The sequence below is a fragment of the Nuphar pumila genome, chromosome 3 (genome assembly GCF_984573655.1).
Source record: "Nuphar pumila chromosome 3, dmNupPumi1.hap1.1, whole genome shotgun sequence".
Classification (NCBI taxonomy): Eukaryota; Viridiplantae; Streptophyta; class Magnoliopsida; order Nymphaeales; family Nymphaeaceae; genus Nuphar; species Nuphar pumila.
Genome location: NC_143251.1, coordinates 6,649,100 through 6,721,188, shown reverse-complemented (window position 1 = coordinate 6,721,188; position 72,089 = coordinate 6,649,100). Strand labels below are relative to the sequence as shown.

Sequence of the window (72,089 nt, the reverse complement as noted above, 5' to 3'; positions counted from 1 at the left end):
TATAACTGCCAAAAAAATAAATGGACTCTAAATGAGCTCATTTTTCATTGTATGCAAGAAGAGAAAATGTTGAAGCAAGAAAAGACTGAAAGTGTTCACTTGAAAACTACCTCTAAAGACAAGTATAATAAAAGAAAGAAGGGTAAAGAAGCTGCAGTAAACCCTCCATTATAGAAGAAACAAAAGAAACATCAGGATGAAAAGCTCAGTTGTTGCTTTTGCAAGAGCGAGTGTCACATGAAGAGAGATTATACCAAATATCATGCTTAGCGTGAAAAGAAAAATATTCTCCTCACTTTGGTTTGTTCTGAGGTTAATTTAAATTCTGAACCCAAGTACACTTGATGGATGGATTCTGGTGCTGCCACTCATGTAAGTGTGTCTATGCAGGGTTGCTTAAGTTGCCAAACATCAATTGATGATGAAAGATTCATCTATATGTGCGATGACAAATCTGTTCAAGTTGAGGCAATAGAGACTTTTAGGTTATTGCTAAAGACTGATTGTTATTTAGATTTGAAAGAAATATACGTTGTACCATCATTTAGATGGAATTTAGTTTCTATTTTCGTGTTGGAAAAAATCGATTATTCTTGTTTATTTAAAAATAGTCACTTTAAATTGTTTCTTGATTCAAATCTTATTGAAACTGGTTCCTTATCAGTGGTTGATAATCTATATTTGCTTGATGTTGTTGCCTCATATACTGAAACCTTGCATGCAAGTTCACGTAGTATAAAATGTAAATTAGCTAATGAGAATTCTGCTACATTGTGGCTGAAACGCTTGGGTCACATTTCTATACAAAGAATAAAATAACTTGTGGTAAGTGGAATTCTCACTACAAGAAAAATGCGTATTAGCGAAAGACACTATCAATCGCTAAACATGTTAGTGACGGATTTGGCGACAAATTTGTGACCAATAGCGTCCGTCACCCAACCCTAGTCGCTAAACTGCAGCAAAATTTATCTGTCGCCAATCCGTCATTAAGTAGCGACAGATTGACGATGAATCATGTCTGTCGTTAGTCCGTCGTTAAATAGAGACTGATTTGGTTATGCGACAAAATTTAATTCGTCGCTACTATTTAGCGAGGGATACATATCCGTCGCAAACTGACAACTGCTTCAAATTGGCGACGGATATTATCTGTCGCTAATCCGTCACTAAGTTTTTTAAAAAAATTATTTTTTTTTTAAATTTTTTGAAACTCAAGAAAAAATTCTCGTTATATAAATCATATAACTTGCTTATAAAAAACAAAATACACATAAAAATACATATGCAGGTGGAACAAATATAACACAAGTTCTAAGTTAGGCAAACTTTAACAACCAAATACAGTCCTTGCCAAGTTATAATTAGTTACAAGTATGTCAAAGAAATTAAACAAACGAATCTAATCCTCGTCACGATTCTGGGCATCATCCTCTTCATTTTGTCGATCTGCGCCTCCCTCCATGGCTACATAAGCTCCTCTACGCTGATCATCTCGAGCATCCTACAAGAGAAAAAAATATTAGTATTTATAAACAAAATATAATAAAATAAATTATATGCAATGCACTTAATTTAATGCAACAAAGTAAATAACTGAATGACACAAAGAATAACAATAAACTGAAGGACATTAATAGAATTCAAATATGTGTTCTAAGATTGAAAAAAAATATACAGTGACTCAGTCATGCAGATATGTGTTTTAAGTTTGTCAAAGAATTTCACAGTGATTCACGCATGCATATATAGTTTATAAGGATGTCAAATAAATGTGTTATGTATCACAATCATGCATATATGTGTTGCAAGACAGTAAAAAAAATTCCATAGTGATGAAATCATGCTTATATGTGTTCTAAGGCAGTCAAAAAACTTTATATGTGATTCAATCATGCCTATCATGTTCTAAAGCAGTCAAAATTTTTTATAGTTAAGTAATAAATTGCTAGATAGTTTGTGTGGGCCTAGATATGTAATTAATCACTTATTATAAACTATCTAAGGTATGAATCCATTTAAAGTGATCTTATGCGGTTGGGCCATATGACATCTCATAGAGTGGTTATAATAATGTGTAGATACCTAATGTGTGTTCATATGTCAATTTTTGATTTTATGATGGGTTGAATTGGAAAGAAGACTGTGGCTATTACAAATGAGTTATGATCCTCAAAATCATATATAGTGACAATTTTTTTCTTCATGAACAAAGAGACCGTTCCTCTCTCATTTGAATTAGAGAAGAAGAAAAAGCCACTAATAGAGGTTTTGGAAGATCAAAACCTCATCAAGATCTACCGACGCAATGATGGATTCGGGTACACTTTTGCACTATGCTTTATTTTGTTTTTGTTTTTTTTTTTCAATAATTCAGCATGAATAAATTAGGGATAAATAAAGATTATTTTTCTAAGTTTTTGGATATAATAGCCTTAACATGGGTAGTTGCTCCAACCTACCCCCATCCTGGGTTGGGGTATGAGAAAAGCTTCTTAAAATAGTCGGAGGCAGCCTGGATAATATCCGTACCAGTAAAAATATTATTACCTAGAGGATGGGGATGGAGTTCAATCTCCTTCTCTATGTGATGATTTTAAGTGAAAAAACATGGAGTTTTGATCTCCTCAACTAAGCCAATGCACCCTCAATCGCTGCTTTCATGTAATCTCTTCCTGTATCCGCCACTCTTTGATGAATTCCATCAGAGCATTGTTTCTGGTTGGGTTGGATTATGATGATTGGAGGTTCTTGAGTTGATCTTTTCATTACTGGACTCGGTGGAACTTGCTGCCACTATACAATTTTAACCACTCCTGAATATGGGAGTGAATTAGACAGAGTTTCATCCAAAGCCTATACACCCATTGTCCCCGCGTGAGAGCCGCCCACTTGTCTTCAACCTGCATGAAACGTCTTTTATTTTTCAGTCAGTTTCTAAATTCAAGCGTGATCGGACCATGGTATGTTAATGGTCATGCGAGGTAAGTCATGAAAAGCATATATATATATATATATATATATATATATATATATATATATATATATATATATATAGAGAGAGAGAGAGAGAGAGAGAGAGAGAGAGAGAGAGAGAGAGAGGGCCCGATCAAATTTTCTGAGGCAAGGTGATTGTTTTTTGTTGGACCAGGAGAACGGGACACCACGAAGGAGAACATCATATAGGTCCCATTTTGAGAGTCTCTCTCAAAAACGTCACATTGAATGGGAAGCTTCAAACGACTGAATGCAGTCTTGCGGGTGCATGATGGCCAACTGTAGATGTTTCCTCCCATTGGACAGGTAGAGCTGCCAGTCCCTTGAGTTGAGGTCTCTAACGTTTCATGAGTAGAACTTCATTTGGTGAAAATGGTTGTAAGGTCATAGATGATTGACAATAGTTTTAGGGTTTTTTCTCTAATAATATAGAGAAACCACGTACCGTTAGGGGGACTCCATTTTTTTATTAAGAAAAAGAGTCTCTAAGATAAAACTTTAAAAGTTGTAATGATTTTAAGGATACCAAAACTAAATTTAACAAAGATAATAGTTATAACAAAATAAGATTTACAAAAAAAATTGTCTGACAAATCACAATTTTGACTCATTATAAGCATATTTACTAGTATATTAAAAGACATACTATAAGTCTGGTCTTAATGTAATGCCCTCATACTAGTTATCATTAAGAGCATTAAAAAAGCTTTGCTGACACAGTAGATAGACACATGAGATCAATATAAGAAACAATGATTGTTTAATATCAAAGTTCACATAGCCAATCCTATTTCAAAAGCTACTAATGAATGTAGTTATTAACCATTACTTCTCAATAGGGTAAATTGCCTAACTAATAGAGAGATAATGCAAGTCTAATGTAAGCATATGTACCACATATTCCACTGCATATGTACCACGTATTCTAACTTCTTTACTTTGTTCTCAAGTGATTTTCTCGTGACGTTGTGAGTAGCTTTATTTCTTAAAAAAAAAAGATATATTACATCACCCCCAACTCACTTAGGCCATAACCTGATTTGTGAGACATGAAAAGTAATGTATCTAAAGTTATGAAGCTGAGGCATTTTTTATCTCCAATTTGATATGACTTGCAACAAAAAATAATAAAACTATGATAAGATCTTGCATGATGAATGAGCCCCAACCTTTTTTTTTTTTTTTATACTGTTGATGCCGTTCATATTAGGATGAATGGCATTGGAGAGGTTCAAAATGGATGGCTCACAAGGAACCCGTCTGTACCCTTTTGATGCATGATTTAAGGCACCCTGATAGTGTTACCGTGGAGGCACATGAGGTTATCTCTCAACTTCATCAACGTGATGCTTCTACCCATTAATGTTGTCACAATGGTAACGGACCTTAATCGATTTTCAAACTGATTTAGGAAATCGGTTGATTTTGATTTTGAACAGAATCGAGCTGGATGGGCCCAATTTTTTAACCAGCAGATGACGTGTCAAACAAAATATTTGAATCCTTTTTTAAAAAATTACTTAAAAAAAAGTCAATTCAGCTCCTTTCCTACCCAATTTTGGCTGATAGGACATGAATAGGCAAGGAGACCGAGTCTACCATCACAAAATGATGTTTCTGTTGGTTGCTGAAGTGTTGGGGTTACACTCACACACCTTAAGGGCCCGTTTGCATGTCACGGAAAGAGAAGGGGAGGGGGGGTTCAGCAAAAATGCATAGGCGACAAGCAAACATGCCCTAAAGGCTAGTTGCCAAGTCATAGAAGAGGAAGCTGCAGCACCTCTTCCACGGTTTCCTCTTGTGCATAAACAAAATCGGACCTCCCACGGGAACACTTTCTATGGAAAAGAGGGGTCCTGCATGTATTTCGACATGTCCGTGGAGGCAGATCAGCGCTCCCATGTTTGTTTTGTCATTTTGAGTCCGTGAAAATGCACGCCTATCGATGTGTTTCCGTGAAAAGCGCCCACTTTCCAAACGGCCACTAAAAGTGACATGATTTGCAAAAAAGAAAAAAGAAAAATGGCCTTTGTGGTGCATTGGCATTGCGACACAAATGTTTTGTGGACGGACCCGTGATGTTTTTCCCAGACTCGTCAGTCGGGTGCATCCCACCAAATAACACTGCAGTGCGGCACATGTTCAGTGTTATCAAACATAGTACACAATGTGTACAGGACCACTTTGTCCCCCACTGGTTTGAACAACTACTCAAACATGCTCTTAGTAACAGTTTAACTCCTGCATGTGCTTTCACACTAGTCCGATTTGTTCCATTACATGGCATATGTGGGCCTATGTGTGCCCTAATTCAATTCTCTCTCTATATATATATGTATATACATTTAAGGTGGTAAGTCAGATCCGAGTGGATGCACGGGCGCGCAATGTGCGTCCTTCACATCAAAAAGGTTTTTTTGCCCAAAGGGTTTTAGCAGCGGTCGTGACCACTGCTGAAGCCCTTTGGATCTTGAGTGGCGGTTACCAATAAAGGCTCTTGTCTATAGATGTTTAGCCAAAAACGTAGTAGTTATCTCTCTCTCTCTATATCTATCTATCTATATATATATATATAATCCTTTTCACTTTTAGCATTTAAAACTAAGGGAAAAGTAATAACAACCACAAATTTGATTTAGGTAATCTGTCGTTTCCAAACATTCTAAAAAGGATTGCTTACACCGAAACTGAAAACAAATAAAAATTGTGAAAAAGTATGAAAGTACAAACCAGAAGAGGCTATAAAAGTTGGTGATATTTCAAAAGAGAGTTAATGGCAGAAAGGCCCGAGGTGGCGTGTCGGCTCAGAAAAGTATATATATATATATATAGATAGAGAGAGAGAGAGAGAGAGAGAGAGAGAAAAAGTTAGTGGATGCTTCGATAGGAATGCCTTTGGGCAAGTGAATAATGGCAACGCCAAAAGCTGAAGGAAAAAAAAGGTGAAAGTGCACCATCATGTCCCTCTTTTACGCATCACACATGCCTCCTGCCTTTTCTTATGATAAGATGCCACATTTATAGGGTAGCGCATTCTAAACTACCAAGATATCCCTCTACTTTTTCCCCTTCAAATGACCCTACAAATGGAACATACCCCAAGTTTGAAAATTCAAGATGTCCCTTCATCTCAAAACACAGGCGGGTATGCAAAAGGTTCGGATCCGAAACAGTTAAATACATGAAAAATTAGGATTGAAATCTGACTAGAAACAGCCAAGAATTGCAAAACCTTCATCATGGATCCAACCCATTTGTACCCTTAGCAGATAGAATTAAGCTCAATTAACTTAATAGTAGTTAATTGAGCTTCAATAATATTTGTCAATCTCAAATAAAAACCAAACAGAACTTTTCCACCTTTTTAGCTATCTCATAATTCATATCTGCCTTTAGACAAAAGCCGAAATCCCCAACAATCATATCAAAGTTTCTCATCAGGGTATCCTGATCACTAGGAATGATATAAGGTAAGGTAACCCTGAACACCTTCCCATGAGGGATGTGGCGTGTGAAAGCTTTATTTATTTTTTCTAGGTAAGTTTCACTCCTGCCCCCACACACACACTACCCTCATGGGAATTTGGGGGATGTGAAAGTTGGTGGGGTTTGGTTTCAATCTTGAAAAGATGGATTTCATAGGGAAAGTTAATGGAGCAAAAGTGGTTTGAAAGGATGTGACACCAAAGCCTCACCTTTCTCACATTCTTTTTTAGTTTTCATACAAAGGGACAAACAAATCACCATCATTCCCTACATTTCCAAAATCAACAAAGTTGCTTTTATGATGGCTTCCATTTCAAAGTACATAATTTACCCACAAAACATCTTTTGGTACCAAGCACAAGCTTGCTAAAAGGTTAAGAAAAGGTGGAGTGGGAGAAAAGGCAATGAATGATGGCACATGCAAGGTTGGTGTTGATGGGTCCCACTTGAACTCCTTGCATAAACACTTTGATGTGTTGGTTGGTTCTGTTTGTTGGTTTGCATTGGACCATTTTGTGTGATGTGATGCTCAGTGAACGCTACTGCATTTATGGGGCAGGAAAGGGCCAAGGGTTTGTCCTAAAGGCATTCAAAGGTAGGCGGTGGTGATGACCTCAACCCCTGTGCTTTCTTTCTACTTCATTTGAATGAGTGGGCCCCATGGGGGGACACTTGTAAGAGTTTGAGTGGTTGGTTGCACCCAAATTTTGATACATTATGACTTGGTTCCTCATTTTTCATCCACTTCTTAAATTATAACAACTATAATGTGAGTACCATCTACATGAAGAAGGCCTTTTTCACACCCATATTAATTTTTTTCCAGTGTGATTGTGACACAAGGTAATGGCCAAAAGCACCTTGTGGGACCCTTTACCTCTTATTAAGCATATTCTCTTCATATTGGTCCAAGAAAATTGAAGCCCGAAATTACCATGGTACGTTGAATCATATGATCGCATTAATAAATAACCATATTTGATTCTTATTTACCAGGTAAGCTACTTTGATATGAAAAGTAAAAAGGAAGACTTTTTTAGGCCCTCTTTTTTCGTTGGTCTCCATAGTTTGAAGTGTTTTATGATAGATCTGAACCGTTGGATGTGTTTAACATGATCGATTTAGTGAGAATCGACTCTTAAATCATGCTTTTTAGACAAAAAAAGTATTATTATGAGAAAAAACAAATTTGATGCCTTCATAGCCATTGATTTTGGGTCACTGGAAAAACCTGTATGCAGATCAGATTCCCATGATTCAAAAGCTGGTTTCCGCTAAACAAAATCTATACCTCACATCTATGGTGTTAGAAAACGTTTTCTTTCAATTTTTTTTTCGTTTGGAATGCTTAGAAAAGTTATCCTTTTTTCTTTTTTTACTTTCACTTTTCTTGCCATTTTCTTGCTTCCACAAATATGCCCTAAGAAAAGTTGGACTTGAAAATATTTACTCAGCAAACTTGGTTGAATTTTTGCAAAACCACCAAAGCTCAAAAGTTTTAATATATTACAATTTCTTACCAAACTAGTTGCATCTTGAGAGCTTAGTTGCGAAAAATGTTCAAATTTTGGAAAATCCATAGTTGCGTGATTAAAGTCATAACTCATAAGCAAAGGATTTACAGAATGCTTTTCAAATACAATATCTGATCCAAATGGATCTATAATTGAGTTTTTTATAAAAGTATTTTACTTAAATATAAGTTTTCATGTTCTAAGAGCTTCTATCAAAAGAACATGCTTTTTGCTGATTTTTTTTTTAAAGATGGAGTTTCATTTTTTTTTTTCATTTTCAGACTTTAATGGAAAGGAAAACACGAAATTTTGCTAACTAGCTCTCTCTCTCAATTCAATTTTCATACATCACACAAAACAAATCATACATAAAATTTTCATATGAGAACCCATATATACATTTTTCTTTTCATGAGTTTTTTTCACTTTCAAACGTGGCATAAGAGTAGAAGGGTTGGAGTTCATGAACATCTACGTCCCTTAAGGGCTTGTGTGATGGCACGTCCAAGATTGGACATAATGAAACATAACAGACAAAACACATGTGTTGTCTCTTATATAACAATTGTATTAGGACCAACGTTTGTTTTGATGTTACAAGAAGTTGTGCTTGTTGTGTCTGATGTTTGTTTACATTGTGTGTGCACAACATGAACACACACGGATAATGGGTCAGGTAACTTCGTTTTAGATTGTATGAATCGATTCACTCAAGCATATAAGTGTTTTAACAAACATATTATAAATTTTAGCCCCGGATATGGATATGAGATTAGATCTAAAAACTAAAAAACATTTAAAATTTTAGTAATTTAAGAAAAAATAAGAATTGATAATTATATATATATATATAATTTAATCAATGTCGTATTATATCTAATTATGAAAGTTTATCATAAAATATCAAAACCCTAAAATCAAATTAACTATAAAAATCAAATTATCAAACCATATTAAATCATAAAATCTTAAAATGCAAGAAAGTAAATCATAAATAAACCAAGAAACCCTAAACTATAAGAAAATAAGTCATTAAATTAAATAAAAAAAGCCTTAATTCAAACCTTAATCAAAGAAAATTTTAAAAACTCAACCCTAATCAAATACAAGAAAAATCCTAATCAAATTAACTATAAAAAGTCTAAATTAAAAAAAATCGATTCAAAGCCCTATTGATAGAAAAAAAAACTCTAATCAAATCAAAGAAAACCCTAATCAAATTAACTACAAAAGGCCCTAATTAAAAATTTTTAATAAAAAAAATCAAATAAAAACCTAATCAAATTAACTACAAAAGCTCTGAATTTAAGAAATTTGATTCAAATCTCTAATCAAAATAAAAAATCCTAATCAATGAAGATTAAAGAAAAAACATTTAATCAATAAAAAAATAAAAATAAAACCTTAATTAATGAAAAATACCAAAATGTCATAAGAAGAAGAACAAATAGCGAAGAAGGAGAGAGACATAGAGAGAAGAACAAAGAAGAATGGGGAGAGACAAATAGACAGGGGAACGAAGTACAAAGAAGAAGAGGCCCTCACTGCCGGCCTCAGCACCGGCTCCGCCTCACGGCCATGCCTTCTAGCTGCCAAAGGGAGAGAGAGCTTGGGGGACCCTCTCCCTCTGGTTTTTTTTAGAAAAAAGGGCCCCACGTCCCTGTTCTCACTGTAATATTTGTGGTCAAACAAAAATTACACTGAAAATGGGTATGGGGACACGCATCTTTTGTTTGAGGACAGCGACGCGTGACACACCATCGAAGAAGCCGTAACTTTACATTCAGTGTTTGCCCTTTATATAGACTGAGCCATGAAATCCCGAGTTAACTCTTTATTACATGGGCTCCATTAATTAAAAGCAGTGGATGGTCTATCAACTTAGTTGTGTGCTATTACACCCGCCCGGGTTGCCCGAGTGGCAGCAGGGGGCCTTGGGAGAAGATGCTGACCCTAGGGATGGCAATGGGCCGGGGCCGGGGCCGGGGCCGGGGCCGGGGCCGGGGTCTCCACCCCGCCCCATCTCAAAATCCGAACTTCATCCCCGCTTCCATCCCCGCACGGGGATGGATTTTAACCTCCACCCCCGCCTCTATCCCTCTTTCATGTCCTCCATCCCCGGTTCAAGAGGGGGTGGGGCGGGACCCCATTTCCCCTCGGTTTAGTATCATCCCTTAAAAGGATTGTGGATAGGACAGGGTGGGGCAAGGCAGGGATGGGGACGAGGCGGGGGAAAGCATAGTCCATCCCTGCATGGGGATGAATTTTAACCTTCATCCCTGCCTCCATCCCCATTTCATGCCCTTCATCGCCGGTCCAAACGGGGCGAGGCAGGGCTAGGCTTTCCCCGGTCCACTGCCATCCCTAGCTGACCCCTTTGTCACATGGTCGACTCGACTCTCACTGTGTGCGCGAGTGCCTTTAACTGGTGGGCGCGGTGAGGGCTTAGGCTAACCCCTTGGGAGTAACGGGCGCTTAGTAGTATGCTAAATCTTTGCAAACCGTGTAAAATCTTCTTTTCGATTAATGAAGGAAAAAGAATGCTAGCATTAATCAACTTCCGTAACTACTAAAGCTTGAGGTATAACTTGTAATCTAAGTTTAAAATTTTCATTAATGGTGCACAATTCAGATAATTTATAATCTAAATTCGATTTTTCATTGATGGGTGCGCAGGTCTCAGAGAGTTAGATAGGTGACAATGTTTTAATAAAAAAAAGTAACTACCAGTGCCAGTAGTATATGTTTAATCTAAATTTCATTGCCTTAAAAAATTATTTAATATGGAAGGTGTCTCAATATATACCAATAGTATATATTTTCAAGAAATATTTACAATTGTTCTGCATATTACACGTGGCGAAGTGGGGGATGTGGGGGGGCGCAAATAAAGGACTTGACCAAGAACAATCAATTGCAAGATTCACCATAATAAATAATACTCTAGGTACTATCTCCGGGTGGCAAAATCTGACACGATCCCCCAACCGGCTTCTTAGCCGGGTTCGGGTTTGGCTTAAATGGGTTCGTGTAGTAAACGGGTCAACCTGCCTAACCCATTTATTAAACGGGTCAGGTTCATATTAGGGGTATGCCAACCCGACTCACCTGTTTAATAAACGGGTTAGGCAGGTGGGTCAACCCATTTAATCAAACCCGACCCACCAACCTATTTACCCGACCCCGACCTGCCTGTCAACCCGTTTACTCATACCCGACCCACCCGCCAACCCGTTTACTCATTTACTCGAACCCCACCAGCTAACCCATCAACCTGACCCGACCCGTTTATTAAATGGGTTACCCGTATTGTATCGGGTTACCCGTTTAATAAATGGGTCGGGTTCGTGTTTGCCACAGCCGACCCGTTTAATAAAGGGGTTGGGTTCATGTTGAGGTATGCTGACCAGCTGACACGACCCACCAACCCGACCCCATTGACACCCCTAATTTCCTCCCACCCACAGTATAGATGACTTGGTCCAACCCACTTCGATGTTACGGCCCTGTAGTTAATAAAGGCTAAAATGAAAAATGAGGAAAGTACTGTGCCCCCACAGTGCAATGCTAGGTCTCCATTTATGGCAGTGTTCTTATTTTGGAGGCAAGTTCCTTCACGACTTTATTCAAAAATTTGGGATAAGCTGCATAAATGTTAGGTTTCACTGAATCAAGGGGTTAAAAAAAAAAAAAAGCTCCAAAGGGTTTGGCGCAGTTGGATGGGGGCCTAAGCCACTGTCTAGGTTCAAATCTCATGGGCGTCACTCCCTGCGTAAGCTGATGTTTCGAGTTCATGTGGGCATGGGGTAAGCTCATGGAGTTTTATGCTGACAGAACAGACCGTAAGTACGGTAGGCATAGCCAGCACAGTTAGGTCTCTGATCCTGAGGGCGGGTTCTCTGTGTAGATATCAAAAAAGTAGGTAAAACTTGGGTATTTCCATTGGCATTACCCCTTGTGCAAGCCCAAGCGTGGGTGACTCTATTGGGACAAGGGTAAGCTCAAGGAGTTTTATGCTGCCAGGATGACACTAAGTATGGCAGGCAAAGCCAACAACCCAATGCTGTTAGGTCTTTGTTCATGTGGGGTGGTTTCTCCATGTAAATGTATATAAAAAAAAGTAAATATATTTTAGCCCCGAGGAGGGTCGCGTAGTAGGGTAGGGCCTTGGCTGTTAGACGTCAGCCAAGGTTCAATTCTCATGGGTGTCAATAGGGGTGATCGGTTTCAGGATGGATGGTTTCTATCCTAGAACCAAAAATCATCCGCTAGGCGCCGGTTTCGCAAATTGCGAACAGTGAACCACCCGCTCGTTTCATGGATCTAGGCAAGAATCGAATCATTGGTTCAGTTTGGTTTCGGTTGGATCCCGGTTATGATCTTAATGCTTACCCAACTTTCTGCAAAGAAGTTATGTTTTACTTTTTTTTGTAAATGGGACTATAACCATGACATTCCGAAACATCTTGAAATAGAACAATTTTTTGTAAAATGAAACCATCCTAAAATCATAACATATAAACCATGATATCTTGAAACTTCACAAAGATCAGGCCAGAGGCCACAGGTACACAAAGGCCATGAACCTGTTTGACATATAAACGAAATTCGAGGAGAATTAGCTAAGACTCAAGACTAGAGGAGGATTGAGAGAAGAAGGCTGCAGCCAAGGTTGAGGAGTTTATGGTAGGATTTTTTCATTTTGCTTTCAGCTGCTTTTTTTTTTTTGGATTGAAGAGATGGGCCTTCGGGCAAATGATTTCATTTTCAAAAATATAAGTGCATATTATATATAAGATGGGTTCGGTTGAGCCCGTTGGGTGGTTCTCACCCGAAACCAAAAATAGAACCGGTACCCGTTGGTTTTGAAAAATTAGAACCAAGAATTAGCGGGTTGGGTACTGTCCAATCCGGGTTGGTTGGATCGTGGTTTTTTTTTGCTCACCCCTAGGTGTCACCCCTCTCTGCAAGCCAACACTTAACATAGGCCTCAAGGGCAATGATTCTAGCCTCAGAGTTTTACGCTGTCCGCATGATGACCATAAGTATGGCAGACTGAGCCAGTGCAACCAAGTCTTTGTGCCAGGTGCGATTTCTTCAGGTTATAAATTAAAAAAAAGGGATAAAAAGTTAAATGAAAAAAGATGAAAAATCTCCTTGCCCTCCAAATGGCAATCACATTCGGCCCTCTATAAGCTATAATTTTATATCAAGATCTTGCCATAATTATCATGATTTTTTATTTAGTTGTACTTTTTATGCTTTTATTTTTGGCAACTTTATTTTGTATGAATATTGTCATTGAGGTTATTAACAATTTTTTTTAATTATCGTGAGATTCTCCTTGCTGGAAAAACTGTGAAGGCGTGACTTTTGATGAAAACTTACGGTCCTTGGTCAATCTCATAAACTTGAGGGGCGGTCTACCACATCAACAATGCACATACTGTGCATTCTTGTTGTTACTCGCCGAATTATCATGTCAAGCGTATTATATATTATTCTATTAAAAAAAGCGTATTCACATATTTGAGGCAGATCAGATCAGAGGTGCCTTGGATACCGTTCATCCATGCGATGAAGGGCAACCCAGAGACCATGGTTGGATAGTTTACCTATCAGATAAATGGGTCTCACAAAAATGTTCAGAGTGACATCTAAAGCACGGAAAATAAATGACTGAAAAATAAGAAAAAATGGTGGTGTTTGGGTTGCCTTTCATCTCATGGATGAATGGAAAGGCACCTCTGAACTAATATGGTCTCTAAGTATTCCATCGCACTGGGATACATTGATGAGAAGGTGACATTCTCTTGATTATGACACATGGCATCCCTACTCTCTCTCTCTCTCTCTCTCTCTCTCTATATATATATATATATATATATATAGAGAGAGAGAGAGAGAGAGAGAGAGAGAGAGTGTGGTAGCTGCTAAGTCCCGAAGTTTTTTTTTTGTTTTTCTTAAATTTAACCATAAATATGGGTTCCACATAATCAATTTACTTGGTAATGACACTTGAATCATTTTTTAAGTTAAAAATGTGATTTTTATTCTAATATATTTATAAAAATCTTAGACCGATAAAACCTACCTGCATATGGAATCATTTATGCAAGACTAAACTATAAAATCTTAGACCGAATTTTTTTTTTGAGATAAAATAAAAAATGGCTACAATTATTAATAAAAATCTATTTCATATGGACAAATCAAACTATTCGCTGCAGTCAGGGCTGGGCTAGGACTGGGCTACAAAAATGGATAAAAATCTATTTCATATGGAATCAGGGCTGGGCTAGGACTGGGCTTTAAAATATATATATATATACAAATATCACCTCCCGTTTCTGTCATCATGCAATTTTGTCACAAAATTGGTTAGCGATATTCTTTTTTCTTTTTTTCCATCATGAGTGAAACAAATATCAAATCAAATCAAACGGTGTACCGTGCTGACACAAGTAGACCTTGTATTTCCACACCGACTACTACTTTTCACGTGTGAATCCTTTTATACCTCCACCATTATGAAAGCATTCTGGTGGTAGGGTTGAGCTGAGAAGATTTTTTAAATCCTTTCCCATGAAAAGCCCTTCTCTTTCGTAGGAATGAAGCAAATGGGCTAAAGTTTAAGCAACATAATAAACTTTGTTGTATTCCATAGCACTTTCACCCCTTTTGGGTGGGCAATACCGACTCCACATCTCCCTTGGCCTTGTTGTTGAGTAAGACCCTTAAAAGTATTGTGCCCTAATGAAGAGCAAAGGCACCCACCCTATATATATATATATATATATATATATATATATATATATTCCTTTTTTGAGATTTACTCAAACTGCCTCAGGGGAAGAGGCCTGGCCGTGCTGGGTCAGCCTGCTACCCCTGGACTCCTAAGAATATAAAGGCACCCCTTTATATCCTCAACTACTCTCCTGACCACGTTTACCTGCAAACATTGACGCTGAACCTTCTTCATTTAACCACTTGCTTTGGTCCCCAAAGTATGGGAGAAACAGATCGTATATAGTTTGTATTATATATGCTCTAGAATGAATTCTAATGTGAATTTTTTCCTCGATCTAAGTTCGGGTCAGAATGAGATCCAATAAAAAAGTAGGATAGACTTCTGATTAAATGTGTATGGCAAACCTATGTACATTAAAAGAAGACATGAAAACGTTGCAGTTGATTCAAATCCAAGCACAGCATAAAGTATTGTTTTAACCCTGATTCAAATTAAGAAATAATTAAATGGGTCTAAACTTGATACTCAAGCTTAACGACCTGCACCCAAATGCCAAATTCGGGTTGGAAGTCTGACTAAACCTAGTCCATATAAACCTAGGGATGGCAGTGGACCGGGGCCGGGGACAAGGTCTCCATCCCCACCCCGTCTCAAAATCCGGACATCCATCCTCGCACGGGTTTTGATTTTAACCTCCATCCCCGTTTCATGTCTTTCATCCCTGGTCCAAACGGAGTGAGGCGGGGCGGGCCCCCATTTTTTCTCGGTTCATTGCCATTTCTAAAGAAGGATTGGGGACGAGGTAGGGCAAGTCAGGGATGGGGACAGGGGTAGCTAGGGTGGGGTGGGGGAAAGCGTAAGTCCATTCCCACCTCCATCCAAACACGGGTTTTGATTTTAACCTGCACCCCCGCCTTCATCGGCATTTCATGTCCTCCATCCCCCGTTCAAATGATCCACTGTCATCCCTATAGAAACCCCTTATGTAAACCCATACCCAAAGCCGGACAACAGTGGATTTTGATAAAGTATAATGGCTCGCTTTCTATTTGGAAGATTTCCTGTTTGAATCCACCTGTTATTTGAAATTCCATGTTAGATACCAAAGTTTCAACAATCCTAAATCAAGACCTAACGTTCACAAAAAGTGTCAGGTAAGGAGTAAGGACCTTGGATTAACTTATCTCAGATAAAACAATAAAAAACGTTTAATTTTTTTTTTGTAAAGTTCTTATTTTACCTCTACTCACTAAAAAAAAATGAATGCAGCTTTTTTACTCTAAAAAAAAAACAGTGATAGCAACGGGGGGCTCAGCTTGTCTGGTAGGAGAAGCTAGTGCACGTCACTTTGTGTTGGGACGTTGCAAGTTCAAATCGCAATGGTATCGATATGTAACTGGTAGGGGTTTGCCTAACCCCATCTTGCCTTTCAAAAAAAAAGAACAGTGAAGAGTTATTTATTTAAAATTATTTAACTGTGCTTTTGTGACGGAGAGAAACGGCAGGTCATCCTTGGTTCTTATTTGACAATTGTCAGTGAAACTCAGATCGGCACCAAGAATTTGAAAGAGGTTAATTTTGAAATTATGGATAAAAGATTGGTCTCTAATTGAAAATTTTGCTATTTTCCTTTTCACCAAAAAAAATAAATTCAAAGGCCTTTGGCTTCCATTGTGCTAGAACACGAGATCAATTGTGAAAAATTGATCTTGATAACTGATGTGGGGAGCATTCTCCAAGGGGTTATCATATCGTTCATTGTTACGATTGGCTCAAAAAATGAGGATGAAAGTTCTGGTGGTATGGGGTTTGGGTTTTCTTCTTGACCAAATAGCTCATTATGATACCTAATCAACCAATGGGCAAAGCCTTCTAGAACAACCAAAATGTCAAAAGCCCTTGTTTGGCTTAAAGGGCCTTGGATATTCCCAGGGAATCCGGTTAGGGATGGAAATGGGTTGGATCCAGGATTGAGGTTTTGCAATTTTTGGCTGTTCTGAATCCAATTCTGATCCAAATCCCAATGTATTTAGCCAACCTTTTGCATCCTTAATTCGGGTAAGTGTTTGGTAATTTGGGCATGATAGATGATTGATGAGGAACATTCATATCACATGCTTGGTCAAAAAGGGAGTGACATTTTGGGACTGTTGCCCTAAAAATGAGAGGAAAGGACAACCAGCACTTCATCATCTGAAATTTAATATAAAAATGAATGCTTGGTTAAATGCCTATTCCATCTCATTCATTCATTTAGGGGGCGTTTGAATTGGGGAGGCTTGTAGACAGGGATACGCTCCTCTTTTTGACCTGCCAAAACACATTATGAGAACCCATGAATAGAGTCAGTCCATCAAAATGGAAATCGAAAAAGCAGGGCGTTATTGAAATTGGTTGAAGATCGCTAGAACAAAGTTTCCCTTTTTTCCGTTTGCATTAAAAAATGAGAGTTTGGTTAAGAAAGATGCAAATTGAGAACCCTTTTCTTAAAGGGGTTTCACAAATCAGGCCCATGCAAAGTGGGTTCCGCGTATCAAACGCCTTAGATGAATACAAGCCATAAGCTAAAAGTGTCCTTGTCCAACTGTTCCCACTGCTGGAAATTTTATTTTTGTTCCCCCTTAATTATGGCCAGTCCTTAGCTGGGGTTGGGCCATACTCTATTTATAAGTCGGATGTTAACTAATTATGTATTCATTTATTTCTTTTATTTTCACTAGCTGCATGTGGTATTGTGGATAAGATAGAAGCATAGTCATTAATATCGGCTGCTTTTTGAAGTTCTAAAGCCGACATACCATTGCAGGGATCGGCCACCAGGTGATTCTTGGATGTATTGAGGAGGTTAATACAACCTACTTGCCAAAATGAGTTTTTATGGGGCGGCCAAAATATCCAACCCGTGGGCTGATCTAATAAGGGAGGCGATAACAAGATAGAATTTTGGTTCGATCCTTGGACAGGTTATACTCCATTGATAGAACTGCTTGAGATCCAGGTTGATAAGTGGCAGACTCCAAAGGAAATTAGAGAGGCTTGTACACGGACCACTGGTGAAGGATACTGAAATGAAGTTGTAGAGACAAAGTCTGCATGGGAAGTTGTTAGAAGGAAATGAGTAAACTTTTACGTCTATAAATTTATATGGATTAAGAATCATGTTACTAGAGCTGCCATCATGCATACAGTTGCGGTTGTTGATAAAACTGTTAACCCAAGACCGCCTGACGCGTTTGGGTAATTTTCGGATGGCCAGCGCTTGTGTGTTATGTATACATCATTCAGAAACAAGCAGTCATATTTTACTGGAGTGTAGAGTTGCTCGTAAGATTTAAAAATGGGTTGAGTACCTGTTTGGTAGAGGCTGAAAGATGAGAGGCACGGTGAGGGAAGCTTTAAGCGGTTGGAGCAACATGAAATTCAATGACAAATATATATGTTCAAAGAGGCTGGATGTTAGGAATATATATTTGGGAGGTTAACCAAGAATCATTGCCTTGTGAAAGGATTATAATGAAAGTGTTGAACGGCACCAGAGAGTTCGTTCTGCCCATCCTTAGAAGATTGAATCACTCAGTTAAAAGAAATTGGATTTTTGCCAACAGGTGGAGACTAGACTTTATCCTCACTTTTGATCATGACCAAAAAGAAGCTTAGCAAAAGGTTTTTTGCGCTAAGACTTTTAGCAGCGATAAAAATTGTCCACTAAGACTTTTAACAACGACAAAAGTCACCGCTAAAACTCTCAGACCTTTAGCAACATCTTGTGTTACTGCTAAAGGTCTTATTACAACACCTTTGTAGAGTAATGAGGGTAACAAAATATTCGTGCGGAAGCAATATACGATTTAATAAAGGCATAATCAAATCACAACACAAGGGTTTACGTGGTTTGGTCAACACAACCTATATCCACGGGGCACTAAGAGAATAATCCATTATAATAAGAGTAAAGAGTACAATGTAGAGAGTATAACGTTGAATAGCTTGCTCAAAGTTAAAGATAATAACAACAAAGAAATTACAGGAAGAGAGATACAAGATTACCTCTCGGGTGCACAACCCGAGTCAAAACCCACACAACAACCAACACCTCTCTCTGAGGACTAATGCGTGGTGACGAACCTTCTTCCTTCATCTTCTTCTCTCCACTCTCTCTCTTACTTCTTCTCTCTCTGCACGTTGTACACAACTACTCTGCTCACAACACTCTACTCTTCTCTCACCAGCACACAGCCTCTGCACCCCTATTTATAGATGATATAGAGTCTTCTAGATGTGAACCTTTCTAGATGTGAGCTCTCTAGACTTATTTCAGAAACCGAAGGGGTTTTGACCCTTCAACTTCCTGCATGAATGGGAAGTGGGTGACTATTATACTTTTCCACATCATCAATGGAGGAATAGGGTTGGCCCTTCAACTTCTCTTGCACTACAAGAAACCTATGGATTAGCAACGACTTAAATTCGTCGCTAATCCGACGTTAATCCGTCGCTAAACTGTTTAACGACGAATTAGCCACGAATAACTTTCATCGCGAATTTTTCGACGCTAGGTAGTGCCAAAACTTATCTGTCGTTAATTCTGTCACTAATTTGCGACAGATTAGCGACGGATATGATCCATCGCGAGTCCTTCGTTATTTTAAATTAGCGATGGATAATATCCGTCGCTAATCCGTCGTTAAATTTAAAAATAAAAATAAAAAAAAATTGCTCGCTGCCGACGCATTCTCCAGCAGGGAGCAATTTTTTTTTCACAGAACCGGCGTGTTCTGGCGTTGGGATACTCTTCCGCAGCGAGCCAGTCACGGCGGGAGAAGGGGTCGTAGTGGAGACGGGATTCGATGAGGGAGTGGCGGGACGGGCGGTGGAGACTGGCGAGGGGCACCGCCGGGAGGAGCGGTCATGGCAGGCGGCGTAGCCAGGGTTGACGGGGGAGAACTTGCAGGAGGCGTCGAGCTGGACGACGACGCAGAGGATGGAGGTGTTGTTGGTGCTCGAGCAGGGGGAGACGGGGATGGAGGGATCACTGCAGAGTTGCACACAATCTGAGATGGAGCAGGGCCCGTCGAAGTCTGTAATTAAGGATGCTGGCATTAACGGTGACGATGTAGGCCATGGTGAGGAACGTGGCCATCCCCGCCCTGATCTCTATGGTGAAGCTGGACCTGCCCTCCTCGAGCTTGAAGTAGCGGCCCACCCAGCTCGGTAATTAACGACGGATTAGGGACGAAAAAATTCCCTCATTAATTTCGTCGCTAATTTTTTATTTAAACTGTCGCCTGAGGCACAAATTTTTTCCTCCCCTCTTTCACAATTTTTCCTCCCTTTGTTTTTCCCTCCTCCCGTTCGATTTAAACCATCCCCACCTGAGGCACTTCTCAGGACACCAGAAGCCCCGCCCTTTCTCTAACGATGCGCAACGACCTCTCGCACCACGGAGGGCAATTGGAAGAGGGCGTTGAGCCGGCTAAACCATGACGTGGGCGACGGATTAGGGACGAAAAAATTTTCTTGCTAATTTCGTCGCTAATTAGCATTTTTTGTAGTGTTTTGGCGACGGAAAAATATTGTCGCTAATTCATTGCTAATTAGTGACAGATTTAGCGACAGAGATATTTCCGTCGCTAATTTTGCAAATATTTCAAATGTTAGCGATAAATAGTTTTCGCTTGTTAATCCGTCGCAAATTTGCAACAAAAAAATTTTATCGCAAATTTCTGTCGCTAATTAGCATTTTTCTTATAGTGTTGTATTAATGGGAAGTTGTGGGTGGCTATTCCACTTCTCCACATCATTAATGAGGGAATAGGACTGAACCCAACAACCTTTAGGACGACAAAAGTCACCGCTAAAGCTCTCAGACCTTTATCAGCGACTTTTGTCACGGCTAAAAGTCTCATTACAACACCTTTAAGGTTTTGTTGTCGGTAAAGGTATTGGACTTTTAGGGCCTACTTTTGTCGCCGCTAAAGGTGTTGGTTAGAAGAGCCATGCACTGAGCATTCATTACTCGCGTGATGAACGCTCCACAAAAGTTTGTTTTGGTCATGTTGGTAGAGTGATCATGTAGCTATCACTTTTCTTTTATATATATATATAAGGGAGGCCTAGGGCAGCCTACTGGAAGTGAAGGGTGGTTTTCAAGTTGTTTTTCTCAAATCCATGACAGCATTAGTCATGGCCGATCTGCTAGAAAATAATACTTGGATAGTGTTTGTTTTTATTAAAAAATGATTTTTTAAACTTTAAATATTTATGATATTTATAAAAATTTACACCGACCGATTTTCAAACCTTATAAAAACCTACCGGACGATCAGGATCGAATACTGCAAGAGTTCATTCAAATATAATGTGGAGAGAGAGAGAGAGAGAGAGGGGGGGAGATTAAATCTTAGTAGTTGACGGTAGTTGCAAGGTTTCCAAGTTGTTATTATGTCATGTCCCAAGTCCCAAACATGGTTTTTCTCTTTTTGTCTCGATACAAAAAGGTAAACGCAGCAGCAGTAAGCTTGTACGACTCAAATGTCAGTTGCTACCAAAAATGCACACGAAATTACTTCACCCAGCTTTTTTTTTATCGTATTCTTCAGATCGATGCATTTATCACTTTAGGTGAAAATTGCCGTTAAAGAAGTCAAGCTACAGTTTCATTTAATTAAGTGGCAAAATTTGAGTTGAGAGAAAAATCAAGCATCTTATCGGGCATTCAATGTTGGCATATTTGAGTGTTTATGAGTTGTTGAAGTCTTGCAATATCATGACACTTTGGTACGGGGCTGCCTTTTTTTTCTTTGATTTATTATAGTGTAAAACTACATTCGGGATGAGAGCATGGCTACCAAAATTCTGGAAAACCAAAAAATGTTTGGGAAACTCGTTTCACATTATGTGGAAAACCTACTTACCTTATATTTTTGAAAGGCCCTGCTTACCTTATATGAGAAACTCATTTCACTTACTTAGAGAACATGTTTTTCATATGTTTTCTGCATATTTTTTGTTAAATAAAATATTTTTTCCAATAAAAAAAACATCAACATTTTGATTATTTATTTAAAAAATAAATTTTGTGTATACTTTTTATATTAAGAAGAACATAATGTATTAAATGAAATTGAGATTTTTCAATCTTGCCATCCTTGGATCGGAGACTTGGTCGTGCTGGTATTGCCTTGCAGAAGGAGGCACCCACATAGGCACTCGAACTCCGGTTAGGGGGAAGTCCTCCCTATCCATGAGTGTGAAACCGTGGCAACCCTTTGGTGTCTTTGGGAAGGGGCCACTTGATTTGGAAAGGGTTGAACTAGTTATTAGAGTGGCTCAACAGTGGAATAATGGAGGAAAGTATGCAAGAAATTTCATTTTTGCACAAAATTCAGCAAAATAATTGTTAATATAGATTATGAAAATATGAAAGGCCAGAAAAATATTTAAAAATTTGAAATTGCCAAAGTAGGTCACTTGTAGTGTATTGTTTTTGGATCGAGGCCTAAATGATTTAGGCCTCACACCTATAGTAAGTTTAGGTAAGAATTACAAAATAGCTAACGGTGGCTTATTATAAGACTAAATTAGCACGTTAATGACGCATTCTTTGAAAAAGAAAAACTATGCCCTACTTTATGATTTTTTTTTTCATGAAGGATGACATCACCACCGCGGAATAAAAAAACCTAATCGCGTTGGCTAAACCTGCCAACCCATGGCACACCTGTCACACCCCCAAGAAGTCGCCAAGCTTTGGCTGAGCAAGGGCATATCCCTTACCTTCATTAATGCAAGGGGCTGATGCTGATAATTAAACCCTGACCTGACCACCCTTCCGACTGCACCAAAACCCTTGGGGGTTAACCTTCAATAGTTCAGTCAGAGTAACTGCTGGATATCATCAAAGCATAAATGCATAATAATTACAGGCATGTCATTGCTTTCAGAGGTGGGTCACGTGGGGTTTTTCTAGCTTTTAGCTGAGGGTTCCTGATAGTAATAAAAATATATATATATATATAAATGCATAAGTTTAAATTGGTATGGAATAAGGGTAAAATATACATGGGTCATATATTTCAAGGAAGCAGACTAGAAATTTCAAAATAACAAAAAAAAAGAAAAGAAAAAGAAAATGCTACAAATGTGTCAGACATTAATTTGCATTTCATAATTCATGTCAGCCAGTCCTACGTCATTAAACGGAACAAGGAAATATATCATTATTTCAGAAAATACCAAAACTTTTTGTACAGTTTATTTAGAGACAAGCTTGTCTTTCGTATTAAATACCTCATAAATTGCAGTTTTTTTTTTTCAGATTTGAGTCCAACAAATTTTAAAAATCAAATAAGCATGAGACACTATTTATAAAATATGTTTTTTTTAAAATGATAGGCTAGAATATGCACTTGTGCAATATGCTCAAGTATTCCACATAAGGTAGGGTGGACATGGGGACCCACCTGGGGTTTTCCTTGCTTTGACGAGGGTTCCTCATCATGAAAACAAAAAAATGCTTAAGTATTTTAATAATTAGAACTTGAAAGATAAGGAAGTAGAAAATAAAGAATTTCCTTTTTTATGAATTAACTCTTAAAGGCGAATTAACTCTTAAAGAATTACATCAAAGATTTTAAGTAGTGAGATATCACTCAGGATGAGATGGTGATTACATTAGATGATTCGAACCAACGGTAAAGAGCCATCAAGATGGAGATTACAATTGTAGTTAACCGATTTTAAGCTGACTCACCTAGCCAGGTGTGCGAAGCCCGAGAAGCTATAAAAAAAATTTTCCCAAGATGCTAAGCAACTGGTCTATCTTTTCCTCTACAAGCTTCCAATAAACCCACTCACGGGCATATCAATTGCTTTTATGTAGTTGGTGGATCTTTAAGGAATCCATGTTCAAGCGTTTGTAAGAAATGTTTTTTCTTTCTAATAAACACCCTAAATTATGCTGACCTTTATTGGGCATGTACATACAGTCCTACTTTTTACATACTACCTTTTAATAATATAGATGTCTTTTGTATGAATGGGATCATCTATCTTGATTGTTGCACCTAATACCAAAATCTTTTGCTTTAGGGAGAATCTTACTTACTTATTTTTATATTAGTAGAAAAAAGTGGCATTGTGGACTTTTGATGCAATAACCTACCAAAAGGTCCTTTTGGAGTCGTATGCATTACTTCTAACTTTTGAACTCAAGGACATACGAAAAGCATGCTCAAAGTTTTTTTTTGTTCCACAGAGAAAGACCCCTACCAGTAGGGGGGTGGGCATGGGGCTCGAGCCTGCCGGCGAGGTTTTGGCCCGGTCCTTAACGAGCTCAGTTTTGAAAACCCAAATCCATTGACCTAATGGGCCAATGTAAAGTGGGTGAGGTTCAACCCGACTCTGTCCAAATTCATTTGTAAATAGTAATAATTAACAAGTTTGCAACTCCCCCATATTGGAACTAATTAAGTAAATAGTAATAGTTACCAAGTTACTATGCAATAGTTAATTTTTTTATTTTTTATTATTAAAAATTAATAAATAACTCTGGCTCATCCAGCCAACCCACATATATAACAGGCCAGGTTTCGGCCTGGTACCTAATGGGTCTGAGCCTAAAACTTAGACCCAAACCCAGCTCATGACAGACCGGGTCGGCTTGGGTCATGGAGCTGCCCACCCAGTTGCCCACACCTACCACCTACCAGTTATACAACCATATCATTGGGGTTTGAACTTGCAACGTCCCAACATAAGAAGACGTGCACTAACTCCTCCAAATTGCTTGTAGCTTAGACTATGGAAAAGTTAAAGGGGCCCTTTGTCTCATGGTTTTGTGTCAATTTGGGATCAACAATTGAATTCATGAACCCAACTAATGGCATATATATATATATATATATATATATATATATATATATATATATATATATATATATATATATACTTATTCCTTTGCTTTTACTTTCTCATGACCATGTGCAATTATGTGACGTTTGACCCGGTAAGAATCATACATTTTTTTTAAAGGAAAATTCCGTTTAAGGGCTAACCTTTTGCCATTCATCTGACATAGGATTCCATTTTTTTTAGAACCTGACAAACAGAGACCTGCTCTTACTAGGGATGCGAATGGATGAGATCTAGGATGGACGCTTAGCACTTTTTGGCTGTTCTGGATCAGATTCCAATATGAATCCCTTATATTTTAGCTGTCCCGGATCCAAAACTGTTTGCATTCCCTAGCTCTCACCGTTATCCATTAAAATAGGATAAATCTCAATCAAATTGAATTAAATGATAATGATGCCCTCAAATGGTCAAAAGCACCTGCCCTTCTCTTATCTATGAGTGTTAAATGAGTAATTTTCAACTCTAAAGAATAATATAGAAAACTCAAAAGAATCACAATTCTGGATATGTTGGAGGTTAATCTAAAGTCTCCATTTGGCAGTTTTAAAAATTGTATGGTCCAAATCAAGAAATTCAGAAAAGTGAGGTTCACTTTAAAATTATGGCCAAAAGGTTGGGTCCTAGATGAAATTTTCATTATCTTTTTGTTTAAGACATATCTCATGGGGTTGCACCACATTGCACACTTTACTGTGCCCCCTGCACCTGATCTTCCCTCCATCTTCTGTTGTGCTCCCACAGCTGACAGAGGTGGAGTGGAGGGCAGTCAGGTGCGGCGGCACACTCAAAGCGTGCATGCAATGTGATTGCACCTGATCTACCTTCCATTATTTGTGGGTCCCCAGCTTATGAAAAATGACAGGACACGTAGACACGCTGCTGCATGACGTGTTTGTGACATGTATCTCACGCAATTCATAATTTTTAAACAGTTGTTTTACATGTTTCATTGTTAATAATTACATTTTTATGTATTAAAACCAATGTTAACAATATCGTTGCTAACTGATTCATATCTTATCAGCCAGAAATTGATACGAAACCATTAAATATTTTTTTTAAAAATGGGTTAAAATATTATTTTAATATTTTTCCACGTGTCATCTACTGGTTGGCTGATTCAGTTCAGAATCAAGATCTGTTGATTCAATGAATCGCTTTGAAAATCAATTCAGGGTAGGTACCGATTTTGACAACGTTGATTAAAACTATTAAAATTATGTGTTTATGCATACTAGATATTTAAAAAATGCATATCTTTGTGTTAATAGTTTTTCTAAATCAGGTATTCCTTCTTGTTGTGTTGAGCTCAAACATTCTCTAAATTAGCTGGAACATTTGGCAGCTAAAATGTCCAGGAGTTTCAAGATTGAAATTGATCCGTGAGTTTCTTCCGTTGGGAATATATGGTCATAAGGTAATCATTTAGAAACGGTCACTTTCAATGGTTACATGTTTTTCAAGAATTAATTGCGAATTCAAGGACCGCAACCCTTGAGTCTAAAGGTCATTTCTTTGGATTCAAAGCCAGTGCCCTTGATGATTTATTTAATTAATTGTTTACTAGGGTTCACCCTCTTCCACAAATCTTACACCGACTTGCACCATGAGAGAGAGAGACGAATCAAAGATATCAACATTATGACAGGTTCAAGAGACGTTGAAACCGCAAACAAAACACACAGGAAGAGAGAGAGAGAGAGAGCCGAATCAAAGATATCAACATTATGACAGGTTCAACAGACGTTGAAACCGCAAACAAAACACACATGAAGAGAGAGAGAGAGAGAGAGAGAGAGAGAGAGAGAGAGAGAGTGGAGAAGGGGGTGAAACCCATGAGTTGGGGTCTAGCTTTTGTTCTTCTTTATGGGAAGGAATTATTGTGGCATCATGCTTAAAAGAGATGCTTGGTAGAGACAAAAGGAGAAAAATTCTTAAAAGGAAAACTTTGCAGGGTGGTGCCTTTACAACAAAAACTTTTGTAAAAGTTTGGTAGCTGCACATGATAGCACAGCCTAGCGATGACCTCCACCTTTTTTCATTCAAGCTCATGCGTAGAGAGTACATCATGCTCACCCTTGGCCCACAATGACTGAACATCTGGTACAGGCACAAGTTCGAAACCCACGGGTACGTAGTGTCCCTTGCTATAAGGTCGAATTAAGCATGGTGTACTCCAAGTAGGCAAGGGAACCTCAAGAGTTTTACCAACCGGAGGCCAGCCAATATGCGGTTGGTGTGGGTTATCCAACAGCATTGACAACCTTTCCATGTTAAACTCATATCACCCTCTCTCATGATATGAATCACATTTTCTAAAATCTTACACCAAAAACTAATTGTCCAAAAAAAATGTTGTCAAAAAATCCAATTGGCAGATTCTAATCAAATTGGTCCACCATAATTTTCTTGAAAATTGGATGAACTGGTTTTCTTTTTATTTTTAGTTTATATGATAATTATGATAGTTAGTTAGTGGCTATTGTCTTGTTTGGCATTAAATGCATACTTTAGAATTTGATGAGACCACATAAGTTACCATCTATTTTGTTTCTGTATTTTCCTGTTTTAGGTTAGTTCTCTGGATATTTTTATTCTTTATGTTTTTGAATTTGTTTTAAAAAGTCCAATTCAAAACAATTCCATTTGGTTTGCTTCAGGCTGATTCTTTGAATCGTTTTGAAGAAATAATTCAAGTTTTCTGACAACATTGGTCTAAAAAAGAAAAAATATACCCTAAGGTGTGGAAATTGTGGGATAATTCTGGGTTATCCAAAAGGGCGGAATAATTAGGAATATTGTGTACTTAATTTCTTCTTAATGGATTAAGCCAAAACAGAAAAAAAAAATGTCATGTTACATCAATAGCATCCAAACCCCAGGTATTTTTTTTCATAGTCAAGCTTGGGTTAGGCAGACCCATACATGACACAAAATTGCCCTATAATAGAGGGTGCCAATCCGAGGGCATATATATATATATATAGTGTGTCACTTTCATTAAAAAGAATTTCTTGATTCCATACCTAATCCTCCAAAGCACTCAAAGCACCTCTTATGCTTACAATGTCAAATATTATAATATCAGTTTACAGATGCTATTCATTCATGGGCATTGACACTAGCAAAAAAAATCATGAATTTGCATAATTGGTCATTGACCCAGTAGGAGCATATTTTTTTATGAAATCCAAGGATCCAAGAGAAGCAAAAGATGAGAACGTTGCCAGCTAACAAATCAACCGAACCCCACTAAGCTAAGTCAATGTCTGTAGGCTAGTAGAGTCAATTGGCTCGCCCTAGTCCTCAAGGGGCTGGGTAGCTCGGGTCTATGCTTTGTGTGCCAAGTCAAGTCAAGTCAGCTCAAGCCAAGCCAAGATACATCACATCATTAAGGACGAGCATAAAATAAAAAAGTAAGGTTCTATTCATACTATGCACTAAGGCACACGTTTTGCATATTGTGCTGTTTTATTAATTAAAATGTGTTCCACCGAGTCAGGTAGGCCCGGTTGGGTCCATAGGGCCTAATTTTCAAGTAGTACGACTAGAGACATAGGGAATCAAACCAAAGTTTAGAGTCGTCCATGAGTTAGCCTAACTTGGCCCACTGTGTCTAGCAGGTCCAATTGAAACTCTTTCATTTTTGGAAATTTTTGTGATTTTATGCCAGGTTTTCAAAACCTGATATATAATCTTGAAAGAAAATACAACAAAAATGTCATGTTTTTATCGCGATATTGTTGTGTTATTAACACAATATTTATATTTTTATTCATTTTTGTGTTTTTTATTGCTTTTCTTGTGTGTTTATATATTTTCTTGTATATTGTTAAACTTTAAATAAATATACCAAGAATATTTTCCTGACAAAAGTTTTTTTTTTAATATTTATTGTGAGATTTTCCTTTGTCTAGAAAATCCAGATAATAAGATTTGTGGGTAATCTAGATAGCGCGTCTGATAAGGAGCTTACGTATCCAGTTGGCAGCCTCTAAGACAATGTCACAAATCTTGATATAATTTGGTAGGTGAGGTAAGATAAGACCTTATGATAAATTTGAATTGTGTTTTTAGAGAAAATTTTGCAATCAACATAAGAAAAAATTTAACTATAAGATGTATAAAATGTTAAATTATTTGCAAAATTTTAAAATATGCTAATACGTGATACCACTGGAAAAAATTCATGTTATGAAAATATCGTAGTTTTTTCGATTTTATTGCTTTTTAGTAAAAAAAAACATTATAAATTTTAAAATATTGTCAATATTTATGATTAATGATTTAAATTCACCGTGCTAAACATTGTTTGGATATGCCCAAACAGGTCTGAGTTCAACCCATTTTACTTTTGGAAAGAAGGGAACAAGGCTTTTAACTTACTATGTCATTAAAACCACGGGGTCGCCCGCATGGCCAGCGGGGTGGTTGTGAAGGCGTTGAGTTAAAGATGCCTGATCAAACCCCGCTGGTGCATGGGTGTGTACGTAGCTTTGAGAAGTAGGTCATAGGTCATGGGGCTCCACCTGAGGTTTTTTCTTGCTTTGATAAGGGTTCTTCGTCATACAAAAAAACACTTATTATATTATTAAAAAAAGGAACATAGATAAGAAAAACTAACGGCTAATCCGGATCTCATTAGCTAACCGGATATGCTGATATGGAATCAGGTCAGAATCCCATCAGACTTCAGTTGGGATATGGATGCAGAACTGCATACCCAATCCGATTATTAATCAGATGCTATTATATGTTTAACGGATCTGACAAATTGGATTAAGATTCGGTTGCATATTGGATCCAACCGACCCATTGATGTTCCTGGAACGAGAGGCTGAAAACCGTCTGACCATCATCAAACACTTTGCATGTTTGATGATACGGGGTTATAGTGACAAATATAGCGAGATTTATGAAAATCTCGCTATTTAAACACTATATTTACGTTTTAAACAGCTATTTATCGTGAAAAACCATGTATTTTTATTTTTAAATAAATTTTATTAATATTTTCTTATAAAAATTAATTTTTATCTTTTTTAATTTATTTTTTTATTGCTGAGATTTTGCTGAAAAAATGTGAGATTTATGAAAAAAAATTCAATTTCTTTTGAAAACAAGATTTTGCCTGTGAAAACGTTTGTCACTATGTACGGGGGCTACTCTGTATATATATATAACCATGTCGGACTTGTTCGGGCCAAGCTTAGGCCCGGCCCATTGCCCACCTGAGGCTGTGGTTTAAACTTTTAATTGAAATGTGTGGGTCCCACAGAGATGTCTCTGTTTCCACAGAAAAGGTGGTGTTTTTTTATTTTTTTCACATGGCACCAATCATTTGTGCTCCATGCAAAGAAAGTGCCCCGAAACCAAGACACAAGCTAAGCTGTCCCTCCCATACGGTTCTGGACCACAGGATCCGACCTGTTTCTGGCCTCCTGTCGACAAACCATTTTTTCCTTCTTTTTTTTTCCAGAAAACGAAAAAAAAGAAGAAGTTGTAACGACTATCATATTGCTGGGCTTTCGGATTCGAATCGCACCCCTGTTATCGTTTAGTTTGCTTGCCCTCAAAAAAAGAAATAAGACATACATGTCATTAGGGCAAAAGAGTAGGGGTAAAAGTGAGTCCTTGCGGTGGGCTTTTCCGCTTTCCCTTTCTCACTGTTGCGTGTGAAAAGCAGATTCTTGGTGGAAGTTAGAGAGAGAGAGAGAGATAAAATCAGATTTTTTTTTTTTCTGTTTTAACTGATGTCAGGCGGAAAAGGAGGGGGAGAAGGAAGAGGAGGAAAGATATTAGTCAATTCGGTCAGCAAATTTTTTTTTTTAATTTTTTTTTTTGAAAATTTAAAATTACAAGATGAAGAAGAGAGAGAGAGAGAGAGGTGGCGCTATCGTAAATCGGTGAATCCGTGGGAACCAAACTCGAGTGGTTATTTTGTGAAGCTCTCGCCCGTCCCGTGCCACCTCCTCTCTCTCTCTCTCTGTTTTTCCTCTCTTTGTTACGACTGTCATACGGAAGGGTTTCGGATTCGAATCTCACCCTGTTATCAAGTTTGCAGGAGAGAGAGAGAGAGAGAGAGAGAGAGAGAGAGAGAGAGAGAGAGGGAGGGAAGTACAGGGGTTTCTGTGCGAAGGAGACGGGCTAAAAACCAAAGAAAATTTGCATCACTTATTTTATGTCAATTTTCGATTTGTCTCGAAGGAAAATGAGGGGGAGTTACGTCAGAGGGAGAGATGGAACAGAGGAGGATTGATAGTTGCTATTAAGAGAAACAGAGAATGGTGGCGGTCTGTGTGAAAGGGTAAATCACGAGTAAATCTTAATCCCCAACCTCCCTACTTTTCTTCTCTTTGTGCTTCACCTTCCTCCCCTCGCCCTCTTTCTGTTTCTGTCTCTATCCATCTCTCTCCCTCCCTCCCTCCCTCATCCTATTTTCGACGTCTTTATTTCGTTAGAAGGCGCGCGGAGAGAGGTTTACGCGGAGTGGGGGGATGGATCGCGTTCGTCGACTTTTAGTTTGAAGTCTTCTTCGTTCACACGAAAACAGGAAAGGGAGAAAATCAACAATTGAAGGGAATAAAAGCAGACCCACTTGATAGTGGTGGGAGTTGCTTTGCTTTTTGGTGTTGTGTCGAAACGAAGAAAAGGTGGTGTTTGAAAAGAAGGAAGAAGAAGGAGATAATTGGGGTTTCTCTGCATACGAGAACGCCTCCTAAACCCCTCTTGGATTCAGGAATTTCAAGTATGATTCAGCGGAAACTAAGATCTACCTTCTTCTTCTTGGTATAGAGATTCGGTACCAGACTCCCCACCGACCCCAGACCATGCGTGCAGGCTTGAGCACGATTCTGCAGACGCTCACCCCCGAAGCGGCGAGCGTCCTGAACCATTCGATCGCAGATGCGGGGCGTCGCGGGCACAGCCAGACCACCCCTCTGCACGTTGCCGCAACTCTGCTCTCCTCGCCTACTGGGTTTCTCAGGCAGGCCTGTATTCGCTCCCACCCCAACTCTTCCCACCCTCTCCAATGCAGAGCTCTCGAGCTCTGCTTCACCGTCGCCCTCGAGCGCTTGCCGTCGTCGGGATCGGCCCTATCCCATGTCGCCGAGCCGCCGATTTCGAACGCTCTCATGGCCGCGCTCAAGCGGGCGCAGGCCCATCAGCGGAGGGGATGCCCCGAGCAGCAGCAGCAGCCCCTCCTCGCCGTTAAGGTCGAATTGGAGCAGCTGGTGATCTCCATTCTTGATGATCCTAGTGTTAGCAGGGTCATGAGGGAGGCCAGCTTCTCCAGCCCTGCTGTCAAGGCCACCATCGAGCAGGCCATCGTCAGTTCCTCCTCCAATTCGCAGCCGGCCGCCGGCTTCTCGCTCGCCCCCCACCGCCCGATTCCGGCGCGGAACTCGTATATGAATCCTAGGTTGCAGGCCTCTGCTCTCCTTTCAGGGGACCGGTCGGGTGGCGGGCCGAGGGTGGAGGATGTGAAGAAGGTGGTGGAGATTCTGCAGAGGTCGAAGAAGAGGAACCCGGTGCTCGTCGGCGATCACGAGCCGGAGTCGGTTATGAAGGAGCTTCTGAACAAGATTGAGAGGACGGAATTGGGGGAGGGGCTGAGGGGCTTGCAGGTTGTGTCTGTGGAGAAGGAGCTGGCCAGTATGTGTGTGGGGAAGAGCGAGGAGAGGGGGAGGATTGGCTTGAAGATCAAGGAGTTGGGCGCCCTGATTGAGAGCAGGTTGAGCGGCCAGGGTGGTGTGATCCTGAATCTGGGCGATCTTCGGTGGCTCGTCGAGCAGTCTGCCGGGGCCACCTTCGGGGTTTCGGTGTCCGGGCCGGTCCAGGAGGTTGTTTCAGAGATGGCGAAGCTGTTGAGCAGCCATGGAGAAGGAGGCAAGGTATGGTTGATGGGCACTGCTACTTGTGAGACTTACCTGAGATGCCAGGTTTATCACCCCTCAATGGAGAACGATTGGGATCTGCAAGCCGTGCCCATTGCTGCAAGGTCTCCCCTTCCTGGATTGTTTCCAAGGTGCTCTCTCTCTCTCTCTCTCTCTCTCTCTCTCGTCATTGTCCCCTTCATTGAAATCAGTCAACAATCTGATATCTCTTATGGTTCTTTCTTCTTTATGTTGAGTGATGAAGTTTACTGTTTTTCCTATTTCTCCTCCGGTTTTTGTTACTGAGAATCTAGCACGGACCTTTTGCATTTTAGTATGTGGATCTCTCTTATTGGAAGCATGATTTTTTTCTCCCTGTTTTTGAGCTTGCAATGGTTCTATTGTGGAATCCGTTTGTTTTTTCCTGTTTTCTTTCTTGCTGTTGCATTTTTTTTCATCTTGGATTCAATCAGTGTGCATTCTTATATTTTCCTTGTTCTTGTGCTTCTGTTTTTTCTGTTTCATTCAAGAAATTTGTGATTTCATGTTTTGAAGGATGCCTTTTTAGTCTTGATTTTTAATGTTTCTTTACATTCTGTTGATACGTCCATTGAAAATTGTAGAATTGGAAGCAATGGGATTCTCAGCAGTTCGGTGGAGTCCCTTTCCCCTCTCAAAGGATTCCAGGGAAACTTTCTCTCGTCAAGAAGATTGGCCGAAAATGGTGATTCGGGTTCGGCTCGCAGGATGACCTGCTGCCCCTCGTGCATGGAGAATTATGAGAAGGACCTAGCCAAATTTGTTGCCAAGGAGTTTGAGAAGTCTTCATCAGATGCCAAACCAGAAGAACAGCAACAGTTACCACAGTGGTTGCAGCTTGCAAAACCAGCCAACGTCAAGGCGGCCAATCACCCTCTGGTAATAAGATTAGAGATTTCGAAGGGAGTTCTCGATATCAATACAATTTCTTGTCTAAAATTTCATTGTCACAATCTTTTTTTTTCTTTTCCTTCTGATGCAGGCTAAAGAAAACCAAGAACAAGTGTGGAGGCAGAAATCAGAAGAATTGCAGAAGAAATGGAATGAGACGTGCAGTCGTCTGCATCCAGGATATCGTCCTGTGGTCGGGGCAGAGAAGCCATCCTCTCTTGCATTCTCCCCTTTGCTTGATCCTCACGTTTCCGGCAATGGCGACGCCAACGGCAATGGCTATAACCCCACCTCAACAAGGAAACAGCAATTTCAGCCAAAATTGCAGCTCAACAGAAACACCACTCTGCAATTGGGTACCACAAATGCCACCCTCAGCTTGTCACCGGAAGTGGCCAGATCGCCACCAGCAAGTCCAGTAAGAACAGACCTGGTACTCGGCCGTCCGAAGTTGTCCTCAAAGGAAAACGCAGTCACAGACATGCACAAAGACAGGACCAAAGATTTAACTGGCTGTATGCCGGCCCAGCCTGTTTCTGATCACTACAACCCAAAAGCTTCTTGCCCTCTGGACGCAGATTCATTCAAGAGACTCTTCAAGGGTCTCACACAGAAGGTTAGTTGGCAGACTGAAGCGGCAACAATGGTGGCCACAGTAGTCACCAAGTGCCGCTCTGGTGATGGAAAACAGGGAGGCGTGGGTGTGAAGGGTGATACATGGATGCTGTTCCTCGGCCCAGACAGGGTCGGGAAGAAGAAGATGGCGGCAGGGTTGTCGGAATTGGTGTTTGGAAACAGGCCTATATGCATTAGGCTGGGTCTCTCCGACACCGGTCACCAGCACGAGGACATAGATGATGATTCCAATGCAAGATGGCGAGGAAAAACTGTGCTGGACCGGATAGCCGATGCTGTTAGACGTAACCCATTCTCTGTTGTGGTGCTGGAGGACATCGATCAGGCGGATTCTCTGATCCACAGCAACTTGATGCGGGCAATGGAGAAGGGGAGGTTGCCGGATTCGCACGGACGGGAGGTGAGTCTTGGCAGCGTGATCTTCATCCTGACTGCAGAATGGCTGCCGGAGAGTCTCAGCGGCAAGTCGCCTGAATCCGTTCATATCAGAGAAGACAAGTTGGCATCTGCAGCTGCCTGCCTCCGGCCACTGCAGCTCACAATCTGTAGCAGCCTTTCTGCTGCGAGAAACAAGCGCCGGCCAGCATGGCTCGAAGAGGAAGAAGACCGGGCAGCCACGCTGCGGAAGCCGAGGCTCACGATCGACCTGAACCTATCGGCCAACGACAATGACATTGGCGACGGCTCGCGTGACTCCAGCGACCTCACCATCGAGACTGCACTCAGGCTGCCTCTGGCTGCAATGAAGGACATGGCAGACAGGGTCGATGAGGCGATCGCGTTCAAGCTGGTCGACTTCGACGCATTGTCGAAGAGGATCTTGAGCTCGCTGAGCACAAAATTCTCCGGCCAGGTCGGGAGGGGAGCGTTCGAGCTGGAGGAGGAAGCGCTGGAGCAGTTGCTGGGCGCGGTGTGGTTCGGGCCAGGCTCAGGTGGGCTGGACGAGGTGGAGGAATGGGCGGACCGGGTTCTGGTCCCGGTTTTCCGGGAATTGAAGGGAGATTTCCCGGCGGAAGAGGACGCGGTGGTCCGGCTGGTGGTTTCCGGTGGCGAGGCCGAACGACCGGCGTCCGGAAACTGGCTGCCGAGCAAGATTCCGGTCAGTCGGGTCTGAGGAGGCAGCCCGCTAACGGTTTGACAGGGGACCACGTCCGTCAGGCGGGGGCGTAAGATATTTGACGGAATCTTAACGTCGCAGCACGAAAAGGTACTTTTGCTATTTATGAAGGCTGTCGGGTTGTCAGACGTTGCTGGAGCATTCCTATTGGTTTGCTTGACCTCTCTCCATTGCGTGGCGTCTTACATTAACGACACGTGTTTAATTGCACAGAGCGGAAATTGCGGGACCGGCTCTCCTTATGATGGAGCATGGGGTTTAAGCGAACGGACGCCCTTATGCAACTCAAGTCAGGGTGGTGGTGGTGGTGGTTTGGTTTCTGCGTAGAGGGAGTTGGTAAATACGATGAATATCAGAGGGGCAATTTGATAAAAAAAATTTATGTAATATTATCATGTAGAAATTAAATTTTGCTATATTGGACACTTTCTTTTCCTTCTTTTCTTGGGTGTATTGCGATATACATACTTTGTTATAACGATTAATTTGTTGTTTATAAAATAAAAATATTTTAAATATTTGCTTTAAAATTTTGAGGATGAGGGTTGACATTGGAATTGGGGGAGCAAATTGGAATGGAACCATACTAAATCACTGAATAAAACGGAACAATACTAAACCACTGGGTTGGTGGGTAGACCAAAAGATTGCCATAAAAGCAAAGTTTCTCTTTTGACTAGAGAGGTGTGAATTAGTGTAAAAATTAAGAATTCATTTTTTTTCCTGGCGATCACATGGGAAGAAAGAAAAGCCTCGTTTTCTTCTCTAGAAGTATATATTTTTTTCTTTTTGGCTAAGCTAAGAGAAATACCTCTTGTCTTGGCATGTTGTAAGCCGCCGGTTGATAAAACACTTAAGGTCTGAGTTTTGAAGTACTGATTTGTCGATAACTCTGTAGCATTCTATAAATCGAGAGAGTTGGATTTACGAGAAAATCTATGTTACTATATTTTTATGCACAAAAATAAAGAAAAATAAGAAATACAGCTCAACGAAAATAAGAATTTTTATTCATCAACTCTTCCTTAATTCCTCCCAAACCCTAACCTTACGATGGATCTTGAATAAGATCCGAATATGAAAAATAAACCCAAAACATATATTCAAATCTTAAGTACTAACTATGAATCCAATTGGATCTCTTATAAACCCAGATTGTAATTGCTCCGCTCATGCATCATTCTCTCTAGGTTGTTGAAGACTTGCTCTCAAGTCTGGTTTTCTCTTTCTCTTCCTTCAATTTCGCTCCACTTGTAAGAAACAAGTGGACTATTGCAATTTTTTGAGGAATGCAGATTCACAAACACGGGTGAGATCAGATCTAAAGAATACCCAATCAAGTCATAAATGATGATATGAACAGTGGTGTAGCAGAGAAACAAATGGATATTCATATGGGACATGAAACAAAGTACGATGATCCAACTTAAGAGTTACATAGATTCATTTAGAATCAATTGGACTCAAATATACCTTAAGCGGATCGAAGTAGGCTTGGATGACTCCTGAGTCAAATGGATAGGATGAGTTTTCAACACACGTTGGTTGTGGGTAGGTTTGGTGTTGGATAAGTTGGTTTTGGGTTTGGGTGAGGTTTAATTCATGGATCAAATTTAAGTTTAGATAGCCAAGATAAGGGATTTGGTGAAAATTCAGTTGGATCGAGACCAGATCTATAACCAAAATAGGTTGGTCGAATCCTTTGAGACTTGAGAAGAATAAGTCTGGTTTATCCTTGATCCAAATTCCAAATGTGTATGGATCTGGTCTTGACCCAGTCCAGGTTAGAATTGGAGTTTTATCCGATTTCGATAAGGTTCAATTTGGGTTTGGATATGAGACAAAATGTAACGCCCTCGATTTATAACTCGATTTTTAAAATAATTTTTTTTACAAGGCTTTATCAATGGCATTGCTCCAACAGAACTTAGCACTAAGGTGCCCAATTGTGTGCAAACATTAGTGTATATTAGCCAACTAGAACCAAGTTCGAGAAAGGAACATCCAAGAATAAGAACCATTTATCAAAAAAATGTGAAATTGGGAAAGCTAAAGACATAATACCAAATCACCAAGTATTTCAATAAAATTCATCAATTTAGTAATCATCATTAACACTTAATTAAACAAAAATATTATTCATAGCAGGCAAGTTCGAAACCAATAAGCCAAAACCCCATAGTCCATTGCCAAACCTCATAGCATTCCAAGGCAAGGTCCAGCCATAGTCCAATCGTTTAAGTCTGAAAAGATATCACCCAATTAAGCCTTATCACCTAAAATATCAAAATTATTTGGGGGTGAAAATAACTTCCCTAAAGTATAAAAAAATCTACGCAAATAATATACAGACAAAAATATCATCAATTAACTTAATATTCTTAATAAATTGACTAAGACATGCGTTAATCAAAACTAGGTAGAATTTAACAATTAAAAATATTCCTTGGTTGTCGTTGGGTTTAAGCAAATGGACGTCGTTATGTAAGTCAGGGGGGAGGTGGTTTATGCATAGAGAAAGTTGGTAAATATGATGGATAACAGGGAGCAATTCAATAAAATTTTATGTAATAATATCATGTAGAAATTAAATTTTGTTATATTTGACACTTTTTTTCCTTTTTTTTTGTTGTATAATTGTGATATACATACTTTGTTATAACCATTAATTTGTTGTTTATAAAATAAAATATTTGCTTTAAATTTTTTTAGGATGAGGAATGACATTGTAATTGGGACAGCAAATTGATAAGAGATTGGAATGAAACTACCATGTGAGTAAAACGTGACTGAATAGAACGAAATACTAAACCTTGGTGGTAGACCAAAAGATTGCCAAAAAAGAAAAGTTTCACTTTCGGCTAGAGGTGTGAATTAGTATAATTTTTTTTTGGTGGCGACAACATGGAAAGAAAGAAAAGCATCTTCTTCTTCTAGAAGTATCTTTTTTTCTTTTGGCTAGGCTAAGAGAAATACCTCCTATCTTGACATGTTGCAAGCCTGTGGTTGATAAAACCCTTAAGTTGTGAGTTTTGAAGTCATGATTTTGCCGACAACTCGTTGGCATTCACAAGTCTCCCCTACCAGATGAGCAAAGCCCTTGTGAGCCTTTAAACGTTAAACAAGAATTTCTAACTCACCAAGAAAAATGAGTCACTTGAATGTATAAGAACTGGAATGGAAATTTCTTGAATCTACAAAAAGAAAAAAAGAAAAAAATTTATTGCATAATTCAACTCTATCTCACAAAGCAACCCCATACTCTCTCTTTAATAGTTAAATGTCCTAAAATAAGATGTAAAAATTATCTGAACTACTTTTATCTTGATAAATGAAACTTCTTCTATCAAAATCAAAATCCTGTTTTGATCTTACCTAAATTAACAAACAAGGTTTATTAGAACAATAAATTATTCATAATAATTATTACAATGAAGTATCCTTCAATTAGGTTCTTTGTTTTCCTACACCAAATGAACTCATGATTTTTTTTATATAGATTTATGAGATTTGAACTAAGTTTTCTGACTATCAAGTTAACTCACAGTGGATCTATACACAATAATATTAGTTCAACTGCATTCACACAACCATTTGGCCAATATTTTGTATGGCTAGCATTCAATTGGATGCAAGCTCAAACCCTTTACTATTTCCCCTCATCTTTTTATTTTTCAAGGGAACCTAGACCAAAAGATGTAAGCTGAAAGCCAACTTAGGTATCAAACTGTTAAAAGGTAAAAAATCCTCTTACCAAGCACTTGCATGAAGCAAGCAATTAGAATAGCATATAGTTTCATATCAAGTATGAAACTAACTTTTAAACCATAAATAAAAGTATTAAATGTTTAAAAAACTCTTTGTAATTACTTGGAATGCTCTTGCCTTCACGGTTACAAGTTCATTTCTATCACAATATAATGCATATCAAACTTGTTTCATTGACAATTTTGAATACAGAAAACAATGTCACTTGTTACAAGCACACTATTTTTATTATCACTTTTAAATAAGTACAATGCATGCTTAATTATTTGATTGTTAAGTGTCTTTACAAAAACATATACACTGAAAGATTATTTCATAATTTCGTGTCAATTTTTAAAAAACTTTTTGAAGCCGGATCAATATGTGTTTCAAGTGTTATCAATGCATATGAAAACATGAAATATCGCTGATCTTTTTAATATATCATGATTTTATTGTGAGATTTTTAAATGCCCATATTGTACCATAAAATATGATATTTTCAAAATATCACATCTTTTAAGAAAAGTTGGCAATAAGATCGTGCAACTATATATAAAATGTCTTTTTTCATAAATAGAAACAAATAATTTAGGTGGCTTTTGTAAATTATCATCTTTTTAAGTCTTTTCTTTTTTACACAATATTTTCAACCTCCATTTTTTGAAGTTTGTACGACTGGATGACGATGCGGTAGATAGGTCATTCCTGTTGTTGATCATGATAGTGGACGGTGGAGATGTCATTTTTGAAGGTGGATCTCGTTGCACGTTGGTCATAGCGGCAGATGACTGAACGTTAACTAGTGCCTCCAAAAAGCCGTATGGACTTTTCAAGTATCAAAAGTCTGGATGCCAACTATTGAATATTTGATCCAATCCGAATCCATTTAGTCAGATCCAACATTTGATTTACAACCCGATTTGAATTCAGTTTAGTCAAACATCAGAATCTGAATTCAAATCCAGATCATTAAGATAATGAACTCGGATTGATTTTTTTTATTTGAATTTGAACCCAACTCTAAAACTAAACAACACATATCAAATCATGTTGGATTTGGTAAGGCTACATCCAAACAGAATCCCCACTAGACATGGTGTGTTTGCATCAGATATAAAATGGGAGCATTCTGCAGAAAATGCATGGGAGCTTGTGCCATTTCCGCTGGTCCACTTTGTGATGCAAACATGAGAACTCATTTCCTCATGGAAAGCAGCCCCCATTTTCAATGTCAAAACCTCACCCCCTCTTTCCATGAACTTTTTTTCGTAGGATGCAAACGTACCCTACGGGTGCTAATGGATCAGATTTTGTCCGACTTCATATTTGAATCCAACATTTGATATTCGGATACATATAAATAGTAAAAGAATGCATATTTGTAATGAATTTGGACTTACATGCTGATTGTTTTGGATATCGGCTCTAACTCAAATTGGCACTTTCTATCATATCTACATTCTGTTTCGGATCAAGTACATTTAATTTGCATATTAGACATGTAAAACTCTTTATGTAACAATTCTTTTTATTGGACCCAATATTATCATTTAGAATTTGGATCCATGTTCAACTTTAATACACCAGACCTAGTTTAAATTTGGGTATTGATTCAAACTTGTTGCCCAATGTTTTGATTCAAATTCAAATATACCATGATATAACTCATACCCAACCTATCTAAACCCCTACTTAACACATGCAACTATTTATGCACGCTGAATATGGGCCGATTGTTCATTTTATACTGATCCATTTAACCTTTCACTTGTGGACATCTATAGGGCCAGACCTTTTTTGAATAGGACACTGACCTTTCTAGAAAGCTCTAGATTTGGGTGCTAGTTCAAGTACAAAAATAGTATTAACATTTCCAACAAGGACTTTGCTCATCTGGCAGGGGTCACATGTGAATGTCACCAAGTTGACAAGACGTCACACATAGCTGGTGTTCCTTGCCGTAAGGGCGAAGATGAATGTGCTATCCGGTGTGCAGGAGTGACCTCAAAGGTTTTACCAACTATAGGCCAACCAATGTGCTGCCACTGGTGGGGAAGTTTTTTCCTTGGTCTTGTTAAGGAGAAGACCCAAGATCCAGAAAATTCTCAAGGTCCAGGGATATCCCATGAGAATTGAGGCCCAAACTCAGAGTACTTATGTTCAGAGTCCAAGAATCAACTTGTAGAAGCTCATGTATGAGGACTTTCTCGAAGAGCCCCTCATTCAATAATAATCAAGGAAGAATGCTAAAGGTTAAAGTCATGTATGCTTTGTAAAATGAGTTGCATTATTGAGAGAGTCAAATCCATAAGAACTCACCCTAATGCTGGATTTGTACACATTATTATAAATAAAGAGAAACAATTTTCTTATCTCTATTGCATGAGATAGGGAGAGAGAAAATTCATGGATGTAGGTCATATGTAGACCGAACCACGTTAAGATCCTATATGTGTGTTCCTCTCCTTGTGGATATATAGTTTCAAATTTTAAATGGTATCAGAGCCAACCAGATCATACCGATCTCCTGGGTGTGTAGTTGTCTTCTCCTTGGTCGTGATCCTCATGACATTTAGCTCAGGTTCCACTATGATAGGTCTTTCCTCCCTTTCACTCAATCCTACTATTCAGTGAAATGATTTCTCATCGTTTGTGTCAATCAAGCTTGATACACAAAACTATCTGCTATGGAGATCATATATAGAATCAATGATGTTCTCGCAGGACCTCATTAAGTTTTTAAATGGGTATTTTCATGCTCCTAGCCAGTTCATAAGAGAATGAGAGAAGCTAAAACCAAATCTCAGGTTCATAGTATAGGAACAAGCAAATCAATTGACTCTAAGTTGGATTAGGGTCATTGTCACATAACCAGTTCTTTGGTCAGATTATTTGCATATTTTTTTACTAAAAAAGCATGGATCATGTTGGAACGATCCTATTTTTTCAATTTAGTTTTTGTATCATGCAATTAAAGAAGAACCTCCAAGATGCCAGGATGAAAAAAATATGGTAGAGTATTTAAATCATATTAAGTTTCTTGTTGATTCATTGCGTGAGGTGAGTGAACCAGTATCTAATGGAAATCTTGTTCACTACACCTTGAATGGACTTTCTAGTGAGTATGAGAGTTTTATTACTTTTGTCTCTACCCAAGATAAGTCACCTATATTTGTGGAGATCTTTGAACTCTTGTTGAATCAAGAAAAGATGATGCAAATAATTCGTAAGCAACATCCTCAAGGAGAGTCGACCACCACAACCTTCTTCACTCAAAGAGGGCATGGAAGAAGTGGTTTTCATGGTAGAGGATATTCTAGAGGAGCTGAAAGGTTCTCGAGAAAAGTTTAAAATAATTAGGGTCAAACTAACCATCTCCAACAAAAAAAGCGACAAGTTGTTTGCCAAATTCTAGAGTAGAAATTGGGTTTTATTGAATCAAAGCCTGCCCCATCATTGTTTATTCATCATCATAATGGTTTACACATGTTTGTCTTGGTATATGTTGATGACATCATTATAATGGGAATTTTGTTTGACAATGTTAAGCACATTATCCAGGCATTTGGCTTTGAGTTTTCTATTAATGATCTAGGGCCTCTTCATTACTTTCTTGGAATAGAGGTAGTTTATGGGTCTTTAGAAATCGTGTTGTACCACAGAAAATATATTCTAAATCTGCTAATAAGGGCATGTATGATAGAGTGTAAACCAGTTGTGACTTTGTTTGCTCCAAATGTTAGATTGTCCAAACATAATGGGACATTACTGAAAAATCTTACCCAATACAGAAATATTGTTGGTGCTTTGCAATATGTGATGTTTACTAGACCAGATATAGATTTTGCGGTGAATAAGGTATGTCAATTTATGCATGAACCAAATTCTGACCATTGGATGCATGTTAAAAGAATCTTACAATATCTCAAGGATTTTTTTTTAAAGTTCACAACTATTTGCTTGTCTTTATTCTCTAATATTGATTGGGCAGGATACCTTGATGATCGAAAGTCTACAAGTGGCTATCTAACCTATTTGGGAATAAATATTTTATCGTGGAGCTCAACCAAACAACACACTGTAGCCAGGTCAAGTATTAAAGTAGAGTACAATGCAGTCCCAAGAGCAATTTATGAGCTTGTATGGCTAAAGCAGTTACTGGCAAAGATGAATGTTGTTCCATGTAAAACTCCAGTACAGTGGTGCGATAATTTGGGTGCCACATATCTTGATGCAAATCCAGTGGTCCATGTATGAACCAAACACATTAAGATTGATTATCAGTTTGTTTAGAAGATCTCTAAAGGAGAGATTGTTGTTTAGTTTATTCTGTCCTAAAACCAAGTTGTTGATATTCTCACTAAGCCTCTTTTTTGGACTTAAATTTGGGTTCTTTAGAGAGAAGTTCAATCTCACAGAGATTGGCTTGTGGGGACGTGTTAAGGAGAAGACCCAAAATACAAAAATGTTCCAAAGTCCAAGGACGTTCCATGAGCATTAGGGTCCACACTTAGAGTCCTTATATTCAGAGACCAAGAATCCGGAGGACACATCTTGTAAAAGCTCATGTACGAGGACTCTCTCAAAGAGTCCTCAAGGTTAAAGAGTCATGTATAATTCCTAAAATCATGTGCATTCTTGAGAGTCAAATCCATATGAACTCCCCCTAATGCTGGACTTGTACACAATATTATAAATAAATTGAGGCAATCTCCGCGTTCCGGACCGCCAGTCGTGGGGGCCTTCACTTCTAAGCCCATGACACTCCTCCTCTCTATTGCCTGTGTGTGTGTGTGTGTGTGTGAGAGAGAGAGAGAGAGAGAGAGAGAGAGAGAGAGAGAGAGAGAGAGAGAGAGAGAGAGAGAGAGAGAGAGAGAGAGAGCTTGTGGATGTTAAGACAACCACGTTAAGATCCTATATTTTCTGTGTGAACGTGTGGTGTGTGTTCCTGGATGTGTGGATGAACATGTTTTCAAAATTTATAAGTCTATAAAAAAAAAAGATGCATTTAATATTGTTAAAATGTGATTTTCGTTCTGCTGAAAGTATAATTTGTTCACTCATGCCTTGTTCACAACCTTGCAAAAACCCTAGATTTTCCTTGACTAATTGTCCAAGGACTACACCTAGCTTCATCCTGCAAAGGATGTGCACTCATGGCATCCTGTCAACTTGGTGATATTCACAAGTCACCCTACCAGACAAGCGGAGCCCTCGAGGGCAGAATGGCGTATGGTTTAAGATTTGGAAAATGGTCATTTACTAGTTAAGATGTGGGATCTTGAACCATTAACAAAACATTTATGATCGGATTAACCAATGCCTTTTAAAGACGGTGATGCTCGAGAACCATTGCTGCTTGTACCAGGGATGAACAGTCCAAGTTGGATCTATTATTATATTCTGACATTGCTTGATGCATAGTATGACTTTTTAGTCTTTTTAATACATGATTTGGTTCGAATCCCTCTGCCACATGGGACTTAAGAGATATCTGGTAGGGGTCTGCCTAACCCCAGCTTGCCTATAAAAAAATACGGTTGATATATCAATGGTTATGCACTTTTGACATTTTGATAAGTATAGCTTGTTTAAAATAACATTTTCAGCATAGAATATGGTGGCATGGATGGGAAAAGCTTGTTTTTGTCATGTTGGCATGAGCACATGATTGTCATTTTTCATTATTTTAATTTGAAGGAAATGATGAATGGATGCAAAGCTTATTTTTATCATTGAAAAATGGGGGCATACTTTCCAAAAATCTCAAAAGAGCAGCAGGATAACTAAACCAATACCTTGCACAAATATCTTGAGGTAAATTGTTTTTTAAACAAGTCTTTATAAAGAAAAAGATAGTAAGTAAACTTTAACTTCAAGTCTAATTACTTAGAACATCGGATCTTTAAGTAGGGTTGAAGTAAAACAAAACAAATAAATAAACCACAAAGAAAAATGTAGATTTTAACGATTTTCTCGAGGAACAAACCTGTTTTTCACTCCTAAAGTTTATTTCATCATCATGTGAAATATCGCCAAGTTCATGAACTGCAAAATTAGCATGGTAGCAGAAAAGTAAGAGATCATGAATTTGGTCAAGTTGGGAGGGCTCTGGTCTCTAGGCATAGGCTAGGAAGGAGCAGGGAATGCTTCCGGCACTCTGCACTTCCTTCAAAGAGAAGATAATTGCAAAAAAGAAAGAAAGGAAGCAATGGAAAAAGACTAATTATAGCAAACAAGTGATGAGCAGAGAAGGGCAGGTAGAAAGTGCTCTTTTGAAAACTTCAAGGCAGAATTTCCACTCTTCCCCATGAGCTCATAAATAATAAAAGTAGGAGTTGGAGTTGTTGGCTTAAATCAATCATGTCGATTTTGTCCTCTTTCAACAAACAGCACTGTTTTTTAACCTCTAACAAAGTACCCTAAGGCCAGTATTTTAAAAGACTCTTTGGACTGACCTTACACTTTATACAGGTGTAGGGTACACTGGTAGGTGCTGCTTTTCTCTCTGCCATTGCTCCCTCCCTTTCATCTTTATTGGTTACATTGCCTGCATGCATTTGAATTTTTTATGGTTGTTGCCAATTCTTACTTTTTTATTACTGCCATGCAACTGTTTCTTTTGGAATGGGACAGAGGAGACCCTGTCCTAAAGGTGGAACTTCAAAAAGCTGAGCTTATTCCTTTTTGGTGGTGATGGAATGACATAAATGCCGGTCAAGTTCGTGAAAGGCAAAATGACTCTACGCCCACGTTTGGAAGTGGTTAAAACTTAAAACTTTGGGAATATTTCATTTAAGGACTAACTTTTCTCCTGTAATTTCAAAAAACGGGAGTCACTTTTTTTTAATATCCTGATATGGGGCACTGGTTTTCTAAAAACTGCCAAACAGAGATCTGACCCTTTCCATTATCCCTTAAGTTAAATTTCTAACTTGGTTTATAACTGGGTCAGAGCTCTTGGGTCGATAAGCTCATGAACTTGGTCGAGATATCTCAAACCACAGTAACCACCCTATTGATTAAAACTACTTAAGAAGGCTATAGGGAGAACACAAAGACTGCCACCCAGTCACCAATGAGGCAATGACTTAAAATCATGATTCATGTGATCAAACAGCTCATCAGCATTTTCACTGAACCAAACTTCATAGACTTGGCCCAAGCGGCTGGTCCTTAAAGGTGCTCGGACTTGAGCCTGGGCCACTGGAAAAATTCAATTGTATCAGCTTAGTTTTCCCTAGCTTTCCTGCCTTTTCCCATGGGAAAAGGAGCCTGGACTATGAACCAAAGTCCTCTGGGTCGAAGCAGCCTCACAAGTCATTGGCAAAGCCAGAACTCAGAACTCAAGACATTGGGCTGACTTGCCAAAGTTTGATGCTGAGCCCTTAGACTATATGGGTGATTCCCACAAAGGGACTCTGTAAAATCTAACCTAGACCACTCAAGAATTGGTAATATCAAATATGTCAACAATTTCGGTTCTGGTATTAGATTGCAAAAACTAGCCAAGATGCTGGCCCAGTACTGACCTGTATCAAGTTAAGTTGTCTGAATTGGTTTCAGCTTGATTAAAACAAGGCTTGACATATAAATCACCTCTCATGGATTAGGCATAAATAAAGAGTTCAGCTATAGTTCTTCTTCCCATCAGTAAGCTTGTATAGTCAGAACCAAACAGAAAATAGAACTTGGTTTTGGACACTGGCAATCGACTTTCAGGTGGAGAGAATCAATAGCTGTGCAGGATCCCAGATACTGATGAGTACGTGCAGAGTGCTGCACCAACCATGCCTAATCCAACGATCATGATACTCAGAATCACCTGATTGTCAAGAAACAAACAGAACAAATTTAATAAATGGCCAAATAAAACAAGGGATAACTTAAGCAGATTGATTTGCACGTGTGTGTGTATGATGTTGCATGTTTTAGTGAACCTGAAAAGTTGTAGCACTCTTCTGTGCAATCTTCACGAAATAGAGTGGAGGTAAGATGACCGCCTGTCACAAACACACATTATCAGATGAGGGGTGGCTAGTCAGTGTTGGCGATCAAAAAAAAAAAGAAGGGTGGGCCTAGAAGTGTATTCCATATTATAAGATGCATATTGACAGCTTCATGATTATTACCACAAGCATACTGAGACGAGAGCCAATTAAAACCGTCACTAGAGCTGCAAGTGTAACCCAATGAGAAAACCACTATCTTGGATCATAGATGATAGAGTAGCTAGAATAATGTAAAATATACTGATTAAAACATGCAGAGTATACTAAATTACTCGTTGGTTTGATTTCATATACCAATATTGAATTTTGATTAAGTATCTGCATTATCTCACAGTCTGTTGGCATTCTTACAGAACAAAAACCAATTTTTCACTGTGTACTTGATGTATTATATGCAAGCTCCTTCTCTAGTCATTACAACTGCCGAATCTACTGCAGGAACATGAGGAATAGCCTGTGTTGTTTAGGATGGACAGCAATGAGCAGGGATTTCTATAAACTTGCTTTCAGAAGCACATCAGATGCATTAACTTGCACCAGATTCGAGTCATTCTGGATTATGTATGTTCGTGGGAATAAGCTAAACATATGACTTTCTCTGTAAACCAGAGAATTAAACATTTCATTGTGTTACCTAAGATTGATTCCACCATTATAGCAGAAATTCAGGACACAAATTGGCATTCATGTTAAATAGACTTCATAAGCCTTCGTGTGTTCCATGCACTCCAGAGGAAACACAAGGTCATTAACTTTAATTAGTTGCCCGTGGCCCAAACCTGCAGCAGGTTCTCAAGGATCTATTGCTTATGGAAGATTTATTCACTTTTCCCTTGCAAAAGGAAATAGTTTTTTCCCATATGTTTATAGACATGTAAAGTAACTATATGCTACTCATTATAAAAAGTTGAGATACATGTTTCTTTCTTCTGCATTGATTTTTTTATCAATAAACATGTTCGTTCTGCATTCATTGTTTATTAATATTACCCTTTGAACTTTGCATCTCGCTTATCTCTAGGCAGTTCTCAATGTGCAGGTCATATACTGTTCATAGAATATGCACACTACAAGTTTTTACCTTTATTACAGGCTATAATGCTTACTAATGCTCATTCCTAGATTTAATCTACATCTTTAGATAATGCAAACTTCAAGCCAACTTTTTCAGTGCTATTAAGTTGGCATTGCCAGTGCTATGATTTGAATATTCTGAAGCCAAATTGCCACATGTAGAAGTGTCTGCTGAACATACCAAAAAATGGTACAAGGAATGCAACAAAAACAGTTGAATCCTATCCGTATGAGAATGGAAAAAGGCAACTCATTTCGAGTCCCTACTGGAAGCAACTCCTCAAAACTAGGGTTACCGGAACTAATTCTTTTAAGACTCGGGGAAGCGCGCTTCCCCGAAGTGCGTTTCTGAAGCATGAAATGTGGTGCTTCCAAAACGCGCTCAAAAGCACCAATTTTTTAGGGGAAGTGCGCTTCCCACTTGCTTTCCCTTTTTTTCTATTTTTTTGTTGTTTCTTCCTCTCTTTTTAACTTTTTCGCTTCCCCCTCGCTTCTAGTTCACTTCCTAGGTCGCTTACGGTTGGTTTCTCTTCTCGCTTCCGAGACGATTTCTGGTTCGCCTCTAAGTCGTCCCGCGCTTTCCGCTTCCTAAAATTTTAGAAGTGCCTCGCTTCCTGCTTCCACTTCCCGAGTTGATTCCCACTCCCGCTTCCCCAACTGGCAACTCTGCTCAAAACTCCTTGCCAAGGGAGTAAGAAGCAATGCATATCTGTTTGGTGTCAATTCTTTGGAGGACTTAAGGTGATTTGATTGAGCATTTGAACAGATAGTAGAACAAGCTATGATTCCTTTTAGCACATGAACCAGACTGGATTTAGCTGCCAAAGTTGGATGTTGAGCCCTTAGACTATATGGGTGACTACCACAAAGAGACTAAGATTTAGCTTATACTAATCAAGAATTACTAACTAATATCACACGCATGAACAATTTCGATTCTGGTGCTAGGTTTCAAAGCCTAGCCAAGATGCTGGCCCCAGTATGGGCTTGTATCAAGTTCAGTTGCCTGAGTTGGTTTTAGCATGATTAAAGTATGTCTTAGAATATAAATCACCTCTCGTGGACTATGCATAAATAAAGAGTCCAGCTATAGTTCTTCTTCCCATCAATATGCTTTTACAATCAGAACCAAACAGAAAACAGAACTTCCTTTTGGACACTGGCAATTGGCTTCCAGGCTCAGAAAGAATCAATAGCTATGCAGGATCCGAGCTACTGATGAGTACGTGCCGAGTGCTGCACCAACCATGCCTAATCCAATGATCATGATACTTAGAATGACCTGATTACCAAGAAACAAACGGAACAAATATAATAAATGGCCAAATAAAAGAATGCATAACTTAAGCAGATTGATTTGCGTGTGGGTGTGGGTGTGCGCGTGTGTCGGCGTGCACGTGTGTCGGCGTGCACGTGTGTTTCTGTGTGCACGTGTGTGTCTGTGTGTGTGTGTGTGTGTGTGTGTGTAACCGATGCTGCATGTTTTAGTGAACCTGAAAAGTTGTAGCATTCTTCTGTGCAATCTTCAAGAAACAGAGCGGAGGCAAGATGACTGCCTGTCACAAACATACATTATCAGATGAACGGTTACCAGTCATTGGTGATCAGAAAAGTTAGAAAAATATGTGGGCCTAGAAGTGTATCCCATATTATAAGATGCACAATGACGGCTTCATGATTATTACCACAAGTACACTGAGAAGAGAGCCAATTAAAGCCATCACTAGACCTGCAAGTGTAACCCAATGAGAAAGAAAACCACTAGCTCAGATCATAGATGATAAAGTAGCTAGAATAACATAAAGAATACTGACTAGAATCATGTAGAGTATGCTAAAACAATCATTGGATTGATTTTTATATACCAATACTGTTTTTCGACTAACTATTGCATTACTTACAGATTGTTAGCATTGTCACAGAACAAAACTAACTTATTCACTCTGTACTCAATGTACTATATGCAAGCTCCTCCTCTAGTTATGACACTGCTTTATCTATTGCAGGAGCATGTGGAATAGCTTGTGGATCTTTAGAATGCACAGAAATGAACAAAGTTTTCTGAAACTTCCTATCAGAACTCAGAAACGTATCATATGCATTAACTTGCACAAGGTTCGAGTCATTCTGGATTACCTAGGTTCATGAGAATAAGCTAAAAGAATAAATCTCTGAAAGTCAGAGAATTAACCATTTCATCATGTTTCCTAAGATTGACCCACCTGTGAAAATGTCTTGAAAGAGATAACATACATAAGAACCGGGGGCGTAGCTAGGATTCATGCGAGGGGGGCAAATAGGGGTGTAGAAAAAAAATTGTGTGATAGTCGGGGGTTCGGGGGCAGTGCCCCCGAAATTTTTTTTTGAGTTAAAATAAAAAATGGCTACAATTATTAATAAAAATCTATTTCATATGGACAAATCAAACTATTTGCTGCAGTCAGGGTTGGGCTAAAAAATGGATAAAAATCTATTTCATATGGAATCAGGGCTGGGCTAGGACTGGGCTTTTAAAAAAAAAAATTAACTGTTTCGGGAGGCAGGACTGGGCTACAGCCCAGTCCTGCCCCCCCCTAGCTACGCCTCTGATAAGAACACTAAGTTCTTAGTGAGAAACACGTGCACAAAGGCACAATAAGAACACTTAGAACAAATGTGCACAAAGGCACAACACATCACAAATGCACAAAGGCATAAATAATATTAATCTTTATTGAAATAGTGAGAGAGATTTTGCTAAAAAGCTTAAAAGATACAAAGGGGTTTACCCCTATTTATAATATGAAAGAGGCCTTGGAGGGGCTCCACTCATAGATGTTGGAGCCCCTCCAATGGTCACATTTGTGACCGTTGGAGGGGCCCAACCTCTATGATGTGGGCCCCCAAGGCTAGAAATAATAAAACAAAAAGGAAAAAGAAAAACTAAAAAACAAAAAATAAATTACAGTCATATTAAAAAAGATGAATATGCGTAAAAGGTAAAAAGACAGATTTACCCTTATCGGGTTTACCCTTACTATATATATATATAATTTACATTTTAACATCCCCCCTCAAATTTATGGTGTGATGACCGAAAGTTTGCCAAGAAGAAAATTGAATCTGGGGGAACATAGTGCCTTAATAAAGAAGTCAGTCAGTTGATATTCTGATGTTACATAAGGGGGATCAATGACTTTCTTCAGGTATTCTTCTCTAACATAATGGCAATCCATTTTGATATGCTTCATTCGCTCATGAAATGTGTGATTCTTGACAATATATATTGCACTTTTATTGTCACAGCACAACTTTGTAGGCCCTTAAACACGAACCCCCATATCTTCTAGCAACTGCCGAATCCAAACAATTTTCATGATTATAGTTGTCATGGCTCGGTACTCAGCCTCAATAGAAGACAGAGACACCTTCTGTTATTTTTTGCATCTCCAAAAAACCAATGATTCACCTAAAAACACATAAAAACTAATGGTGAAGTGACGGTTATTTGGGTCACCTCCCCAATCAGAGTCAATATAAGCAATTAAATTTAACTCAGAAGATGAATATATAAATACTTCCTTATTTATGAACCCTTTCACATATCTGATAATCCAAAAAACAACATTCATATGAACTGATGTAGGAGCATGTTGAAATTGACTTGCAACATGCACTGCATGAGATATATCTGGCCTGGTGATGCTAAGATACATCAATGAACCAACGAGTTGCCTATAAGGAGTAGGATTTTCTAGAGGAATTTCATCATCAATCTTCATCTTTGTCCCTACTATTTCAGGAGTTTCATAAGTTTTGTCATCTGAAATGCCTGATCTATCAATGACCTCGCAAGCAAATTTAGTTTGGGACAAAAAATAAACCCTGTGAGAATGGGCAACTTCAATGCCCAAAAAATATGTCAGAAAACCTAAGTTCGACATTTCAAATTTTTCCGTTAGAGTAGACTTGATACTCTTGATTCCTACAGCATCATCACCTGTGATCAACATATCATCAACATATAATAACAAAATTGCAATACCTACATCAGAGTTCTTGACAAATAGAGCAGTATCAGTGTAAAAAATCATTTCTACTATTATACTGGTAAATCGATCATATCAAGCCTTATGAGCTTGTTTCAAACCATAGAGGGCTTTTCGTAGGCGAAAGACCTTGCCTTTAGACACATTCATACCCGGATGGGCATCCATATAAACTTCTTCATATAGATCTTCATTTAAGAAAGCATTTTTAACATCCATTTGATATATGTTTCATTTTTAATAGATGCAATTGTAATTAGGCATCTAACAGTAACCATTCGCGCAACCAGGGCAAAAGTTTCATCGTAATCAATACCATATTTTTTACTATACCCCTTGGCGATAAAACGAGCTTTATATCTCTCAAGAGACCCGTCACTCTTAGTTTTAACTTTGAAAACCCACCTACATCATATAGTTTTCTTTCCTTTTGGCAAATCTTGGAATTCCCAAGTTTTGGCTTTCCTAAGGGCTCTAAGTTTATTATCCATTACATCCCTCCATTCTAACATTTTCTTAGCTTCTTCAAAACTTTTAGGTTTTACATATGAATGAATGACACTAAGACATGCTCTATATTTAGGTGAAAAGGATTCATAGGAAATAAATCTAGAAGGGTTTCTTCTAGTTCTCTCGGTTCTACGAGGATTATTTATTAAGGAAGGTTCATTAGATTCACTATATTTTTCAATTGAACTTCTAAAATTGTTTCTATCTCTATGTGTATAGATGATAGAGTCATTAGACGTTCTTTCTTCTATAGGATGATCAATAGATTGATAAGAATAGTTGTTATTTTCATCTATATTTTCATTATCACTAGAATCATTATATACGAGTTCATCATCGCTAGAAATATCATCATCTCTAGATAGTAACTCGAACAAGAAAGAGTAATCTATATTCTCTTTATGAGTTTCACATTCTTTAAAACTACTAACATTTTCTAAGAAAGTCACATTCCTAAAAACATATAGTTTATCATTCTTAACATTATAGCATCTAAAACTTTTTTGAGTTTCAAAATATCCAAGAAATGCACAAAGAATAGCTTTTGGTGAGAGTTTGTCATTTTTATCGGTAAGTACAAAATATTTGCATCCAAAGATTCTCAATCTATTGTAATCGGGTTCCTTTTGGTACAATATTTCAAAAGGTAAAATTTTATTTAGATTTTTTGAAGGAAGGCGATTTATGAAAAAAAACGGAGGCAAGAGTCGTCCCAGCACAAAATCTTTTAGAAATGTTTTGAGAAATAAGCAAAGTTCTAGTTGTTTCAATAATATGCCTATGTTTCATTTCGGCTAGACCATTTTGTTGAGGTATTTTTGGACAAGATCTTTGATGAACTATTCCATGATTTTCAAGATAATTTTTAAAATCATTTGAAAGATACTCTCCTCCGGAATCGATCCTAAGAATCTTTAAGTTACTATTAAATTGATTTTCAATCATCATATGATATGTCTTAAACGATGCAAAAACCTCATGTTTATGCTTAAGGAAATATATCCAACAAAATCTAGAATAATCATCCACAAAAATCACATAGTATGCAAATCCTCCTTTAGATATAACGAATGTCGGTCCCCATACATCCAAGTGCACAAGCTCAAAGGGTTTGTTTGTAAACATAAATCTTTGTTCAAAAGACAAGCTTCTAATTTTTTCAAGAATGCAATCATTACAAGTGAAGTTACTTTTACAAAGATTCCTAGCAAAATGCAAATAAGAAAGCTTGACGATATTAGGATGTCCAAGTCTTTTATGCCAAACATTTATATCTTTATGTTGGACGATATTACAAAAACAATTTTTTGGAATTTGTAGAAACTCCATATAGTAGAGATCTTCTTTTCTAGAGCCTTCCCCAATCAACTTTCCGGACTAGCGATCATGTACTCAACATTTATTTGATGAGAACTTAATATCATAACCATGGTCCGAGAGTTGAGAAACTGAAAGCAAATTTAAATTTAATTTTGGTATAAATCTAACTTTTGGAATAAAGAAATCTTGTTTTTCAAAGTTTCCACCTCCATTGATTTCAAGAGAAGTGCCATTAGCGGTTCAAACAAACAATAGAAAAACATTTTTTATATATTCAGAAAGTGCACAAAAATTGAGTCATATGAAAAAAGGCACCCAAATCTAAGAGCCAAGAGGTCTTACCGGGAGGAGATGACATAGCGGCATCTTTGAGTAAGGGTTGAAAAGCCTCCATGATTTGATTTAAAGACAATGCCCTATTGTAGGAGGTAGGTAGATTCTCCTCTTTTTGTGGTTGAAACGTGGTAGACATAGCCACCTTCTTTTTCCACTTAGGACAAACCGGCTTAATATGTTCTGGTTCTTTACAAAAGTGACATTATTTTTCCATACTCCCTTCCTTGATTCCATCTTCTATTTTGTCCTTCTTTCCTTACTCTTTGATTTTGATCCTTGTTAAAATGAGGAGGTTTATATGATTTTAAATTGCTTCCGGGCCTAGAGACGGCATAAGCTCTTTCATTTTCATCTTTATTTGAAGGCATAGCAAAAACACTTGGGTTTGATTTACTCATTTCCAAACGAGTCTCTTCTCCACTTAATTTGATAATAACATTTTCAAGAGGGGGAAAAGTAAAGGATGATAGGAGAGAAGATCTTATTTGTTTGAATTGGGGTCTAAGCCTATTCAAAAAATTAAAGAACCGATCTTCTTCCAATTGTTTGTGGTGAAGCTCAATGGATTCTCCACTCCACTTTAGTTCAAGCATAGCAAGCTCATCCCAAATGGAAGACAATTCGGCGAAATATTCTCTAATGTTCATTTCGCCTTGTTGGAGAGTCAAAGCTCTCTTTTGGAGATAATACTTGTGGGATAAGTCTCTTAAGGTATACATTTTTTCAAGATATTCCCACACTTGAGATGATCTTTTAAATTTTAAAATATTTGCATTTATTCTAGTCTCAACCGAAGAAAAAAACCATGATAGGATTTTGTAATTTTTCATCTCCCATTCTTCACGCTTTTTGCTATATTCTTCAAGTGCTTTAGATCTTTCTTCTCCACCAAGAATTTTTATTTTCCCCTTTTCAACCATCGTAATTTTTTGCTCCGGTTTCAGTATTGAACCTTGGATATACCCCCATAGTCTCTTACCTTTGATGTGAGCTTCCATATTACCAGCCCAAACATGATAGTTTGACCCATTGAGTTTGAAACCAAGAGAAAAGTGGGGATCTTTTTCCGCCATATGAGAAACTTTTATAAGAGACTTCAAGAGTAGAAGTACTTACCGTAACGAGTCTTTAAAGCTTACTTGATGTGGTGTGCTTCACTAGAAATGAGTTGTAGAAGCTCTCTACGCCAAAATGCAAGGATGAAGAACAAGCACGTTTTTCAAGGTAGTCACCGAGATGAGGTAAATCACTAACTATTCTTTTAGAGACCTTGCTCTGATACCATGTGAAAATGTCTTCAAAGAGACAACATACATAAGAATACTAAGTTCTTAATGAGAAACACGTGCACAAAGGCACAATAAGAACATTTAGAACAAATGTGCACAAAGGCACAACACATTCAAGAGATCACAAATGCACAAAGGCATAAAGAATATAATCTTTATTGAAATAGTGAGAGAGCTTTTGCTAAAAAGCTTAAAAGATACAAAGGGGTTCACCCCTATTTATAATATGAGAGAGGCCTTGGAGGGGCTCCACTCATAGACGTTGGAGCCCCTCCAATGGTCACATTTGTGACCGTTGGAGGGGCCCAACGTCTATGATGTGGGCCCCCCAAGGCTAGAAATAATAAAACAGAAAAGAAAAAACAAAAAATAAAAAACAAAAAATAAATTACAATCATATTCAAAAAGATGAATATGCGTAAAAGGTGAAAGGACAGATTTACCCTTATTGGGTTTACCCTTATAATATATATATCTATATTTATATGTATATAGATACATATACATATAATATATATATATATGTATCTCTCTCTCTCTATATATATATATATATATGTATAGGTATATATGGTTTACATTTTAACAAGTTTACATTTTAACACCACCATTCTAGCAGATGTTGCGAACAAGAGTTTGCATTCATGCTCAATAGATTTCATATGCTTTCATAATTTCATTGCTTCACGCACTCTAGACACAACACAAAGTCATTAACTTCAATTAATTGTCAGTGGCCCAAAACTATAGCAGGTTCTCAAGGATGTAATGCTTATGGAAGATTCATTCACTTTTCCCTTGCAAAAAGAAATAATTTTTCCCATCTGTTTATACTTTGCAAACATACAAAGTCAGTACATACTATTTATCATAAAAAGTGTGATAAGGTACATGTTCCTTTCTTCTGCATTGTTTGTTTATCAATAAACATATTCCTTCTTCATTCAATGTTTATTAATATTACCCTTTGTCTTTTGGAACTGGCTTATCTCTCGGCAACTCTCAACATGCTGTGATTTTGAGACCCAGATGAAGGGACTGTGAAAATCTCTATAAAAAGAGACTTTGTGTATAAACACAATGCTAGAAACACGAAGTGTGCACAAAGGAGAACTCTCACAAGTGCACAAAGGCACGGATACACATGCACAAAAGCATAAAAAATATCAACTTCAATATATTGGGTCCCAAAAGGGGATTTGCAAAAACATAAAAAAGCTAAAGGGGATCACCCCTATTTATAATGCATTGGAGACATGGGGGGGGGGCTCCAACATGTGTATTGAGGGCCCCTTCATGTCACATCAGTCAAAAAAGTAAAAAAATACAAAAAAGAAATTGAAAATAAAAAAGTACAATCATCTTCTCAAGTGAGAATATGCGTAAAATACGTGAATTTACATAAATACCCTTATCGGGTTTGATATATATATATATATATATATATATATATATATATATATATATATATATATATATATATATATATTTCTATATATATAAAAGAGACTACATTTTAACACCCCCCCCCTCAAACTTAGAGTGCCACAACCGAAAGTTTGCCAAGAAGGAAGTTAAATTTTGGAGAGCACAACGCCTTGGTGAAGAAGTCTGCCAGTTGATATTTTGATGTAACATAAGGAAGGTCAATGGTTCTTCTTAAATATTCCTCACGAACATAGTGGCAATCCATCTCGATATGCTTCGTGCGTTCATGAAATGTGTGATTTTTGGCAATGTAGATTGCACTTTTATTATCACAACATAATTTTGTAGGCCTTAAAACTTGAATATTCATATCTTCCAACAAACTGCAAATCCAAACAATCTCCATGGTGGTAGATGCCATGGCTCTATACTCAGCGTCGGTGGATGAAAGCGATACTTTCTGTTGCTTCTTGCATCTCCAAGAAATTAATGATTCTCCAAAAAAATACAAAAACCAGTGATAGAGTGACGGTTATTTGGGTCACCTCCCCAATCAGAGTCAGTATAAGCAATTAAACTTAATTAAGAAGAAGAAGATAGAAATACTCCCTTGTTTATTGTACCCTTTATATATTTGATGATGCTAAGAATGACGCTCATATGAACTGTAGTAGGTGCATCTTGAAATTGGCTAGCAACATGTACTCATGAGAAATATGAGGCCTAGTAATGTTGAGATATGTTAGGGATCCAACCAATTGCCTGTAAGGTGTGGGATCTTTTAGAAAAATCCCATCATCAATCTTCATCTTCGAACTCACTATTTCAGGAGTTTCACAGACCTTGTCATCTGTGATTCCTAATCTGTCAAGAATCTCACAAACAAGTTTAGTTTGAGACAGAAAGTAACCTCTGTGAGAATAAGCAACTTCAATTCCCAAAAAATATGTAAAAAATCCTAAGTCTGACATTTCAAATTTTGAAGTCAAGATAGATTTAATACTTTTGATTCCTTTAGTATCATCGCTTGTTATCAACATATCATCAACATATAACAGTAATATAACAATTCTTGCATCAAATTTCTTAACAAACAATGCAGTGTCAGTATAGCATGAAGAGAAACCATTTTCAGTCATTACATTATTAAACCTATTGTGCCAAGCTTTGGGAGCTTGTTTCAAGCCATAAAGAACTTTACGAAGACAAAGAACTCTATTTTTAGGAATTTCCATACTAGGTGAAGCATCCATGTAGACTTCTTCATTAAGATCACCATTTTAAAAGGCATTTTTGACATCCATTTGATAAATATTCTATTTTCTAATGAAAGCAATGGTGATGAGACATCTGACAGTAACCATACGAGCTACTGGAGCAAATGTCTCTTTATAGTCAATCTTGTATTCTTGACTATACCCTTTAGCTACTAGACGAGCTTTATACCTATCAAGATATCCATCACTCTTGGTTTTGACTTTGAACACCCATCGGCATCCTATAGTTTTTTTTCCACTGGGAAGCGTTTGAAATTCCCAAGTGTTGGCTTTGCTAAGCGCTTTGATTTCACTCTCCATGGCTTCTCTCCATTCAATACATAGTTTGGCATCTTAAAAAAAAATTGGTTCAAAATATGAGTGAATGGCACTTAAGCAAGCCCGATATTTAGGAGAAAAAGAATCAAAGGATACGAATCTAGAGGGAGTTCTTCTAGTTCTTTCGGTTCTTCTAGGGTTTGAATCATGTGTGAAGATAGATTCGCTAGGTTCACTATATTGCTCAATAGCACTTCTAAAGGTGCGTTTATCTCTATGAGTATAGGTGATAGGGTCTCTAGTTATATTTTCTTCTTGAGAGGTAGTAGGGTTAGAATTATTGTTGATTTCAACCACTTCATTGTCATTGTTATATGTTGATTCATCATCACTAGAGATATCATCTTTAGATAATAAATAAAAAAGAAAAGAATAGTCGGCATTTTCTAAATGAGATTCATTCTTTTCAAAATCACTATCATTTTCCAAAAAGGTTACATTCCTTTAGATATATAACTTATCATTCTTAGTATCATAACATCGAAATCTTTTTTGGGTTTCAGAATAGCCAAGAAAAACACAAGGAATGGCTTTTGGTGAGAGTTTATCATTTTTATCTGTAAGGACAAAGCACTTACAACCAAAAACTCTCAATCTATTATAATCGGGTTCTTTTTCATATAGAGTCTCAAAAGGAGAGATTTTATCTAAATTTTTGGATGGAAGACGATTAATAAGATAAACGGAAGCAAGAGCCGCCTCGGCCCAAATTTTTTTTGGAATACTTTAAGAAATAAGAAGGGTTCTAGTGGTTTCAATGATATGCCTATGCTTCCTTTCGTCCAAACCATTTTGTTGTGGGGTTTTAGGACACGATCTTTGATGGACAATACCATAGTCTTCAAGATATTTCTTAAATTCATTAAAGAGATATTTACCTTCGGAATCGGTCCTAAATATCTTTAAATTACTATTAAATTGATTTTTGATCATCATATGATATGATTTAAAGCATGAAAAAACTTCATGCTTATGTTTGAGAAAATATATCCAACAATATCGTGAAAAATCATCCACAAAAATCACATAATAGGCAAAACCTCCCTTGGATATGACGGGTGCCGGTCCCCAAACATCCGAATGAATCATTTCAAAAGGTTTAGTGGTAAACATAGATCTTTGTTCAAAATGCATACTTCTCATTTTTCCAAGAATGCAATCATTAAAAGAGAAAGTACTTTTACAAAGATTTTTAACAAAGTCCAAATAAGACAACTTGGTGATGTTGGGATGACCAAGTCTTTTGTGCCAAACATTAATGTCATTATATTGGGCCACATTACAAAATGGAGTTTTAGGAATTTGAAGAGAGTCCACATAGTATAAGTCTCCATTCCTAGAGCCTTCCCCAATCAACCTTCCGAACCGGTGATCCTGTATTAAACATTTATTATATGAGAATTGAATGTCACACCCAAAGTCCGAGAGTTGAAAGACGGAAAGTAAGTTTAAATTCAATTTTGGTATAAATCTAATTTTAGGAACAAAGAAGTTTTGGGTTTTAAAATTTCCAATTCCCTTAATTTCAAGAGAAGTGTCTGTTAAAATGTAAATTGTAATATATATATATATATATTATTTAATATTATTATATTTTCTTTTATTATTTTCTTTTTCTATTTTTCTTTATTTTCTTTTTTAGCATCTAGTTCAATAGAAACTAGATATTTGATCCAGTCAAGTTCCTGTTGGAACTTGACTGTGCAAATAGTTGTTGGACTGTAGTCCAACAGCTATAATAAATGTTGTTGGACTATAGTCCAACAGCTATAATAATAAATACTGTTGGACTGTAGTCCAACAGCTATATTAAGAGACGTTGGAATCCAACGTCTCTTTTGGAGAGCTCAAAATGAGCTCTCCTCTCTCTTCCATTTTTTTGTATATATAGGGGTGAACCCCTTCAATGTAAACCATCTATGCTTCTTAAGCATTTTGTTCATGAATAAAGTATTATTTATTTTTCAAGTGTTCTTCCTTTTATACCCTTTCAAGGGTCATGCTTGTAGTGTCTCCAATAGACACTTGTTTGTGAGTTATTTGTGCATTTATTGAAGACCACCATTTCATTACATGGTATCAGAGCTACGAAATCCTTAGATCTTGAAGTGCTTCTGCCTCGATTTCCGTGCCACATTTACAAAAGGTGTTTCATCACCTTGTTCTTGGCTCAAGAAGATTTGTTTGAAGAAAGGCGAACTTGTGCTACAAAAAATTTTGGTTTTGTATCCTCTCTTATTCCTTTGTCTACTTTTTTTCTTTTCTTTTTATTTTTCTCTCTCTCTCCTCCTATTTATTCCTCTCTTACTCTTGTAAAAGATGGATGACAATGATAAGATCACCATCATTCCTATGAAGCTAAATGATACTAACTATGTAATGTGGGCTTCGATTATGAAGCACCACATTTGGGGAAAAGGTTTATGGGGTATAGTGGATGGTTCCGATTTGGAACCTAAACTATCTCTTACCAAGAAAGAGGGTGATAAAGAGGTTCCACTAACGGAAGAAGAGAAGAGTAAGGCGTTAGCCACTTATGAAAAGAAATGGAAAGAATGGAGGATAGGGCATGCAAAAATTATGTCATGGCTCATCAATAGCATAGACATTAAAAAATGCTCTAGTCTAGCTAAGTTTGAGCATGCCGATAAGGCTTGGGAATACCTCAAAAACATGTATTCCCTTAAAGATATTGCACATGTATGCAATTTACAAGATAAAGTTCGGACAATGACTCAAAAAGATAAAACTATTCGAGAATATTATAATGAGTTGTCCGAACTTTGGCAAGAGTTGGCTCTTCTTGAGCCCAAATGGCATTGTGCCGAAGACATCGAGCTTCGCCAAAAGCAACTCGATATGGAACATTTCTATCAATTTGTGAATGGTCTAAGGCCGGAGTTTGAATCCACCAAATCGGCCCTTTTACATCGTGGAAAAATTCCTTCTATTGTTGATACTATAGAAGAGCTCACTATGGAGGAAAATAGACTTAGAAAAAGTACTCCAAAAGTTGATGATGACTCCGTTTTAGCTGTATCTAGACCGGGGAATCATACTCGTACTTACAAGCCGTCTCATTTTGGAAGGCAAAACGGCGACTTTGATAAAAGAAAAGTTATTTGTCATCATTGTCATGAACCGAGGCACTATAGGCCTCAATGTCCAAAGTTAAAAAGAAGAGAAGAAAAAAGAGTTGCATCTGTTGAATCTGAGTCAAAAGATCAAGATGCACCTGTGTCTATGGCTCAACTGATGAAAATCCTTCAACCTCTTCTCAAAGGGGTATCCTCCTCAACCGAAGCCTCAACTGGAGCGGCAGTTGCATCTTTCTCCGGTCCAGGTAACTTTTCTTGGCTTTTAGATTCTGGTGCTTCTTTTCATATGACCCCAAATGTTAATAGTCTATCCGAATGTCTTAAAAATAACTCAAGTGTGTCAAAGGTTTTTACAGCCGATGGCACATCTCTTGAAGTAAAAGGAATAGGATGTTTTGAAAATCTTCAAAAATCCAAAAGATTTTTTATCCCAGAAGTTAGATATATCCCTAAACTTAATTTGAATCTCTTATCTGTCTCGCAAATATCTGATTATGGATGTAATATCTCCTTCTCTTCTCATGGTTGTTGGGTACAGGATCGCCAGTCAGGGAAGCTGATTGGGGAAGGCCATAGAGAAGGAGGACTTTATTACATGGACTTTTTGGAATTACCCAAGAATGCATTTTGTTATAATATTCAGAAATTAGAATTGGATTTATGGCACAAAAGGCTTGGCCATCCTCATATGTCTAAAATTCAATATTTTCCAAGTTTGGAAAAATTTTGTAATTCTGAAAATTTTTCTTGTAAAGACTGCATTCTTGGCAAAATGAAAAGGTTACCATTTCTTAGTAGAACTTTTGTTTCCTCACGACCACTTGAGTTAATACATTCGGATGTTTGGGGCCCCGCACCAGTTATTTCCAAAGGTGGTTATACATATTATGTCATTTTTGTTGATGACTTTTCTAGACATACTTGGATTTATTTTCTTAAACATAAATCTGATGTCTTTGCTAACTTCCAAATATTTCATAAAATGGTTAAAAATAAGTTTCAAAATGATATTTTTGTTTTTCGCACTGATTCAGGGGGAGAATTTATGTCCAACGAATTCAAAGACTATCTCAATTTACATGGTATTACACATCAAAGATCATGTCCACACACTCCACAACAGAATGGCCTAGCCGAACGCAAACATCGACACATTATGGAAACTACTAGGACATTGCTAATTGCAAATCAAGTTCGAAAAAGTTTTTGGGCTGAAGCGGTCCTAACTGCTACCTACCTCATTAATAGGATGCCATCTTCCTCATTAAAGAATACAACTCCAGATTATTCTAGATTAAGAGTCTTTGGATGCAAATGTTTTGTTTTCACCAACAGAAATGACAAACTCTCTCCTCGTGCAATTCCATGTGCCTTTTTAGGATATGCTGATAATCAAAAAGGCTACAGGTGTTTCGATTTTCAAAATGACAAATTATATGTGTCAAGAAATGTATCTTTTTTGGAAAAAGAAAGCTTCTTTGAATTTGAAAAATCCAAGGATGTCACTGAATACTCGTTTTTAATTGATCCAACTTCAAAATCCAATGAATGTGATGTTGGATGTGACCTTGACAATGATCAAAGTCCTATTGTTGTTGAAAATGATGATAATGAAGAGCAAATTCATAGGGATGTTAGTCTACAATATTCAAGACGTAGAGAGCAAAATCTTCCATGTGCATTACAAAAATACTCTGAAGTCTCACCTAGAAGAACGTCTAGAATCTCTAAACCTCCAGAAAAATTTGTGTCTTATGAATCTTTTTCACCCACGTATAGGGCCGCCATTACATTAAAACAATCATATGTTGAACCATCATCCTATTCTCAAGCAAAAAATCATATAGAATGGATAGAAGCCATGAAAATAGAATTGGATGCACTAGAAAAGGCCAATACTTGGACGATACAAGATATTCCTCCAGGTAAGAAACCTATAGGTTGTAGGTGGGTATACAAAGTCAAAACCAAAAGTGATGGGACTCGTTTAGTAGCAAAAGGATATGCCCAAGAGTATGGCATCGATTATGAAGAAACATTTGCTCCTGTGGCCCGTATGACCATTGTTAGAACTTTAATAGCCTTGGCCTCCATTAGAACATGGCCTATCTTTCAATTAGATGTCAAAAATGCTTTCCTGAATGGGAATCTCGTTGAAGAAGTATACATGGAAGCCCCACCTGGTATTAGTATCCCTAAGGGTAAAGCTCTTCGTATAGAAAAAGCTTTTTATGGTCTTAAACAGGCTCCAAAAGCCTGGTATGACCGATTTAGTCATGTTATGCTTGATATTGGTTTTCAACCTTGTTTAACTGACACTGCTTTGTTTGTTAAGAAATCTGATGCAGGCATCATTATTCTTCTTCTCTATGTGGACGATATGATCATCACTGGAGGCGACAAACAGGGAGTTGCAAATATCAAATCTCTTCTTAAAACTCACTTTGAAATGACTGACTTAGGTTTATTAAGATATTTTTTAGGCATTGAAGTTGCTTATTCCCCTCGGGGGTATTTGATATCTCAATCTAAATTTGCTCTTGATGTCGTTTCCAGGTCTGGAATTACAGATGATAAGAAAGTAGACACTCCAGAAGTTGTTAATGTTAAAATGAAAATTGATGATGGAGAACTTCTTGATGATCCTACTCCTTATAGACGGCTTGTTGGAGCTCTTTCTTATCTTTCCATTACTAGGCCAGATATAACTCATGCGGTTCATACAGTCAGTCAGTTTCAGCATGCTCCCACCTCCGTGCACATGGGAGCGATTTTGCGTATTATTAGATACTTAAAATCCTCTCTTTCACGAGGACTCTTCTTGTCTGCTTCATCTTCATTAAATTTAATTGCATATACTGATGCTGACTGGGGAGGTGATCCCAATAATAGACACTCAACTACTGGTTTTTGTGTGTTCCTAGGTGAAACCTTAATTTCGTGGAGGTGCAAGAAGCAACAGAAAGTCTCTCTTTCCTCCACCGAAGCTGAATACAGAGCCATGGCAACCACCACTATGGAGGTTGTTTGGCTCAGACGATTGTTAGAGGATATGGGAGCTAAAGCAACGCAAGCTTCAAAGATGTGCTGTGACAACAAAAGTGCGATCTACATTGCAAGCAACCGGACATTCCATGAGCGCACTAAACACATTGAGATGGACTGTCACTATGTCAGAGAGGAATACTTACATGGAACCATTGATCTGCCATATGTTACATCAGAATATCAATTAGCAGACTTCTTCACCAAGCCTCTCGCTGCTCCCAGATTTCACTTCCTCTTAGACAAACTTTCGCTCATTGTACTGTAAGTTTGAGGGGGAGTGTTAAAATGTAAACTGTAATATATATATATATTATTTAATATTATTATATTTTCTTTTATTATTTTCTTTTTCTATTTTTCTTTATTTTCTTTTTTAGCATCTAGTTTAATAGAAACTAGATATTTGATCCAGTCAAGTTCCTGTTGGAACTTGACTGTGCAAATAGTTGTTGGACTGTAGTCCAACAGCTATAATAAATGTTGTTGGACTATAGTCCAACAGCTATAATAATAAATACTGTTGGACTGTAGTCCAACAGCTATATTAAGAGACGTTGGAATCCAACGTCTCTTTTGGAGAGCTCAAAATGAGCTCTCCTCTCTCTTCCATTTTTTTGTATATATAGGGGTGAACCCCTTCAATGTAAACCATCTATGCTTCTTAAGCATTTTGTTCATGAATAAAGTATTATTTATTTTTCAAGTGTTCTTCCTTTTATACCCTTTCAAGGGTCATGCTTGTAGTGTCTCCAATAGACACTTGTTTGTGAGTTATTTGTGCATTTGTTGAAGACCACCATTTCATTACAGTGTCATCCGCGGTTGAAAAAAAAAGATGGTGACGAACTTTCAGAATATTCGAAAAGAGAGAAAATGTTTGAAGACATGAAATGAAGCACCCGAATCTAAAAGCCAAGAAGTTTTACTTGGAAGAGAAGGAGTAGACACGGCGGCACCGAAAATAGCTCCCTTAAGAAGAGGTTGAAGAGCTTCCATAATTTGATTTAGAGAGAGAGCTCCATTTGTAGATTCATCTTTTTGTGGTGGCCATTGCTAGTAATTTCTTTCATTTGGGACAAACCAATTTGATATGACCCAACTCTTCGCAAAAGTGACACACAATTTTGCTATAGTGCCTTCTTCCGCCTTGACAACCATTGGTTCCTTGATTTTGGCTTTTAAAATGAGGAGGTTTATATGTCCTCAAGTTGTTCCCGGGCCTAGAAACGACATTTTCTCCATCACACTCTTCTTGATTTGTGGGCATTACAAGAACACTTGGATTTTGATTGCTAATGCTCATACGAATTTCCTCTCCACTTAATTTTGTAATGACGTCTTCAAGAGAGGGAGAGGTGAAGGAGGATAAGAGAGAAGATCTAATTTGCTCAAACTCGGGCCTTAGCCCATTCAAAAAGTTGAAAAATCGATTTTCTTCTAGTTGTTTATGACGAAGCTCTATGGCTTCTCCACTCCACTTGGGTTCGAGCATAGCAAGCTCATCTCAAATGGAAGAGAGCTCGACAAAATACTACCTTATAGTCATCTCCCCTTGAAGAAGGGTTAGCGCCCTCTTTTGAAAGTGATACTTATGGGACAAGTCCCTAGAAGTGTACATCTTCTCAAAGTACTATCATGCTTGAGAAGCCTTTTTAAACTTTATAATATTGGTGTTAATTCTTGTCTCAACGGAGGAAAAAATCCATGACAAGATCTTGAAGTTCTTCATTTCTCACTCCTCATGTTTTCTACTATACTCCTCAAGAGCCTTAGTTCTTTCATCTCCCTCAAGAATTTTGATTTCGCCTTCTTTAATCAATGTAATTTTAGGCTCCGGTTCCGGAATTGAGCCTTTAACGTAACCCCAAAGCCCTTTTCCTTTAATATGGGCTTTCATATTTCCGGCCTATACGCGATAATTGAAGCCATTTAGCTTGAAACCAAGAAAAAAATGTCTTTTTCACCCATTAGAGAGGTAAGATGAGAGAAAAGGGGACGTACCACGATAAGATTTTGAATCTTACTTGTTGTAGTAATCTTCTAAAATATTGGATGAAGAGGAGTCTTTATGCCAATCACAAAAAGGTTGAAGGCATGCTTTTCGAGGCACTCAATATTGTGAAGAACAACACGAATTTCTTTCTCCAAGCGACCTTGCTTTGATACCATGTGAAAATCTCTATAAAACGAGACTTTGTATATAAACACAATGCTAGAAACACGAAGTGTGCACAAAGGCACAAAGGAGAACTATCACAAGTGCACAAAGGCACGGATACACATGCACAAAAGCATAAAAAATATCAACTTCAATATATTGGGTCCCAAAAGGGGCTTTACAAAAACATAAAAAAGCTAAAGGGGATCACCCCTATTTATAATGCATTGGAGACATGGGGGGGCTCCAATACATACGTTGGAGCCCCTCCAACGGTTAGAAATGTAACCGTTGGAGGGGGCTCCAACATGTGTATTGAGGACCCCCTCATGTCACATCAGTCCAAAAAGTAAAAAAATAAGAAAAAAAGTAAAAAGAAATTGAAAATGAAAAAAGTACAATCATATTCTCAAGTGAGAATATGCGTAAAATACGTGAATTTACATAAATACCCTTATCGGGTTTGATATATATATATAAAAGAGACTACATTTTAAGAGGGACATGCTAACCGTTCAGATCATATATTGTTCATAGTACATGAATACTATAATTCTTTGTTTTATCACAGGTTAGAATGCTTACTGATTCTCAGTCCTACACTTAATCTACATCTTTAGAAATTGCAAGCTGTGAGCCAACTTTTTCAGTGTATGCTTTGACTATTCTGAAGAAAACTTAGCATATGTAAGAGCATCTGCTGAACATACCAAAAAATGGTAGAAGGAATGCAGCAAAAACAGTTGAAACAACTAGTCCCGTCCGTATGAGAATGGAAAAAAGCAACTCATTTCGAGTCCCTACTGGAAGCAACTCCTCAAAACCCCTTGCCAAGGGAGTAAGAAGCAATGCATATCTGTTTTGTGTCAAGGAAGTAACTTCTGTACAAAAGCAGACACTGAAATTTTGAGATTTAGCACCAAAGAAGCATTTTATTTCATCTCAATAATCTATAGTTTTCCTTAGAAGTAGAAGGATACTTGGTAAAAGGATTAATCACCTAAAGAGAAAAAATAAAAAGAGGAAAGATTACCACAGGAAAAGTAAATTGTGATAACATGATTAGTTGCTAAGATATATATATATAACACAACTTCTGGAAAAGCATAGGTAGAGAAACCAAATAAGGTACTTACTGTTGTCCACAAGGCAACTTTTGAAGCAAAAGCATGCCTTGGCAAATTCAATGTTATTTGAGATAGTGTTCTCTGACCAAACATGAGATATCCGATTGCTGCAACAGCACCATATATAGCAGTGCACAAAAAGAAGCTGTGGAACAAATAGCCATTTCAGAAGAAATGTTGTGTGGAGGCACTATCAGTAATTTCTGATGTCACATGAATAATGTTTACCTACCAAACAACCAATGCCTTGTTGAATTTTGTTTTATCTGCCATTGATTGATATATATTAGGGAAAACTGTGTGCCCAGAATAGCAAAACCCATGCACCCCAATTGTGAATGGGAGGCCACTCCACTTGATAAACGAACTAGTCTGATGGAATCCTATACCATCAGTTGTACCCACAACAAACACTGAAAGGGATATTAAAATGGTTGCAAGAACACCACCAGCTGCATCATGCATATGAAGTGCCCAGATAAGAATGAAGATACACAATACTGTTAAAACTTTGTAGTTGCTCAATGTTCACAAGTATGAAAAAAGTGGGAGCATGAAAAATTTGACACTATGCAGCACCTGAAAGGTAAGATATAATTCTAAGATCTCTTAACCAAACTGTTGGAAGAATGATCAGACCAGTTAAAATTCCAAAAAAGTGCACAGAGTCGGCATGAATCCCAGCCCAATCAAGTGAAGCACTGGGAAATATCCTCGTCAGGTTGTCACCTTCCAAAATTATAAACTCTACGCAATATGACTGCATTATGGAATTAAAAAAAAAGGGAGAGAAAGCATTAAGGTCCGTATGATTTTGTCAAGAAAAAAGAAATGCTCAACCAAACAAGAATCATTATTCATAGCATACTTACATACAGCTCCATGTACAAAGCAATCTGTATGAAGAAAGGAACAGCTTTAGAAAACATGGCATATATATATTTAAAGATGAATTCTCTAAGTTTCTCAATAAAATTCAATTGATTTGACATAAGACAATTTTTTCCCCTTCAAAGGGAAACCTGGGATTGTACATATGAAGCTTCATCATGAGATGAGCATACTGAACTAAAAAGGATATTCCTTTTTTTTCAACTATATGCATAAATGTAGGAGACCGTAGTTGGGACAGAATATTTTACCTATTTCTGACAAAAGGTATTTTGCACTATGTTTATCTCTAATCTAGAAGGCTAAATAAAAAATATCAAACACAACCATCAAACTTCACAAACTGGCGTTAGTAATCCTGGAGAATAGAAGAATCCTACAAGGCTATAACAAGAAACTGAGAATAAGTCAAATTACTTACAGATATGAAAAGGCGCCCATATCTTCCATATGCAGCTTCTCCAATATCTGGGTAGCTCAAAATACCATTTCTGCTTTCCAAACAGCGCCTCATGAGGATGCCTGTATAGCAGCAGACTACTGCAAAGCAAACTAAGACAAGCAAACTTGCCCATCCAGCTTCTTTTATTGTAAATGGTGTAGAAAGAAGTCCAACACCCGCCATCACGTTAACAGCTGGTTACCCGTCCCCAGTTTAATGAAAGCAGCAGGAAAGAACAAAAAGAAGAGACATTTTCTCATTATTAGAAAGTCCAATTTCAAATGGTAATGAGCAATCTAAAAGCCTTATCAGCTAAACACATAGCTCCAGATATAACTCCAGGTTTCATATAAAATTGAAGCATTATATGATGTAGAAAATGATATGCCAGTAGCTTGTGAATGCTGATTAAATTGTTATACCATTAAAAACAGTCTGGGTGAAGCTACATCCATGAACACCATGTCCTTCTCCAGAGAACTGCATATCTAGGCATTGTGGCTCCTGGAAGACACTGCATTTTCTCAATGGTTTCTCCGAGTCTTGCCTCTCAATAATGTTTCCAGATAGCAAAGGCAATTTGGCTTCCAAATCATTGCCAACCGGTGCACTTTGATGGAAACTTGAATACCTAAGAATGGGACTGAGTTGAAGACGGCCAAATATTGGAGATGCAGTGATTGTATAAGAATCAGTTGATTCCCTGTTTGAAAAAGCAACTTCATTTAAACAAAGCAAACCAATATAACATCTGCATATCAGACTGTGTGGGGCACAACTAACATGAAATTTATATAATTAAAGCAAATGCATCCTACAGACAGGGGTAAGTAAAATATCTGCAATTCAAATTCATTACTAAGTACCAACATGGAGATCAGTAAACATGTCAACCCTTTTATAGGAAGTACGAATTGGTATATATCATGCAAGTGTTTTAATCATGCGCAGGGGAAATTTTGTCTAGAAAGCGAATACCATCACTGTCTTCTTTCCAGATCATACACAGCAAAAATCTTACCCAAACTGATCATGAATACCCATATCCATCTCTCCTAACAGCACTGCAGTCATCCCACTATATGTGCATAATATGGATAGCTGGATGGTTAAGTCACACTATCATAGCCAAGGGCTCTCAGGTTCAAATCTCATTGGGTTTATTCCCCAGTTTGCCTATCGAAAAAACAGGGGATATTCCCAAATGTGGTTGATACGCCTCCACCACCTAAAATTAAGCGCCACCCTTCTGATAGAACGCATTTACAAAATTGCAACCTGCTAGCTAGAATCATCTCTTCCACTCAGATAAATTTCATCCTGTCAGACAAGAAATTGCATATTCTCTGAACGAATTCAGATACCATCACCTCGAGCAAAGAATTCTCTGCTTCTGTTCAACCTAAACGGAAAATCCAAACTGTAATCCACCCTCCTTTCAAAATGTTGAAATTCAAACATTAATTTCAATAATGAAGTAGAAAAAGAATAACTCCGCTTCCACAAAAATGGCATCATAAATCCCTCCATCCCGATGTATAGGTCAAGGAGTTCGATCCCTCACTACTCAAGTACTCGATCTCTATTCTAACATCGGTCCTCTACTATGGAGTGGAGAAGAATCAACAGGCAATTCGAAAGAAATTGTAGAACTAGAGACACTACCCTATGCAAAATCAGACAATTTCCTGAATTATTATCATCGCAGCAAAAGAAAAAATAAATAAATAAAATCCGGCTTCGTCTCGATATATTTTCATTCGGCGAAGAAGCAAACTAACTGTGATTCAAAATCAGAGCCAACAATACCAAAACAGAAGAAGAAGAAGAGGAGGAGGTCAGAAAGCTGAACCGGTAACTCCGCGGCCATTGATTGGAGGAGAAGACAGAGGAAGGCGAAGGCTTCTCCTTCTTCTCCCAGGAATCTCCGTCATCGTCGTCATCCTCGCTCGTCTCCTGCATCTCGATGTCGGTCTCGTGCAGGGAACTCTTCTCGCTACGATCGTCTCGGTCCTCCTCTCCTCCGCTCTCCATGAACACCTCGCCGTCCTTCGCCTTCTCCATCCCTCCAACTCCAAAAAGGGGAAGAACCAACTGTCAGGAATCGGATTCCGAATCAGAATTTCGAGAATTTGTGCGGGATTTCGAGATAATTCCGGAATACACTCTCTTGAAAAGAGAACCGATGAAAGCGAGAGAGGGAGTGGGCGTAAGGAGAAGGACGGGTTTTCTCTTCTCAACGGGCGAAAGGATCTCGTTTTCAGCATGGCGCCAAATAAAAAAAAAATTGTAAAGAGAGAATTACGGATACGTACATCAGTTTTTTGTCAAGGACGCGAGTGGCCCTCTTATTAAGATCCCTGTTAATCGTTCTTCTTTTGACCTGGAATAAGTACAACGTTTGTCTGTTTCTATAACTTCGCTGTATTACAGAACCGTTCTTTTATAGAGAAGTTTACGGAAAGCTCTCGTGATAAAATTGTCATCCTATCTCATATTTTATGTCATATTGTAGATCACGATCTCAATTAGGTGAATACGTACATATCCCAGCACTAATGAGGAATGGCCTTGATCTTTTCAAGGGAGGCCTCTGTGATCTTGAGTGAAGAGATAAGCAGAAGACATTAGCAGAGAATTTGATCCAAACAGGCTTGGATAAACCAAAATGCCTGCCCAAGTTAAAGATGATGTCCGAACTTTTGAGGGCCATGATTCCATGGACCACACCTTTTAGATTTGTTTGGATATCTTACCACA

General features: G+C 38.0%; 2 protein-coding genes across 3 annotated transcripts; one reads left to right on the top strand and one right to left on the bottom strand.

Moving 5' to 3' along the window:
* Positions 1 to 30,693: 30,693 nt before the first annotated feature.
* On the top strand, positions 30,694 to 35,734 carry LOC149841781 (protein SUPPRESSOR OF MAX2 1-like). Of its 2 annotated transcripts, XR_016430730.1 has the most exons (4): positions 30,694 to 32,692; positions 33,164 to 33,458; positions 33,562 to 35,313; positions 35,437 to 35,734. XR_016430730.1 is itself a non-coding variant. In XM_089998689.1 (3 exons), exons 1-3 carry the CDS (start codon positions 31,494 to 31,496, stop codon positions 35,218 to 35,220), a joined length of 3,153 nt encoding a protein of 1,050 aa, XP_089854815.1. In that variant the 5' UTR covers positions 30,694 to 31,493; the 3' UTR covers positions 35,221 to 35,734. The 2 variants fall into 2 exon arrangements, 1 of the variants encoding a protein (XP_089854815.1); XM_089998689.1 differs by having other exon boundaries at positions 33,562 to 35,734.
* Positions 35,735 to 49,071: 13,337 nt separating this feature from the next.
* LOC149841780 (amino acid transporter AVT1A-like) lies at positions 49,072 to 71,449 on the bottom strand. The gene is made up of 12 exons (XM_089998691.1): positions 71,182 to 71,449; positions 69,752 to 70,032; positions 69,309 to 69,523; positions 68,869 to 68,892; positions 68,576 to 68,756; positions 68,229 to 68,448; positions 68,006 to 68,141; positions 67,850 to 67,869; positions 67,580 to 67,725; positions 49,745 to 49,788; positions 49,553 to 49,615; positions 49,072 to 49,341 (listed from the first exon to the last, which is right to left on the bottom strand). Exons 1-12 carry the CDS (start codon positions 71,391 to 71,393, stop codon positions 49,249 to 49,251), a joined length of 1,635 nt encoding a protein of 544 aa, XP_089854817.1. The 5' UTR covers positions 71,394 to 71,449; the 3' UTR covers positions 49,072 to 49,248.
* Between the last annotated feature and the right edge of the window lie 640 nt (positions 71,450 to 72,089).

Coding starts and splice junctions, on each gene's coding strand:
- LOC149841781 (XM_089998689.1), top strand. CDS start 31,494: ATGCGTGCAGGCTTGAGCACGATTCTGCAGACGCTCACCCCCGAAGCG. Junction 32,693..33,163: donor CTTCCTGGATTGTTTCCAAG/GTGCTCTCTCTC, acceptor TGAAAATTGTAG/AATTGGAAGCAATGGGATTC. Junction 33,459..33,561: donor AGGCGGCCAATCACCCTCTG/GTAATAAGATTA, acceptor CTTCTGATGCAG/GCTAAAGAAAACCAAGAACA.
- LOC149841780 (XM_089998691.1), bottom strand. CDS start 71,393: ATGGAGAAGGCGAAGGACGGCGAGGTGTTCATGGAGAGCGGAGGAGAG. Junction 67,870..68,005: donor AAGTTGCCTTGTGGACAACA/GTAAGTACCTTA, acceptor TTTTCTCTTTAG/GTGATTAATCCTTTTACCAA. Junction 67,726..67,849: donor GTGATTAATCCTTTTACCAA/GTATCCTTCTAC, acceptor GACACAAAACAG/ATATGCATTGCTTCTTACTC.